The 72089-nt window shown below is 43.2% G+C and overlaps 1 protein-coding gene across 1 annotated transcript; it reads right to left on the reverse strand.

Moving 5' to 3' along the window:
* Nucleotides 1–1001: 1001 nt before the first annotated feature.
* LOC139366020 (short transient receptor potential channel 3-like) lies at nucleotides 1002–55616 on the reverse strand. Its single transcript, XM_071103099.1, has 12 exons — nucleotides 55528–55616; nucleotides 45114–45888; nucleotides 41871–42056; nucleotides 25094–25258; nucleotides 21694–21910; nucleotides 19436–19669; nucleotides 13529–13793; nucleotides 12176–12371; nucleotides 11039–11248; nucleotides 6568–6651; nucleotides 6384–6459; nucleotides 1002–6054 (listed from the first exon to the last, which is right to left on the reverse strand). Exons 1-12 carry the CDS (start codon nucleotides 55593–55595, stop codon nucleotides 5906–5908), a joined length of 2625 nt encoding a protein of 874 aa, XP_070959200.1. The 5' UTR covers nucleotides 55596–55616; the 3' UTR covers nucleotides 1002–5905.
* Nucleotides 55617–72089: the final 16473 nt, after the last annotated feature.

The following is a 72089-nucleotide window of genomic DNA, read 5'->3' on the forward strand; positions in this document are numbered from 1 at the left end:
AAAATGTACTTACTACAGTATGTGGCTGTCCTACCTAGCCATTTTAAGATTAATGCACTAACTGTAAGTCGCTCTGGATAAGAGTGTCTGCTAATGACTAAAATGTAAAAACGTAAATATACAAATATCCTGAAAATACAGCCTAAACAGTAAAAGGGAAGCATCAGTGTTGTTTGCTTTATCTGCAATTGTGACTTAATGCTGCATTCATAACCAAGTGGGAGGTAGGAATTTACCAGTTAAATCATTACTATTATGCTTTGAACTTGTTAAGAAACGCAGATTGGCTGCGTTAACTAAAACTACAGCTATCATGCTTGTAAAGAAATGATAGTGTTCAAAAACAATATTAATACATAGCTTTTTGTAAATAATGTTTTATAGTTGCATTTAACTGCTGAAAATGCTGCTCAGGACGAGGACGAGTTTCCCATTAGTAATTATCAATTGGAGGGCCGTTCAACTGTATTTTTTCCGGTCTTATGTGGTAATTTCCTACTTCTCACTTGCTGACAAATGCAGCGTAAGTGTCAAAAATCCTAATCTTCTATAGCGCACTACTGCCCTCTAGCTGAGAAAAACCAGCTGCTACTGGATCCGACTGGTTGCCAGGAACATACCGTATGTACAGTTAAGTGTCTTTACTTTTCTCCTCATGGTGATGCTCTACTACCAGGTATATACTCTATATAATGGCTTTGCTGCCTAATATCTTAGTATTACATTTACTCATGACAAAACATGATCTTAATACAACATGTATTATGTTGGATTTATATTACACAATGTTTATTTTCTCATAATAATTTGCATTATGTGCCCAAAGAGGAGGAGAGAGTATTTTCACTCCCTATGGTTGTCATTTTATATAGTGCTAATGTTCACCAGACTCTCTATAGAGTACTTGTCTGGTCCCAAATCTGGGGTTTGCTACTTAATACCTTGGTCTTACATTTACTCAAAACATGATTGTTATACAACAAAATCAATCCAACTCTGCATTTTTCCAAAGGCATTTTATATAGAAAACAGGTTAAAAATATGCATCACCGTATAGTTTCTAGATCATCTCAATGTACAATTATGTAATTATAGCCATCAAAATAAAATCATATATATGGGTATATGAAAATACATAGCTTAAATGTGAAGAATATCCTATTGTAACAAAAAAAATGATGATGTAAGCTTGTCCCCAAGAAATAGTTGGTGCATCTATCCAAAATTAGTGGAGAGGTCTCTGATAATATTACATATTGTGTTATGAGATATATTGTATGAGGTTTTCCATTGCTTATCTCAAGCCTTTTTTATTACACAGCAGCTATCGATTTTCATATGCATACAAACATTCACTTTCAACTATTTCTGTTCTACTCAAAAATAGATCATTAAAAAGAGAAAATTCCACCATGACTGAAATGTTAGTTATTGAGCTAGAATAAACTTTATTTACAGTGTCTAAGAACATCCTATGGAAAGACTTCCTATGAAATACAATATATAAATCAAATGCATGTTTCTGTTCCCTAGTATAATTACAATATAGATATCAGACGAAAGGAATGGTATATCCTGCATAGATCATTAAGGAAATCTAAAGCTGTTTGTTATACCAATAAATGCTTAAGTGTAAACCAAATCTGTTCCCGAAGAGGCAATTTTCCACTTTCTATCCACAATTTCACATCAGGGCTACACAAAGAAAATAGGTTTACCCACACAAGCACCTCTATCAATGAGTTGGCAATGTATTGGACGTAGCCTTGTATGGTGCATTTGGCATAAATGCAGTATGTGTCATTTAAAAGGAATGATGAGACCCACATAAAAGTATGTGTTATATCATAGAATATAAGAATGTGTTATATAGAATTCATCACATTTGACCTGAGAGGAATGCTTAACCAAGTCCCATCTAGGATGGAATGACAACTACTGTATATTATAACTCTTTGATAACATTACATGGCTGTTACATGATCTTTGATAATGTCAGATCGCTGTTACATGATCTTTGATCATGTTAGAATGACTTTGTTCTTAACGATCTATTACAAATGCTTACATTGAGTTCAGGTACATTGTTGTACTTTTTTGAAAGGGTATGCTCTAATTTACACACCTAAAACAGTACCTAGTAGGGATAGTACACAATGACAACACTGTGGTTGTTGCCATAAGCATTTCTGAATCTTAATGTACAGCTTATGAAAGTGTTGCAGGCTTTATGTTATGTCCAATGACTCCATCTTGGCACTCCCCCACCATTGTAACAAATATTTTGGAAGGTATAGAAATGCATTTATTAATGTCTACATTTGTTTTTGCCACGTTTATTCTTAATGCATGCTTTCAAATTATAATATGTGAGCTAAAAATAAATATACACATTTTAAAAAAGTAATTTAATTTAAAAAAAGTTTTAAACGTTACTGTCCCCACTACAACAAAAGAAGACTTAAATGCATGTAATTTTGTCCTTGAAACACTTATTTGAAATACTGTAGCATTCCATTCATTCCTCTGGAGGACTGCTTCTACTGGGGAGTACCAATATGGCTGAATGGTGGCTTCAAAGTCTCTTATCATCAGCAATCCAGAGTTTATATACTGTGTATTTGGAGACCTCTTGACTTTTTCCTCATTTTGTTACATTATAGCCTTATTCTAAGATGGATGAAAGTTTTTTCCCCTCATCAATCTACACAATAATGACAAAGCAAAAACATGTTTTTAGAAACTTTAGCAAAAAAACTGAAATATAACATTTACATAAGTATTCAGACCCTTTACTCAGTACTTAATTGAAGCACCTTTGGCAGCGATTACAGCCTCATGTCTTGTTTGATATGACACTACAAGCTTGGCACACCTATATTTGGGGAGTTTCTCCCTTTATCCTCTGGAGATCCTCTCAAGCTCTGTCAGGTTGGATGGGGAGCATCGCTGAACAGCCGTTTTCAGGTCTCTCTAGAGATGTTCGATCGGGTTCAAGTCCGGGCTCTGGCTGGAAGCCACTCCTGTATTGTTTTGGCTGTGTGCAAAGGGTCATTGTCCTGTTGGAAGGTGAACCTTCGCCCCAGTCTGAGATCCTGAGCACTCTGGAGCAGGTTTTCATCAAGGATCTCTCTGTACTTTGCTCCATCTTTCCTTCGATCCTGACTAGTCTCCCAGTCCCTGCCACTGAAAAACATCCCCACAGCATGATGTTGCCACCACCATGCTTCACCGTAGGGATGGTGCCAGGTTTCCTCCAGACGTGACACTTGGCAGTCAGGCCAAAGTGCTCAATCTTGGTTTCATCAGGCCAGAGAATCTTGTTTCTCATGGTCTGACAGTCTTTAGGTGCCTTTTGGCAAACACTAAGCAGGCTGTCATGTGCCTTTTACTGAGGAGTGGCTTTCGTCTGGCCACGTTAACTTTAAGGCCTGATTGGTGGAGTGCTGCAGAAATGGTTGTCCTTCTGGAAGGTTCTCCCATCTCCACAGAGGAACCCATCGGGTTCTTGGTCACGTCCCTCACCATGGCCCTTCTCCCCCGATTGCTCAGTTTGGCCCGGGAGCCAGCTTTAGGAAGAGCCTTAGTGGTTCCAAACTTCTTTACAGACTATTCCTTCGACCTTCAACCTTTTTGCTCTGATATGCACTGGCAACTGTGGGACCTTATATAGACAGGTGTGTGCCTTTCCAGATCATGACCAATCAATTGAATTTACCACAGGTGGACTCCAATCAAGTTGTAGAAACATACCATGAATGTTCAATGGAAACAGGATGCACCTGAGCTCAATGTCGAGTCTCATAGCAAAGGGTGTGAATACTTACAGTACCAGTCAAAAGTTTGGACACACCTACTTATTCCAGCATTTTTCTTTATTGTTACTTTTTCTACATTGCAGAATAATGGTGAAGACATCAAAACTATAAAATAACACATATGTAATCATGTAGGTACCATTTTTTTAAAAATATTTTATTCTTCAAAGTAGCCACCCTTTGCCTTGGTGACAGCTTTGCACACTCTTGGCATTCTCTCAACCAGCTTCATGATGTAGTCACCTGGAATGCATTTCAATTAACAGATGTACCCTGTAAAAAGTTAATTTGTGGAATTTTTTTCTTAATGCATTTGAGCTAATCAGTTGACAAGATAGGGCTATCTTCTGTATACCACCCCTATTTGTTAAAAGACCAAGTCCATATTATAGCAAGAACTGCTCAAATAAGCGAAGAGAAATGGCAGTCCATCATTACTTTAAGACATGAAGGTAAGTCATCGTGGAAACTTTAAAGAACTTTGAACTTTGCCAGGAAAAGAAGACCCAGAGTTACCTCTGCTGCAGAGGACAAATTAATTAGAGTTAACTGCACCTCCGATTGCAGCCCAAATAAATGCTTCACAGAGTTCAAGTAACAGACACATCTCAACAGCTGGTTTGCGCTTAGTGGGACTATAATTTGTTTTCAACACCAAACACCTCCAGGCTGTGTGAGGGCTATTTGACCAAGAAGGAGAGTGATGGAGTCTTGCATCAGATGACCTGGCCTCCACATTCACCAGACCTCAACCCATTTGAGATGGTTTGGGATGAGTTGGACTGCAGAGTGAAGGAAAAGCAGTCAACAAGTGCTCAGCATATATGGGAACTCCTTCAAGACTGTTGGAAAAGCATTCCAGGTGAAGCTGGTTGAGAGAATGCCAAGAGTGTGCAAAGCTGTCATCAAGGCAAAGGGTGGCTACTTTGAAGAATCTCAAATATAAAATATTTTTGTTACAACATGATTCAATATGTGTTATTTCATAGTTTTGATGTCTTCGCTATTATTCTACAATGTAGAACATAGTCAAAATGAAGAAAATCTCTTGAATGAGCAGGTTTGTCCATACCTTTAACTGGTACTGTATGTAAAAATATACCTGTATATGAGTTTTTTTGCAAAAAAATCCAAAAACCTGTTATTACTTTGCCATTATGTGGTATTGTTTGTAGATTGATGACGGGTTTTGTCTGAAACAATTTCAGCAATTTTAGAAGTAGGCTGTAATGTAAGAAAATGTGTAAAAAGTCAAGGGCTCTGAATACGTTCCAAATGTACTGTAGATCATTGGTTATCCCCCTGTACTGTTTACGGTATTCTGATGTACACTCTCCAGGACCACGGCTGGACACAACTTTAAAACACACAATGTAAGAACCCCAAAATAGCCATAGCACTAGAGCAACAAGAACAGTGTTTACGTAGAAAATAAAAGGTGCTTTGCAACTAGGTGGATTTCAGGAACAAACATAATAATGACATTAATCAATGACTGATTATCTTATGAGAGAATTTATGAGGAAATATTGTCAAATAATCCTACTGCTTGGTTATAAATCTATAATGAGAGAAAGAAACAGATAAAACCAGTACTAAACAACCATTTACTTAAAAGATGTTAATAAGTAATGATATATAAATATCTATAACAGTAACACCATTTTTGTCTTAATGTAAAATAGTGGCTCTGGGGTAAAGTTTCATTTGGGTACAGATCTAGGATCAGCTTCCCCTCTCGCAATCCTAATCTTAACCATTAGTGGGGAAATACTTAACTGACACAAGATCAGTCTAAGGGCAACTTCTCCGTACACCAAAATAGTGAGGCAACAATCCTTTTTGCTGTTGTCTTCACTTGTGCTGTTCTTGTCTGTTAATACTAACTTCATGCAAACCTGTTGGTTAAGGGCTTGTAAGTATGCATTTCACTGTAAGGTTGTATTTGGCGCATGTGACAAATACACTTTGATTTGATTTGCAAAGAGAAGACTTTTACAAAACAACCTAGCCAAGGGGTGCTGTGGAGTATGTGGAGAAATGCTTGGATGTTGGCTGCTTGGTTGTACTGTGGGGTGGCGGTGGGTTCACTCGTAGAAGCGTGTTGTAGGGCCTAGCTTCAGTTTCTCACTCAGTTTCTGGATAAGAAAGGACAGCTCCTCTGTAGCCCGAGACTTGTCTTCCAGGAGTTCGTACCGTAGACTGGAGATGTCCTGCTTGATTTCTTTCAGCTCACCTGCAAAGTAACATGTAGAGCAATAATGTAATTTCTGTTCAAGTGGTTTGTATTGAATAATTCAGTTTGTGTTCTCAAATGCAATATTCACTGCATGACAATGTTGAACTGATCTACTCTCCATAATCTTTTTAAGTGCACAATGCAGTTAGCGTGGTTTATTTTGCTTCAAACGCCAATGAGAACCCTGTGGAATTCGACCAGTTTGCAGACCTCTTCCTACCCTTGAAAATGGTTTATTATTGGCATTGTGTAACAACACTGCAACAGATTCTCAGAGACAATTTCAGATGAGGTACTTCAGAGTAAAAGTTAAGATGCAAGATTACCTTCATTGACCTCGTCATTTTCTTTGTCCACTTGTGCTTTCAACACGTAGCGTTTTATGAGTCTTTTCATGATTTGCTGCAACAAAGAAAGGAAAATGTCAAAAATGTAGGCCTGTATGCTATTATGTTAATGTGACATTTTGGCTAAACATGATATTTTAGACTGACGGAGAGGTCACCTTACCTGATAGCGAGTGGGTTGGTTCAGGATGCTGTTAAAACTGTGGGACTCTGCTATGCGCAGGTTGGACTGGGTGAAGAGATTGAGCTGCAAAACACAGACATGCACAAACACACACACATATTTGGATATTTTATCTGGATACTCAATCAACCATTATGAAAATAATGACCAATGATTAATGATTAACGAGTCTTTGTTTGATCAACTTTATATATAGTTTTGTCAATTTTATTTTTCAGATGGGGGGGGGTTTACAGGTACAAAAACAAAATAAATGCATATAAAGATGACCCATTCCTCACTCAAACCCCATCCACCTGTCTGCAACCTCACTAGCTTTCTAGCCAGCCACCCAGATAGCTAAGTTCGGCAGGCCAGATACCTAGGTGCAGGCAGCCAGATAGCTAGGTCCAATATATTTGTCCAGGCCTCAATTGTTCCTTGACTAGCACCATTCATTCTCGCTGTTGATAAATCTACTGTTATAACTTATAATAGTAACTGACACGATCGTTAGAATGAGTGGACCAAGATTCAGCGTGGTATGTTTCCATCCTTTTATTTAGAAGAGAAATTTAAAGCACAAAAACAATAAAGTGAATAAATGAAAAGTGCCGCTACATGCAGTGGAGAAAGCAACTACACACAAACATAGTCAAGGTCCCACAAATCACAATGGGGAAAATGGCTACCTAAAAATGATCCCCAATCAGAGATCCCCAACGATAAACAGCTGTCTCTGATTGGGAACCATACCAGGCCAACATAAATCACTAATCACCTAGATGACCCACCCTAGTCACTATCACGCCCCAACCAACATGGAGAATAAACAGCTCTCTATGGTCAGGGTGTGACAAACTGTATCCACTGATTAAATGGGAGAGAGTGAGGTGATTGCCATCTTAGATATAAAAATGTTATTGCAGCAGTACCCGCAAAACACCAGTCTCAACGTCAACAGTGAAGAGGCGACTCTGGGATGCTGGACTTCTAAGTAGATTTCCTCTGTCCAGTCAGTGTCTGTGTTCTTTTGCCCATCTTAATCGTTTTATTGGCCAGTCTGAGATTTGGCTTTTTCTTTGCAACTCTGCCTAAAAGGCCAGCATCCCGGAGTCGCTTCTTCACTGTTGACGTTGAGACTGGTGTTTTGCGGGTGCTATTGACTGAAGCTGCCAGTTGAGGACTTGTGAGGACTTTTAAAATTATAAATTTGGATTAGCTAACACAACGTGCCATTGGAACACAGAGGAGTGATGGTTGCTGATAATGGGCCTCTGTACGCCTATTTAGATATTCCATAAAAAAATCTGCCGTTTCCAGCTACAAAAGCCATTTCCAACATTAACATTGTCTACACTGTATTTTGGATCCATTGTATGTTATTTTAGTGGACAAAAAAATGCTTTTATTTTAAAAACAAGGACATTTCTAAGTGACCCCAAACCTTTGAACGGTAGTGTAAATACAGTTGAAGGTAGAAGTTTACATACACTTAGGTTGGAGTCATTAAAACTTGTTTTTCAACCACTCCACAAATGTCTTGTTAACAAACTGTAGTTTTGGCAAGTCGGTTAGGACATCTACTTTGTGCATGACACAAGTACATTTTTCTAACAACTGTTTACAGACAGATTTTTTCACTTATAATTCACTGTATCACAATACCAGTGGGTCAGAAGAGTACATACACTAAGTTGACTGTGCCTTTAATTTAAACAGCTTGGAAAAATCCAGAACATTATGTTTTGGCTTTAGAAGCTTCTGATAGGCTAATTGACATAATTTGAGTCAATTGGTGGAGTAGATGTGGATGTATTTCAAGCCCTACCTTCAATTTCAGTGCCTCTTTTATGGGAAAATCAAAATAAACCAGCCAAGACCTCAGAAAAAAATTGTAGACCTCCACAAGTCTGGTTCATTCTTGGGAGCAATTTCCAAATGCCTGAAGGTACCACGTTCATCTGTATAAACACCATGGGACCACGCCGCCGCCATACCGCTCAGGAAGGAGACAGACGCCTTCTGTCTCCTAGAGATGAAAGTACTTTGGTGCGAAAAGTGCAAATCAATCCCAGAACAACAGCAAAGGTCCTTGTGAAGATACCGGAGAAAACAGGTACAAAAGTATCCATATCCACAGTAAAACAAATCCTATATCGACATATCCTGAAATGCCGCTCAGCAAGGAAGAAGCCACTGCTCCAAAACCGCTATAAAAAGCTAGACTACGGTTTGCAACTGCATATGGGGACATAGATTGTACTTTTTGGAGAAATGTCCCAAGAAGGGCCTACAGCAGCACCTAGATCTTCTGCACAGATTCTGTCAGACCTGGGCCCTGACAGTAAATCTCAGTAAAACAAAAATAATGGTGTTCCAAAAAAGGTCCAGTTGCCAGGATCACAAATACAAATTCCATATAGACACTGTTGCTCTAGAGCACATTAAAAAAACGATACATATCTCGGCCTAAACATCAGCGCCACAGGTAACTTCAACAAAGCTGGGATCGATCTGAGATACAAGGAAAGAAGGGCCTTCTACACCATCAAAAGGAACATAAACTTTGACATACCAATTAGGATCTGGCTAAAAATACTTGAATCAGTTATAGAACCCATTGCCCTTTATGGTTGTGAGGTCTGGGGTCTGCTCACCAACCAAGAATTCACAAAAAGCGATAAACACCAAATTGAGACTCTGCATGCAGAATTCTGCCCAAAAAATAACCTTCAGAAAAGAGACGTTAAATTCTACAACCACCTAAAAGGAAGCGATTCTATAACAACCTTCCATAACAAAGCCATCACCTACAGAGAGATAAAACAGGAGAAGAGTCCCCTAGCAAGCTGCTCCTGGGGCTCTGTTCAAAAACACAAACAGAGCCCCAGGACAGCAACACAATTAGACCCAACCTAATCATGAGAAAACCAAAAGTGAATTACTTGACACATTGGAAAAACAGAGCAAACTAGAATGCGATTTGGCAGAATACCTGACCACTGTGACTGACCCAAATTGAAGGAAAGCTTTGACAATGTACAGACTCAGTGAACATAGCCTTGCTATTGAGAGAGGCCGCCATAGGCAGACCTGGCTCTCAAGAGAAGACAGGCTATGTGCACACTGCCCACAAAATGAGGTGGACACTGAGATGCACTTCCTAACCTCCTGCCAAATGTATGACCATATTAGAGACACATATTTCCCTCAGATTATAACCACAAAGAATTTGAAAACAAATCCAATTTTGATAAACCCCCATATCTATGAGTGAAATACCACAGTGCGACATCACAGCAGCAACATGTGTGACCTGTTGTCACAAGATAAGGGCAACCAGTGAAGAACATTGTAAATACAACCCATATTTATGTTTATTTATTTTCCCTTTTGTACTTTAATTATTTGCACACTCTTACAACACAGTATACAGTATAGCCATAATACAACATTTGAAATGTCTCTATTCCTTTTTTACCTTTGTGAGTGTAATGTTTACTGTTCATTTTTTATTGTTTATTTCACTTTCATTTATGATCTATTTCACTTGGTTTGGCAATGTAAATATGTTTCCAGGCGAATAGAGCCCATTGAATTGAGAGAGAGAGAGAAAGAGAGAGAGAGACAGAGACAGAGAGAGAGCTTGAGACAGAGAAAGAGAGAGACCCCAGACACATATGAATCATCTTGATACTATTATTGTGTGCCATGGGGGGCCTGCTGATTGAACAGATGATATCCTCCAAGGATTATAATAGAGACAGGCATCAAACCTGTCTTAAAGGGGATTTCAACACTCCATACATATAAATTGGATGTTATTATCTTTTAAGTAGGGCTTGAATAATATTCCATGTTCTTTTACTAGACGAGTACTCCAGACTCCAATGCATACAAGAGCCTTCTCTTTAGGTGGATAGCGTTCATATTTATTTGTAATTTAAATATGGCGAGCCACAGACATAATGCAAAAGCCATTGATCCTCTCCAGGGTCATTAAGAGGTGAGTGCAAATTATGACCACCCAAAGTCAGTACTGAGAAATCATGGAAGAATATACATTACATCATGCACAAATCATAACCCCAATAAACAGAAATCTCCGCATAAAATGTTGTCTCCAGCTAGAGCGAACTTGTGTATTTTTATAATCAAAACAATGCAGAGAGAGAGAGAGAGAGAGAGAGAGAGAGAGAGAGAGAGAGAGAGAGAGAGAGAGAGAGAGAGAGAGAGAGAGAGAGAGAGAGAGAGAGAGAGAGAGAGAGAGAGAGATGGGCAGAGAGAGAGAGAGAGAGAGGCAGAGAAAGAGAGATGGGCAGAGAGAGAGAGAGAGAGGCAGAGAAATAGAGAGAGAGAGAGAGAGAGAGAGAGAGATGAATGAATGAATGAATGGACAAATGAATCAATAGATGATTTGATGAATGAATGAATCCATCCATCCATAAATACACCTATCTATCCATACCCTGGACTTCGAACTGTCCATTCCCAGCTCTACGTCCTTCTTCAGGCTTCGTCGTCGGCAATGCAGCATGCCAACTATCCACCTGATGAGGTGGTAAAAGGACTTGGGAGTTGGAACGATGCTGAAGGGAGGAGGCAGCGTCTTGCCATTGTCAAAGTAGGACAGCCACAGTTTGGAGCGCGCAAACTTCCACTCCACGTCCGCGTCATCCTGAGAGATAAGTAGAGTTATTTCATTCTCTGAGTAAACACCCCCTGGAAGTCGAGAGATTGACTTAGTGAGACTAGCTCAGTAACTGTTACAAACACCAGTATCCAAAACCTGTTTGAACTAATGATAACCTGTTCACTTCTGTCTCGCTCATGGGATGTTAGAAATGTATTGTAATGTTTTTAAAATTGTATAACTGCCTTAATTTTGCCGGACGCCAGAAAGACTAGCTGCTGGCTGGGGATCCATAATAAATACAAATACTTCATTTGCTGTTGGCCTAATCTATGAGAGACAACACTATTAGCCTAATACTGCCATCGAAAAGTCACAAGCTGTTGTTGTCTCTGATAGGACATTACAGCAGAGGCCTCATGCCACTTCTTGTATCTTGTGTTGCGGATTATCAAAGGAAATTCCCACAATACATAACATGGATCATCTCCAAATAATTGATTAAAGCAATAATACATGAGGGGGTGTGATTCATTGTGGCTTTAGCACGGCTGTACTGCGGTCATATGAGGCAAGTAGGAAATAGCAACAAATATTCCCATAACACATAACAAGGATAATCTTGAAATGATTGATTTCAGAGCTATTCATAGCAGAGCCCCTGATGTTTCACAATTAGAGACAACAGAGCATAGTTGCTTAGGGCATACTGTGCTACATACAGCATTATATAAAAACCACAGCAACAACAAACAGATTACCCCAAAATACACTACCCCTATAATTATAACCAAATGAAATGGCGGGGTGTACAGATGCCACTGATTCATCCCCAGGGTGAAGTTTTCCCCTAGGTATAGATCTAGGATCTGCTTCCCGTCCCCCAATCCTAACCATTATTGGGGGAGATGCTAAACTGACCCAAGATCAGCGTCTAGGCTGGGGTAACTTCACCCTACACGAGTAACTCACCTCGATCTCTTGATAGGAGCTGTTGATCATGGCGATCAGCATGTTGAGCAACACCACCACCATGGTCACGTTGTAGATTCCGTAGAGCACGTAGCCAATGTTCTCAATGAACTTGTGGTTGTATTTGAGCACCACGGAGGACACCTCTGACAGCCCAAATATAGACCAGAACAGAGTCTTGAAGCTCTCCTCCACCCTGTGGTGACAAGGAAGGAAGGGGATTGTCACAGGACAGGCTGATTAGTTCTAGGGGTTTCTAGTTTGTGGCTGTGCCCTAGTGAGACCACAAACTACATTTGGCTTCGGCCCAAAGTGACAGGCAATAACAAAGTGCTACTTTAAAAAAAAGTGATGCGATTAAGATGTCACTTCCTGTGTAGCCTAACCTCTAAGGGCAGACATGTGATGTATGATGTATGGGGAATTAACCAAATATCTTAGCATGTCTTGCTTAATACTATCCTGGTATATAGTCCTCTGGTTGTCAAAGTGACTTTGAGGAAAATTAACAACAAGATTGAAGGATAGTTTCATGGGAATTGTTGCATTCAAATGATTATTTTTATTTTCAGGTGATGTCCCTGTATTTGATATTTTGTGTTATATGAATTCCACAGATGTCCTTGGTAAGGGCAGAAATGACCATTGGGACTCTTGGCAATGTTACATGAGTGTGTGTGTGTTCCATTTGTAAGTGTGTGATCCATTTATGCCATGCCAGCTTGGCTAATAAAATACAATATGGACACCGAGACAATTGAGGAAAACAATAAACCATAACAATGGACATGATTTCATTTTCTCACTTTGGAAAGAGTAACCTTGGAGGGAATCCAGTCCAGTGTGAAATGAGTTATTTTTTCTGAGCTGCCACAATTCCGGTTTGAGGCACTCTTAGAAAGGGAGACCAAGTTGGGCCATTTTCTACTTCATACTGCACTACACTGACTGAGTCGATAGACTGAATGAGCTAGCGCTTCTTGATTGGACTCAATAGAGGAAGAAAAGAGCTCTCTACATGAATGGAGAGCGCACTTGTCGATGTTTAAATGAAGGTTCATGGCAGTAGATAGGTTCTTACTTGATAAATGTGTATCAATCTTATTCTCTAGTCTATTATTTTAGGAGTGTATTCATTTCAGGGCCTTTGGGGACAAAACAATAAGGTTGAATGTATACAAAACCTCCCTACTGACTGTGTACAAAGCAGTTCCTGTCACTGACTCCAGACCTCATCAATTAATGTTCTCTTTACACAAGTTGACCGAGACTGTCCCCATAAGTGTCTCCCTATACGTCTGTTCAAGTAAGTGTCCTCATAAAGTGGTCCCAGTGTCTGCTATAATCACTCACGTGGTGAATGCCGGGTTGACCTTGGCACCCAAGTAGTAAGAATAGAGGATAAACATGCCAATCATGAATGCCAGGAAGACCATGATGAACAGGACCATGAACTTGAAGATGTCTTTGACAGTGCGGCCAAGGGAGATCTGGAGCGGTCCGAAGCTCTCGTTAGCCGGCAGGATGTAAGCGATGCGTGTGAAGCTCAGCACCACGGCGATGGCGTATAGTCCTTCTGAGATCAGCTGGGGGTCTGACGGCAGCCATTTGTCCCTCGCTATGTGGAGGAAGGGGTAACAGTCAGTTGTTTTCTTATCACTCATAGCAACATGCACAATGTATTTAATGCATGGCGCAATAGGATTGTTCTACACAATGGTTGGGTTAGACTTTGCTTTACAGACTCACTAGGTCTTTGCAGGCTTTGAAATAACACAGCAAATGGTAATTACATAAGAATTCCCCTAAAATGTGTATTTTGTTTCTTTGGGATGCATCAACACAAGCACCAATAAACCTCCTAATTTCTCAGTAAATATCAGGTCAAACTAAATGAAACAGGACTATAAATAAAGTGCTTGTCACACCCTGATCTGTTTCACCTGTCTTGTGCTTGTCTCCACCCCCACCAGGTGTCTCCCATTTTCTCTTCTGAGTATTTATACCTGCGTTTTCTGTTTGTCTGTTGCCAGTTCGTCTTGTCCCGTCAAGTTGTGCCAGTGTCTTTCTCCAGTTATGACCTGTTTTGCCTGTCCTGACCCTGAGCCTGCCTGCCGTCTACTTCTGCCAACTGCTACCAGGATTACGAACCCCTGCCTGTCCTCGACCTGCCTTTGCCTGCCCCTGAGACTTGAACCATCTGCCTTACGTATCTTAGCAAACTGTCCATGACTGACCCACCAGACTCAGACCAGCTCTGCAACACTGTTTCCTCACAAGGAGCCACCATTGGAAGACACAAGGAGTTACTACATAACCTTATGGAAGGATTCCACACCTTGGTGGAAAACCATGACCATGCCATCAGTGCATTGTTGGAACAATTCAGCGGACTATCTATTAGGCAGCAAGCCACAACGAAAACCTCCCAGACTCTAAGTAACTCCGCTTCCCGGGGTGCATCTCCCCTGCCTACCCTGGCTTCCGGAGAACCCCAATTACCTCCTTCAGAGCACTACACTGGGGATCGCGAAACCTACCGGGCGTTTCTCTCCCAGTGCTCCTTCATTTTCGAGCTGCAGTCCTCTTTGTTTCCGTCGAACTGTTCAAAGATAGCGTCTCTTATAACGCTGAGATAGCATCTGGAGGATTTCGTGGCGGAAGTAAGGAAGGTGTTGTCAGGTAGAGAGGCCGCTTGGAAGCTCCTTCAACTGTGCCAAGACTCCCGTAGTGTGGCAGACTACGCGGTAGACCTTCGCACTTTAGCCACCGAGAGTGCCTGGAACCCGGAATCCCTGTTCCTTCATGGATTATCAGTGGGAATTAAGGATGAGCTCGCAGCCCGGGAGCTGCCTTTGGACCTCGACAGTCTTATGACCATAAGGACAATACATATCCACCTGTCCAGTAAAAAGCCCAGGCTCATCAGTAGGTATGAGTACGCCGGTGGGCCATACAGGGAGTCTCCCATTACTCATACTTCTCTCCATGCTATCCTGTTGTGGGGTGACCGGTCTAAATCTCTCCAGGTGCTCGTGGACTCTGGGGCCGACGAAAGCTTTATGGACACTACCCTGGTGTCGGAGCTGGGTATCCCCACACAACTTCTCTCTGTTCCCATGGACGCCAGAGCATTGGACGGACGCTCTATTGGCAGTGTCACTCACAGTACGATTCCTATCAACCTGTGTCAGGGAATCACAGTGAGTCCATGCCGTTTCTGCTCATTGAATCTCCTCATGCACCCATGGTATTGGGATTGTCATGGCTCCAGAGGCACAACCCCCTGATCGACTGGGCTACAGGTTCAATGCTGGGTTGGATCCCATTATGCCACGCGCATTGCCTCAAGGCGATGCAGCCCACCCCTCAACGTCCTGCTGTGGGCTTGGGTAAAGCCTCGGAACTCTCCGCCATTCCCGCGGAGTATTAGTACCTTCGGGAGGTTAGCAACAAGGCCAGAGCCACATCTCTTCCTCCGCATCGACCCTATGACTGCGCCATTGACCTCCTCTCTGGCACTACATTGCCTCGGGGTGGCTTTATTCGCTGTCTGGTCCAGAGACCAAGAACATGGAAGGGTTCATTGAGGACTCTTTGGGGGCAGGGATCATTCGTCCTTCTGCCTCCCCTGCCAGTGCAGGGTTCTTCTTTTTTTGGATATGGGAAGGAGACGAATGGAAGAAAGCCTTACCACAGCTAGTGGCCACTACGAGTATCTGGTTATGCCATTCGGACTGACCAACGGTCCTGCAGTGTTCCAGGCTCTGGTCAATGATGTGTTCCATGACATTTTGAACCGGTTCGTGTTTGTCTATCTTGACGACATTCTTGTCCTTTCCCCTTCGGTTCAGGAGCATGTTCTCCATGTCTGACAAGTCCTCTAGTGCCTCCTGGAGAATCAGTTGTTTGTCAAGGCTGAGAAGTATGAATTTCATCACTCCACTATCTCCTTTCTGGGATATGTCATCACTGCCGGAAACATTCAGATGGATCCAGACAAGTCGAGAGCGGTTGTGGAGTGGCCCCAACCCACATATAGAGTTCATCTGCAACATTTCTTTGGATTTGCTCATTTCTACTGCCGCTTCATCCAGGGCTACAGCACCTTGGCTTCCCCCCTCTCTGCACTCCCCTCAACATGGGTTTCGTTCACGTGGTCCGCATTTGCTGACCGGGTGTTTTTGGATTTCAAGCATCGGTTCACTACAGTCCCCATCTTAATCTATCCAGACCCATCCCATCAGTTCGTGGTGGAGGTCGACGGCCCCACTTGGACGTTGGAGTGGGGCCGTCCTGTCCTCTTGCCCTTCGAGTGCTCCATGAGTGATCAGCCCCCGCTCTTTCCTGAGCAAGAGTAAGAGGTCAACATACCCTCGGCCCAGATGTTCTTCTGCCGCTGTCGGCTTGCCTGGGAGAGAGCCCGGTTCCCCGTACCCCGGCTACCCGCTATCGTCTTGGGCAGAGGATATTGCTGTCTAAACGGGATCTGCCCCTCCGGATTGAGTCCTGCAAACTTTCCCCCTGTTTCATCGGCCCTTTCCCAATCTCTAAAATCCTTGGCCCCTCTGTTGTTTTGTCTTCTGTTGCCCTGCACCCCCCGTATCATCCTAAGTTTCATGAGTCCAAGATAAAACCTGTGTCTCATTGTCCTTTGTCTTCTGTTTCTGTGTTTTTTCCTTGTTATGGTTTTTGTTCTTGTCTCCCCGGTTACGACCTGAGGCTGCCTGCCATCTACGTCTCCAGACTATTAACAGGATTACGAACCCCTATCTGTCCTCAACCTGCCTTTTTCCTGCTTCTGTCTATTCAATAAATCTTTCAGACTTGCCTCACGAGTCTGTATATTTTTTTTATTTCACCTTTATTTAACCAGGTAGGCTAGTTGAGAACAAGTTCTCATTTACAACTGCGACCTGGCCAAGATAAAGCATAGCAGTGTGAACAGACAACACAGAGTTACACATGGAGTAAACAATTAACAATTCAATAACACAGTAGAAGAAAAAAAAGAGAGTCTATGTACATTGTGTGCAAAAAGCATGAGGAGGTAGGCGAATAATTACAATTTTTCAGGTAGAGATACTGGTGTGCAAAAGAGCAGAAAAGTAAATAAATATAAACAGTATGGGGATGAGGTAGGTAAAATTGGGTGGGCTATTTACCGATAGACTATGTACAGCTGCAGCGATCGGTTAGCTGCTCAGATAGCAGATGTTTGAAGTTGGTGAGGGAGATAAAGGTCTCCAACTTCAGCAATTTTTGCAATTCGTTCCAGTCACAGGCAGCAGAGAACTGGAATGAAAGGCGGCCAAATGAGGTGTTGGCTTTAGGGATGATCAGTGAGATACACCTGCTGGAGCGCGTGCTACGGGTGGGTGTTGCCATCGTGACCAGAGAACTGAGATAAGGCGGAGCTTTACCTAGCATGGACTTGTAGATGACCTGGAGCCAGTGGGTCTGGCGACGAATATGTAGCGAGGGCCAGCTGACTAGAGCATACAGGTCGCAGTGGTGGGTGGTATAAGCTGCTTTAGTAACAAAACGGATGGCACTGTGATAAACTGCATCCAGTTTGCTGAGTAGAGTATTGGAAGCTATTTTGTAGATGACATCGCCAAAGTCGAGGATCGGTAGGATAGTCAGTTTTACTTGGGTAAGTTTGGCGGCGTGGGTGAAGGAGGCTTTGTTGCGGAATAGAAAGCCGACTCTAGATTTGATTTTAGATTGGAGATGTTTGATATGAGTCTGGAAGGAGAGTTTACAGTCTAGCCAAACACCTTGGTACTTATAGATGTCCACATATTCTAGGTCGGGGGGGCGGAGCTGTTGGCCGAGGTTGGAGTAGCCAGGAGGAAGGCATGGCCAGCCGTTGAGAAATGCTTGTTGAAGTTTTCGATAATCATGGATTTATCGGTGGTGACCGTGTTACCTAGCCTCAGTGCAGTGAGCAGCTGGGAGGAGGTGCTCTTGTTCTCCATGGACTTTACAGTGTCCCAGAACTTTTAGAGCTTTTAGAGTTAGAGCTACAGGATGCAAATTTATGCCTGAAGAAGCTGGCCTTTGCTTTCCTGACTGACTGCGTGTATTGGTTCCTGACTTCCCTGAACAGTTGCATATCGCGGGGACTATTCGATGCTATTGCAGTCCGCCACAGGATGTTTTTGTGCTGGTCGAGGGCAGTCAGGTCTGGAGTGAACCAAAGGCTATATCTGTTCTTAGTTCTGCATTTTTTGAACGGAGCATGCTTATCTAAAATGGTGAGGAAGTTACTTTTAAAGAATGACCAGGCATCCTCAACTGACGGGATGAGGTCAATATCCTTCCAGGATACCCGGGACAGGTCGATTAGAAAGGCCTGCTCGCAGAAGTGTTTTAGGGATCGTTTGACAATGATGAGGGGTGGTCGTTTGACTGCGGATCCGTAGCGGATACAGGCAATGAGGCAGTGATCGCTGAGATCCTGGTTGAAGACAGCAGAGGTGTATTTGGAGGGCCAGTTGGTCAGGATGACGCCTATGAGGGTGCCCTTGTTTACAGATTTAGGGTTGTACCTGGTGGGTTCCTTGATGATTTATGTGAGATTGAGGGCATCTAGCTTAGATTGTAGGACTGCCGGGGTGTTAAGCATATCCCAGTTTAGGTCACTTAACAGAACAAACTCTGAAGCTAGATGGGGGGCGATCAATTCACAAATGGTGTCCAGGGCACAGCTGGGAGCTGAGGGGGGTCGGTAGCAGGCTGCAACTGGAGAGTATGGGTCTCATCTTGAGTCATAATAATGCTACTACTATTTGCATAGGCCACTATTGCTCTAAATGTCAAATTAGAAACAGGCTTTTATGTGATTTTAAGTGCCAGCCTTTTGTTGACCTTTTGCATGTTTTAACGAAATGTTAGAGTTTGTACAGTTTACCAGGTGGATAATGTTGCACTTAAAGTAATTCTGTACTGTGTGTGTCACCATGCACCATTAGACAATTACAGCTTAGTACGAATGGTGATAGTCCTGCGTTAATTCTCAAATGATTCTTGAGATTAGTGTGCCTGCAGTGTTGCCTTAAGTATAATCATCGATAACACCTAACATTATAACATCACCGTTTACATGTCTTACAGGGCATGTGGTTAGTTATTATGAGTGTGTGGTGGTATTTGTAGATGTGTGATAGATGCCTACTTGTCTTAACTGTATCATGGGTGTATTCATTCTAAATCCTGACATGAGGAACAAAATTAATACAGAAGTTCTTCTCTCACCGTAGGTGAAGTATTTGACCTCTGGGGGTAGGGTCACTAGGGAGAGATCGGTAGCGTGGATCTTTTCGTTGACGTACTGCTGGGCTCTGGTGGCCTGGAGGAAGGCGAAGAACCGAGCAGTGAAAGCGGCGATAAAGATTGAGAGCATGCCGAAGTCCAGAACGTTCCACAGCTGCTGGCTGTACTCCCTTGGCCCCTCAGTCCACAGTTCCTTACACTCAGACCACATCATCCCTGTGGAAAGCAACAAAGATGTGGATTGTGTTCATTAGGCACCAAACAGATTAAAATGTTCTGAAACTGAGCGAAACATCCCTGCAGAGGAAACAGCAACAAGAGGACTGGGTTCTGTTTGTTAGTTACGAAACTAAAGGTAAAGAGGGACTTGTCCAATAGGGACTTGTCCAATAAGAAACACACATTTTTGTTTTCTGTTGCAAAACATTTTGCTATGTCATGCCCTAATGAACATGACCATAGTGTCATTGAATCGGCTGGCAATAGTGAAACTGAAGTGTGTTGATTCAGTAACCATCTAATGTCTACCTAATGAAACCACCTCCAGGGCCCGAAAATTGGTTAGTTTGTTTATTAAATTAACTGTCTGAATCTAGCTGTACCTTTGAAGCCATTTATTGAATCACTACAGATTAAAACCTCTAACATAGCTTTTAAAAATTAATTCAGAAGATGGAACATGGTTCTAGTCTCTACATCGATTCGTTAACTCAATCTGTCAAAGAGGGAGAGAAAAAGGATGAAATGTTCCCTCCTGAGAGACCATTGATCCTGCATTTAGATGATTGGTGAATGAAGGACAGAGGACCTCTTGGGTCATGTCAAAAGGCCGGTAGTGACTCATTATAATCGCTTCCTGGTTTCTGCCATATCCGACCAAATGGGATGCATCTGCAATGCCGTCAAACTTGACCAGGCTCGATATGACGGTCGTGTTCATTAGGGCACGCAACGGAAACCAATTTAAAAAAAATTTGTAGCAGAAAATGTTCCTCTCAGTTTCAGTTTATTTTGTTCCATTTGATTCCAGGGTTGGGTTCATTTGATGCCAAATGAACTCAACCCTGGAAACCTCCCCATCCTGAGAACAGAATGGAGACTGTTGTGTAGAGGAGGGGAAAGAGAGGGTCCATTTGCAGATGTGTCACCGTAATTGGTATTTCAATCTTGCGGGAGACGCAGCGGGACTGAAGACTGCTCCTCACTAAAATCTCATCTGATTTCCCCCTCTCCAGAGAGTTACCCTATTCTCTCTCTCGCAAGTACGCACTGTCAACTGCTCGTTCAAGTTTAGGTCAGTATGGCTGCTAAACATTAAGTAAAACTGACCAGGGAAGCTATGGAAATTGAACTTAAACCTTTCACTTTTCATTTAAAAAACAAATTACTGTCTGTAACTCTACAATATACTGTACATCAGTGTTCAAAATGTGAAAAGCACAAAATAGTCTCCTGACTATTGTGCCATACAGCTGCTGTGTTTTAAATGCTAGGTTCTTCAGAGCACATTGAAAAGAGATTACTGTTCTAAATAGAGCACAATACAAAAAACAATATATGTTTAATTTCATGTGAATCTAACCAGGATAGTCCACTCAGTGACACTTGAATCTAACCAGGACAGTCCACTCAGTGACACTTGAATCTAACCAGGACAGTCCACTCAGTGATACTTGAATCTAACCTGGATAGTCCACTCAGTGACACTTGAATCTAACCAGGATGGTCCACTCAGTGACACTTGAATCTAACCAGGATAGTCCACTCAGTGACACTTGAATCTAACCAGGACAGTCCACTCAGTGACACTTGAATCTAACCAGGACAGTCCACTCAGTGATACTTGAATCTAACCTGGATAGTCCACTCAGTGACACTTGAATCTAACCAGGATGGTCCACTCAGTGACACTTGAATCTAACCAGGATAGTCCACTCAGTGACACTTGAATCTAACCAGGATGGTCCACTCAGTGACACTTGAATCTAACCAGGATAGTCCACTCAGTGACACTTGAATCTAACCAGGATAGTCCACTCAGTGACACTTGAATCTAACCAGGATAGTCCACTCAGTGACACTTGAATCTAACCAGGATAGTCCACTCAGTGACACTTGAATCTAAGCAGGACATGAAACATGCCTCTGACGCATGTCCACACCTTTCCAAGCCCTTCTAGTGCTGTCAATCCTCCACAGTACCAATACCATGTTAATTAAACAAATACATCCTCTCTCACCTGTGACCCAGACCATGATGAGGATCTCAGTCCAGCTGAATTCAGTGGTCTTGACCCGGTAGATCTGCATGGGGTGGTCAGTGACGGTCACGTTTGGCATGGTGCGGATGCCCTCGAAGCGGTCCGATGCGTTGAACAACAGCAGGCACAGGAAGATGATGAAGGAGGCGGCATGGGCCACAAACTTCATAAAGGGGCTGCGCAAAGCATTGCCCAGCTGCAGAAAATAAGAAGGATCACATTTGCACCTCAGTCATTTAGCAGATGCTCTCATCCATAGTGACTTACAATCAGTGCATTCAACTTAGGTAGGTTAAATAACCACATCATAGCAAGTAAAACCTTCAGGTGAGATCGGTGGGATGCACAGGGAGAGTTCAGTCAATAAGAAGTCTCTGGAGTAACTATGCTGCAACCACCTCAACCTATACTACAAATCAGGATAGTTAGCCAGCTAATTTGCCTACATATCCTAAAATAATGTATCTTTTTTTTTTGAAAGATAAGTTTGAAATGGGCTCAGTCTAATTTTCTCAACAACAAAAAACACATATATGTACGTTTAGCTTTCTTAATGAACCAGACAATCAACAGTTATTTCTGTTTGTTTATTAAAGCTATCTGGCTAACTCCATGAACCTGCATAGTAATATACCTGTCAGATGAAATTAGTTGGTTGTGAAGTATGGAGAAAACTATGCTACAGCCACCTCAACCTGCTTGAAATTAGTTTGTTATGAAGTCTGGAGTAACTTCACAACAAACACAAATCAATTCAGTTTAGGTGGTCGAATCAATTGACTTAGACTTTCTTTGGTTTCGTTCATGATCTATACAACTGAAAAGCTACTACTAGTCCTAATCCTATCCTATGCCAAAGAATTCCTGAAAAACAAATCGAAGTGTTCTCAAGGTGCCACCTCTAAATAAACATAGCAATAGTAATGATGCCAACAACCCAAATTGGCATTGTGCCATTAACATGCCCAGCTGTTGCTCTGCTTTTCTCCATTCCTCTTATAGCCCTCAATGATTAAAACACACATTGTTAGGCTTGGCTTTATGAGAGGGTAAACAACGTCCCTAAAGATAGAAAATGTAACACTTACATTTAATTGGAGTGTTGTGAGAGACTCTCGTTATACTACTGAAACTTAAGACCTATCCATAAACCACCTGGGTAGGGCAAGGTAAGTGAATATAAACAAACAAGCACACTACACCCTATTTATTTACCCTCACACCCCTAGACAATTTATTTACCCTCACACTCCTAGACAATTTATTTACCTTCACACTCCTAGACTATTTATTTACCCTCACATTCCTAAACTATTCATTTACCCTCACTCCTAGACTATTTATTTACCCTCACTCTCCTAAACTATTTATTTACCCCCACACCCCTAGACTATTTATTTACCCTCACACTCCTCAACTATTTATCTACCCTCACTCCTAGACTATTTATTTACCCTCACTCCTAGACTATTTATTTACCCTCACACCCAGACTATTTATTTACCCTCACACTCCTAGACTATTTATTTACCCTCACACCCCGAGACTATTTATTTACCCTCACACCCCGAGACCATTTATTTACCCTCACACCCGAGACAATTTATTTACCCTCACACCCAAGACAATTTATTTACCCTCACACCCGAGACAATTTATTTACCCTCACACTCCTAGACTATTTATTTACCCTCACACTCCTAGACTATTTATTTACCCTCACACCCCGAGACTATTTATTTACCCTCACACCCCGAGACTATTTATTTACCCTCACACCCTGAGACTATTTATTTACCCTCACACCCCGAGACTATTTATTTACCCTCACACCCCGAGACTATTTATTTACCCTCACACCACTAGACTATTTATTTACCCTCACACCCCGAGACTATTTATTTACCCTCACACCCCGAGACTATTTATTTACCCTCACACCCTGAGACTATTTATTTACCCTCACACCCTGAGACTATTTATTTACCCTCACACCCCAAGACTATTTATTTACCTTCACACTCCTAGACTATTTATTTACCTTCACACCCTGAGACTATTTATTTACCCTCACACCCCAAGACTATTTATTTACCTTCACACTCCTAGACTATTTATTTACCTTCACACTCCTAGACTATTTATTTACATTCACACTCCTAGAATATTTATTTACCTTCACACTCCTAGACTATTTATTTACCTTCACACTCCTAGAATATTTATTTACCTTCACACTCCTAGACTATTTATTTACCTTCACACTCCTAGAATATTTATTTACCTTCACACTCCTAGACTATTTATTTACCTTCACACTCCTAGACTATTTATTTACCTTCACACTCCTAGACTATTTATTTACCCTCACACTCCTATACTTATTTACTTTAATCACCGGTGGCTGTAAATGTCTGTTTTACTTTTCAATGGGAAGTTTGGGTAATGGAACCATATATATGTAATTCTATGGGCTAGAAACAATACTCTTCATATACTCTGGTTTGAGTTGAGGTAAATGAAGGGAACACAATTGGTGAATTTTGTCCCAACACTGCCTCCGTATTTCACTTTGAACTCTACAGCCTGGTTATGCTCCAGTTGATCTACCTGAGAGGTTCTGAGTGGCAGGAATGATGGTGGTGGGTGGCCTTGCATGCCAGATTTTTATCTATACTCTCTTGGCAGACATTACATGTCACATTGCAAAACAATCATCAATCAATCAAATTAAAGCGATCACATTTATTTTCTAAAGCTTTTTTATATCAGCAGTTGTCACAAAGTGCAATACAGATTCCCAGCCTAAAACCCCAAAGAGCACTGTGCAGAGGCACAGTGGCAGTGAAATACTCCCTAGAAAGGAACGAACCTAGGAAGAAACCTAGAGTGGAACCAGGCTCCGAGGGGTGGCCAGTCCTCCTCTGGCTGTGTTCTGTGGAGATTATAGCGGGGAAACTGCCAGGTCCGTTTGCGATATTACAACAAAGACGTTACGTCAAACAACGAACACCTCTGACATCATTGTACATAATTTCACGCAAGATAGAACAGCAGAGTATGTACTGTGAGTTTTTTCTCCACGATGTTGGAGGCGCATTTTCTCAAAATAAAAACAATAACAAATCTGCCAATTTTGGATTCCAACTACAAGGCCAGATCGTTCTTCAAGACGTCCAAACGTTCATAGATGACCAGCAGGGTCAAGTAATAACCAGAGTGGTTAAAGAGGGTACAACAGTTCAACATCTCAGCGTGCATGGGCATACGAGCGTTTCTGCAGTTTTGTAAACAAACATACTCCATCAACATTTCTCTGACTACAACAACAAATGGTAAGCGAGAGTCAGCGGTATGTCAGTGGACGTGGTACTCTTACCCGACTGCAAGGGGCGAACCAGTAACCCACAGCCAGCAGGGGCAGACCCAGGGCCACAGCCACCACCACCAGGCACTTTACAGCGATAGTCTGCTCCCTCAGGCCCGACAGGTTCTCATACCAGATCGTCAGCAGCTGCTGCTGGCAGTTGGGGTGTGCCACGAACTGTGGGGGAGGAGAGAGAAAACTTAAATATTACATCTCATTTCCTGTTAATGCAATCGGGAAGCAGCCTGGGGAAGCAGGGATGAGCTATATACTGTCTTTATAATAGAGCTAATAAAATGGAAAAGCAGTCTAGGGAAACAAAGAGGCTGAGTGGCAGACCTGGTTCATCCTCTACACTGCCACTCCGTTTAGTCTGGACAATGAGGATGAAAACCCAGTTCTGAATCTATTCTGTAGGCACCAGGTGGACACCAGTCATTGGTTGGTCATTTGCATTTTAAGTGGGCCTATAGTGTGTGTCTATGTGTGTGTGTGTGTGTGGGGGGGTCTCATTTAATCACATTAACAGTCTTGATCAAATCTGGGGAAATACATTACGCTCTCGTCAGCGGTGGCTGCTCTGGGAAGATTTGGGTAGGTGGTGTTCCCTGTCTGAGTAATGGAAGTTTTCAATCAAAAGCTACTGAGCCATTAATGAACTGAACAGTTCTCTTTGTGGGTTTTCTTGGCACCGTCTGCCAGCCCAGTCAATCCATAACCATTTTATAATAGCAAACGTTTGGTTATTTGCTTTGTAAAGACCTAAGACCTAACCTAGACCTACAAGATAAGAACATTAACCAGTATCAAGGGGATGTAAAAAGTTTGAGTTCCCATGTTCATTCTAATATGGGTACAAACAGACATGCAATTCCAATGTAAGAAAGAAATCATGGACAGGAGTGGTGGCCATTTCCTGGGATTTAAATGGGATTGACCCTCAAACTGTTGCTCCCAGGTACTCCAAGAAAAACTTTGAGATACAGACAAAATTAATTCTGGGTCAGAGAGAGGTGCATTGCCACCTGTAGCAAGAAACAAGCTCTATCCTCAAGTGTGCAATGTGTTCTGAATGGAACCCACTAGGTTAATGAATAACAAACATCTGTGCCTTTGGGTTTTTAATGTCATGGTTGTGCTACATCGGCTCCCCCTTTTTGCTGCAAGGCTAGCAATGACTGAATTGGAAAATATGGCCAATTAATTATGCTGTTGAATGAGGAATCGAGGCAAAGCCAGAATGGCTATGAATAAGGAGCAGTGAGTCTATTATTATCGATTCTTTGGAGAGGGAGAGCCGTGTGGCATTGGGATTTGTCAGTGTACAAAAATCATGGGACAAGAACGAGATGCAGAAGAGTTGAGGTGAACATTAACCTGCCAGTAACAGGATAAGGACATTTTAAAACACTTCATGTGAGAAAACCTGGGCAAAAATCAATAGGTAGAAACTCAATGTCTGTCAGGGGTAGCAAGCTACAATAGGTGTTCAAAAGCTCTAATGGTGGTTTGAGTCATCCTGAAAGATGTCACTTTGCCTAACAGTTTTTCAAAAGCTTTTTAAAGCTATTTATCATGATGGAATGGTATTTTATAAAATTTTATACGGTGCCAACTAATGATTCAACTTGCTATGCAACGTCCTTATGATTTAATTAATTTTATGCATTGTCTAACCTTTCGAATCCCATTTTACAAGCTAACTGTAATGGCATGTTTTTTGTTTCAGTTGTCTGAAGTACCAACTAAAGATTCAACTTGCTGTACAACTCCGTTTTCAGTTAATCCTTTTATTTTTTTATGATTCATTTAACCTTGTGAGTCACACTGACATGCAAATCTGTTTTTCAAGGGCGCCCTGGGCAACAGGCAGCAACATAAACACACGTACAAATAAACTATAATGACAATATAACAGGGTTGGGGAGTAACGGATTACATGTAATCAGTTACATGTAAGGGATTTTTTAAAAAACAGTTAATGTAATCCGTTACGTTACCAGCAAAAATATTGTAATCAGATTACAGATACTTTTGAAGAACTAGATGATTACTTAGAGGATTACTTTTAAATACAGAAAGGATGTTTAACACGTCTCTGTTTTCTCAATGACATTCAAATCGCGTTGAAAAACGGCACAAGTTTAAGGTGGTTCCACTTGAGCGAGTCTGAACACAAGTCAGGGACCAGTATGATGACACACCAAATGTGTTTGATGGATCGTGTGAAAAGAGCAGGAATAGGCTTTTGTAGGCTACAGTCCAACCTATGTCTTCCAATGTTGCAACTGCTGTCAGCATTCAAAGATGATCCAATTTGAATAAACGCTAAGGTTTAGGATGACAGCAGTGTCTACGGCGATATGGATACCACTTATTATTGATATCTACCAGAGCGCATTGATGTGAATCACACTGCTGCTCTCTCCCTTGGCTATTTGCGCCTTACGGATTGTGGTTGTTGAGGATGGCTGTTCACAAATCTTAATGTGTATTTGAACACAATAATGGTTGAATTCAAGAAGTTTAAGCTGCCTATCAAACATTGTTTCTGAAACCAGTGGACAGCTAGTGAAAAATGCCCTCCTGCAACATCTAACTGACACATGCTCAAACTTGCACACTTCTGATAGACTTAAAGGGGCTATCTGTAGTTGCTACATCCATTTTTGGACATCATTTAACCGTATTATTATATGTAGTAGAAAGCGATGGGTTAGAAGAACCCTACATAACCAACCCATAAAGTAAAATTTAACATCCATATATATGGCCAGCTATGTAAACTTTAACATTGATTTAACCTGCAATAGATGTCGTTCAATTGGTAACATACAATTTTGTCTTCTTCTAATGCCTCTTAAGGTGAAAGTAATCTAAAAGTAACTGCATTTAATCAGATTACATTACCGAGTTTGGGTAATCCAAAAGTTATGTTATGGATTACAATTTTGGACAGGTAACTAGTAACTGTAATGGATTACATTTAGAAAGTAACCTACCCAAGCCTGACAACAAAAATCATAAAGTCACAGTGATGACACCAAACACTCAGCATCATTAACATAGCAAGTGCACACAGAGCCGGATGATATATTGACTGGAAAAGTTGGAAAAGTTGCAATTAACAAAAATTGCTTTCACCAATTATATGCATTAACCCTAGATATCTATTTGTTTGAAGCCACCGCGCAGCCATCTTGGTACTCCTACTCCAGTGTAAAAAATAATATTTTGGACGATATAGAAATTCATTTCTTAATGTCTACATTTGTTTTCCTTATATTCCTTAAAATCTATATTTTTAGAGAGTAATAATGTTATTGTAATACATACCATTTTGTCCTTGAAAGATTATATTGAAAGATTGTAGAATTCCTCCTTCTGAGGAGTACCAATATGGCTGACCGGTGGCTTCAAAGCCTTTCACTGGCCAATACATAGCATAAGCAATCCAGGGTTTATACACATCGTTTGATTTTAAATGCGCCCACCAGAGGGCAATGCCGCCCCTATTTCGATATAATTTTTGTTTAGGTTCCACCTCCGAAGAATGATGCAGGCAACACATACATATTCACGAATTGGGGGAGGGAAATAATGTTGTAATGACTTCCACCTCGAGTGATCGAGAAACATCAACAAATAGGAAATTGACCTAACCTTAGCTAGCCATCTTATTAACCTTATCTAACTAGCTGTTGTTGCGGTCTTTTTTCAAACTACTCTGTATTCAAAGGATTAGCCAGCTGACTAAACTAGTTCTACTTGAGTTTTCATTAGCATAATAGGGAAAACTTCACCACAGATGGAAACCAGTATCTTTGACTTCATCATCTATTGTTATCTCCAAAGTTTTGGCATCTTCCATAAGAGACTGTTTTTCTACATTATAATGGACATGGTGAAACTGGCAGGCTTCAGCTGCGGTACAGCAAAGCCAAGTCAGCCGTGCTCATGGTTCTCACAGGGGAAGTGAAATGATAGGCTACAATTACTTTGCTCATGATGCATTTCGCAAATGACATGTAGCAACACCCTGAGTGCCTCAGACACAAAACACCAATACAAATGTTACAACAGAACAGCAAAAATAGATAAACAAGTTCCTTGAATGTTATTTTGCAGGTGGCTGTTCATTTAAGCAATAAGGCACGAGGGGGGGGGGGGGGGGGGGGGGGGGTATATGGCCAATATACCACAGCTAAGAGGTGTTTTTACGCACAATGCAACACGGAGTGCCTGGACACAGCCCTTAGCCTTGGTATATTGGTTGTATATTGGCCATATACCACAAACCCTGAGGTGCCTTATTGATATTTTATAAACAGGTTATCAACGTAATTAGAGCAGTAAAAATAAATGTTTTTTCAAACCCGTGGTACATGGTCGGATATACCACGGCTGTCAGCCAATCAGCATTCAGGGCTCAAACCAAAAAGTTTATAATATAGGATAGACGCTGGCTGCACCAATCAAAGCAATGAAGCAAGTAGTGAAGCATTCATGTTGGGGCGATGGGGGAGCATGGATGCGAAGTGCAATCATACCATTTATGAAATGTATATATTTATATTATTTATTGATTTTAATACAGACTAGCTAAACAAAAAGTAGGTTGAAATGTATAAATGATCCATGTTAAATTTCTGTAAAAAAAAGTAGAGGTGAAAAAAAAACATACGTCCCTGCACCCCCTATTTTAATTTGCTCCACGGCTCAGGCGGCCAAGTGTTGGCTACGGCGAAAAGCTGTTTGGTTCAGTTGAGACTTGCAAAGAGGAAGAACTTTGCAGGTGTTTCTGATTCATAAACAGTGCCATGCTGGTGGGTGGTAACATTCAAATAAAACCCAGCCCTGGAAAGAAACGTAGACTGAAAAGTATTAGCCGTCATATCATATGGGAAACATACGGCATTGCCACAGAAAAAAGTCCCCACTTCAAGCCCAAATATATCACACTCAGTGGTGGAAAAAGTACCCAATTGTCAAACTTCAGTCAAAGTAAAGATAACTTAATTGAAAATGACTGAAGTAAAAGTGAAAGTCACCAGTAAAATTCTACTTGAGTAAATGTAAACAAAAATATTAGGTTTTAAATGTACTTAAATATCAAAAGTAAATGTAATTGCTAAAATATACTTAAGTATCAAAAGTAAAAGTATAAATCATTTCACATTCCTGTCACGCCTACTCCCACTCCCACTCCCTCTCTCCGGCGCTCGACATCGCCGGTCTACTGCACCCTATTCAGTAGATGACTGCGCGAGGTCTAAATGCAATCGACGTGCCAACAACCTTTCCTTAGACATGCTCATCGCAATGGCCATCCATCTGGACAACCTTCTTCGGGAGCGCCGGCACCTCACTCTCCTCGCCCTCCTCCTTTGTTCGTTCTGAGGCAGATCCTGAACCCATGGAGGTAGGGGCCACACACCTCTCTGTGGCAGAGCAGCGTCACCGGAGACAGCTGGGGCTGTGTCCAGATGGCGGCCAGAAGGGGCACCAGCTTCAGCCGTGTCTGGTGCCTTCCAACACAGGGTCCACTGGGGCGGAGAGGCGGCCCCGTGATCACCCATCTCCCAAGGTAGACATGAGTATTCCATCATCATAGTTCTGCCAAACCCTTCCTAGGTTCCATGTCAGTTGAGAGTCTTGTAAGTGCCCTCCAACCTATCATTCCGTCCCCCTGTATCATTGGCTCCGTGTTTTGGGACGTATATGTGGACATCCGCCAGGCTCTGGAGAGGGAACCCTTGCCTGCTACCTGCCCTCTTGAGCACATCTACGTCCCCACAGGGGTAAGAGACTGACTGTTGACCTGGGCGCACACATCCCTCACCGCTGGACACCCAGGTAAAACCTGCACCGTTAAATCCATCTCTGCAAAGTACTGATGGTCCACCTTTGCGCAGGACGTCGCCCGCTTTGTCAACTCCTGCTTCGTATGTGCCCAAACCAAATATCCCCGGGACACGCTACAGCAGGGAAACTCCTTCCCATGCCTCAGAGGCTTTGGTCCCACCTGTCCATAGATTTTTTGACTGATCTCCCTCCGTCTGATGGTTTCACCACTATTATGGTTGCTGTGGACAGATTCTCTAAATCCTACCATTTTATCCCTCTCTCTGGTCTCCCTACCCACCTTCCAGGTTGCTGAGGCACACTTCCAGCAGGTCTTCAGGCACTATGGCCTTCTAGAGGACATCGTCTCCGACCGTGGCCCACAATTCACGTCGCGGTTATGAAGAGCTTTCTTGGAGAAGATGGGGGCCGTGGCCAGCCTCACATCCGGGTACCGGCTTCAGTCCAGCGGGCAAGTGGAGAGGACCAACAAGAGGAAGAGGAGGTTCCTTAGGAGTCACTGCCAGGACCGGCAGGGGGAGTGGGCCTGGTTCCTTCCCTGGGCTGGGTACACCCAGAACTCACTTTGTCACTCCTCCACTTGGCAGACTCCCTTCTAGTGCGTCCTGGGATATCAGCCGGCCCTGGCTGGACCCTGAGCCAGACCGAAGCCCCTGTGGTGGATGAGTGGTTCCGTCGCACAGAGGAAGTTTGGAACACTGCCCACGTGAGGCTAAAGCATGCCGTCCACCGCCAGAAGGAGCAGGCGGACCACCACCGAAGTGAGGCTCCAGTGTTCCATCATCGTGATCGTGTCTGGCTCTCCACCAGGAACCCCCCCGTTCTGCCTGCTTGCCAGAAGCTGTAGGTCCAAAGGGCGCTGTTGTGTCCTGGACCCCAACATCCTGGACCCCAACATCGTCCGGGATTTTCCATCTCCGCCATCCGGACCGGCCCTCTACTCGCCCTCGGGGCTGTACTCCTGGCCAGCATCGTCCTGCGGCTGGAGCTGCACGTTGATGGGGGGGACTGTCCCGCCTACTCCCACTCCCGCTCTCCGGCGCTCGGTGTTGGGGGTCTACTAACTACCGGTCCAGGCACCATCATTACACACACCTGCTCCACATCATTACGCACACCTGGACTTTCTTATCACCTTGATTACGCTCCCTTTATTTAGCACACAGTAGCCACAGTTATCAGGCAGCATTGGTTTTGTTCAAGTTCAGTACATTTCTCTTGTTTTGTTTATCTGCCTTGTTCATGTTTATTAAACTCACCTTCTGCACCTGCTTCCTGACTTGAAGTGCATACGTTATAATTCATTATATTACGCTAACGAGATGGCAAGATTTTCTTGTTATTTAAATTTACGGATAGCCAGGGCACACTGCAACACTCTGACACAATTTACAAACAAAGCATTTGTGTTTAGTGAGTCCGCCAGATCAGAGTTAGTAGAGATGACCAGGGATGTTCTCTTGACAAGTGTGTGAATTGGACCAAAAATGTTCTTTTGGGTGTCAGGGAAAATGAATGGTGTAAAAATAACATTATTTTCTATAGGAATGTAGTGGAGTAAAAGTAAGAGTTGTCAAAAATATAAATAGTAAAGTATAGTACAGATACCCCCACCTCCCTGGCCAAGACCCTTCTCCCCCGATTGTCCGGGCGGCCAGTTCTAGGAAGAGTCTTGGTGTTTCCAAACTTCTTCCATTTAAGAATGATGGAGGCCACTGTGTTCTTGGGGACCTTCAATGCTGCAGAAATGTTTTGGTACCCTTCCCAAGATCTGTGCCTCGACACAATCCTGTCTCAGAGCTCTATGGACAATTCCTTCAACATCATGGCTTGGTTTTTGCTCTGACATGCACTGTCAATTGTGGGACCTTATATAGACAGGTTTGTGCTTTTCCAAATCTTGTCCAATCAATTGAATTTACCACAGGTGGACTCCAATTAAGTTGTAGAAACATCAAGTATGATCAATGGAAACAGGATGCACCTGAGCTCAATTTCGAGTCTCATAGCAATATTGTTTGAATACTTATGTCAATTTCTGTTTTAATTTTCAATAAATCTGCAAAGATCTCTAAAAACATGTTTTGCTTTGTCATTATGGGGTATTGTGTGTAGACTGCTCATGATTTTTAAAAATGTAATCCATTTTAGAATAAGGCTGTAACAAAATGTGGAAAAAGTTAACGTTCTTAATACTTCCCGAAGGCACTGTAAATACTATACACCACTGATCATACTTTGACTAAAACAATGACTTATTGACTTCAATTGTTGTGCACCCTCATGGGTAAGCTCTGTTTATCGTCTTTAAGTTGCAAAACAGTGAATTTCCACTTATGGGCTTTTAACATATGGAGCAAATGGTCTTTTGGCAAATAAATAGAGTGACTTGTCAAAAAACAGCTTCACCTTAACATCAGTAAGGAGGTGATTGTGGACTATAGGAGAAAGAGAGGAGAGCAAGCCCCCATCCACATCGACAGGGTTGTTGTGGAGCGGGTCGAGAGCTTCAAGTTCATTTGCGTCTACATCTCTAAGGACTACATCTCTGGTCCACACACACCCGCACAGTCGTGAAGAAAGCAGCGTCCCTTCCCTCTCAAGAGGCTGAAAAATTTGTCATGGCCCCTCAGACCCTCAAAATGTTCTACAGCAACACATTCGAGAGCACCTTGACTGGCTGCATCACTGCTTGCTATGGCAATTGCACTGCCCTCAACCGCAAAGCACTACAGAGGGTGGTCCGGACGGCCCAGAACATCACTAGGGCCGAGCTCCCTGCCATCCAGGACCTCTATATAAGGCATCAGAGGAAGGCCCAAAAAATTGCCAAAGTCTTCAACCACCCAAGCAATAGACTGTTCACTTTGCTACTGTCCAGCAAACGGTATGGCATCGGCTCTCGGACCAACAGGCTCAGAGATAGCTTCTACCTCCAAGCCATAAGACAGATAAATAGTTAAATGAATGGTTACCCGGACTATCTGCATTGACACTATGTTACACTGACTATGCACACTCACAAGACTGTATATACACTCACTCACACACACTACACTGACTCAAAAGATTGTTGTAGAACTGTTGTATTCGGTGTGACAAATATGTGACAAATACAAATACAATTTCATTTGATTAAGCCCAAAATCACAGTGGCTGTGCCAAGGCATCTGCCACAGAGATTTGTATTACATCATCTGTAGTCTGCAACAACATTTTGCTGGATAAAATAGATCTTTATGTGTTCAGTCAATCAGGGCATTCTATCTGTGTTCATGGCACAGCTAGGTCACATCTTGGCGATGTCAATCATGGCATTCTATCTGTGATCCTGGCACAGCTAGGTCACATCCTGGGAGGTCAATCATGGCATTCTATCTGTGGTCATGGCACAGCTAGGTCACATCCTGGGAGGTCAATCGTGGCATTCTATCTGTGGTCATGGCACAGCTAAGTCACATTCTGGTGAGCTGGATCCAGATGACTCAATGTTCCTGAGGGGAAACGTGGCACACACAATCAGGATTCCCCTCCATGTGTCCATGTGTTAGAGTGTGAAGAGCGCCAGCTCCAGTTTGCATCTCTGCTGCAGATTAGGAAAATGTAATTTAGGGGCTTGCGAAATAGCAAAGCGCTCCCTCAGGCTGGATCCATTGACAATAGGGAGAGAGGATGTTGCTTGCAAATGTATTTCTCAAGTGGGAGCCTGAGGCTGAGAAACACTGTAAACGCACTACACTGCTTATGGGATTTGGCACTACCTCAAATGCCTCCTTATCATTCTGATGTGGTGTTAAGAATTCCACCTGGTTGCTTAAAGAGATTCTCTGGTACTTCTGCATGCTTTTTAGCCAGTAGTTCTTAAAGTAGCATACTATGTCACATACACTATATACACAAAAGTATGTAGACACCCCTTCAAATTAGTGGATTTGGCTATTTCAGCCACACCCGTTGCTGTCATGTGTATAAAATCAAGCACACAGCCATGCAATCTCCACAGACAAACATTGGCAGTAGAATGGCTTTACTGAAGAGCTCAATAACTTTCAATGTGGCACCGTCATAGGTTGCCACCATTCCAACAAGTCAGTTCATCAAATTTATGCACTGCTAGAGCTGCCCCGGTCAACTGTAAGTGCTGTTATTGTGAAGTGGAAACGTCTAGGAGCAACAACGGCTCAGTCGTGAAGTTGTAGGCCACACAAACTAACAGAATGGGACCCGTCGAGTGCTGATGTGTTTGCCCCGTAAAAATCCTTTGTCCTCAGTTGAAACACTCACTACCAAGTTCCAAACTGCCTCTGGAAGCAACGTCAACACAGAAAGTGTGCGTCGGGAGCTTCATGACATGGGTTTCCATTGCCGAGCAGCTGCACACAAGTCTAGGACCAACATGTGCAATGCCAAGGATCGGCTGGAGTGGTGTAAAGCTCACCACCATTGGATTCTAGAGCACTGGACACGCATTCTCTAGAGTGATGAATCATGCTTCACCAACTAGCAGTCCAATGGACGAATCTGGGTTTGGCGGATCCCGGGAGAACCCTACCTGCCCCAATGTATAGTGCCTATAAAGTTAATGTAAAAGTTAATTTAACCCGTAAAGTTAATGGTCTGGGGCTGTTATTCATGGTTCGGGATAGGCCCCTCAGTTCCAGCAAAGAGAAATATTAAACGCTCCAGCATAGAATTACATTTTAGACGATTCTGTGCTTCCAACTTTGTGGCAACAGTTGGGAAAGGCCCTTTCCTGTTTCAGCATGACAATGACCCTTGCACAAAGCGAGGTCCATACAGAAATGGTTTGTTGAGATCGGTGTGGAGGAACTTGATTGGCTTGCAGAGAGCCCTGACCTCGACCCCATCAAACACCTTTGGGATGAATTGGGATGAATTGGAACGCCGACTGCGAGCCAGGCCTAATCACCCAACATCAGTGCTCGACCTCGCTAATTCTGGTGGCTGAATAGATGCAAGTCCCCACAGCAATGTTCCAACATCTAGTGGAAAGCCTTCCCAGAAGAGTGGAGGCTGTTCTAGCAGCAAAGGGGGGACCACCTCCATAGTAATGCCCATGATTTTGGAATGAGATGTTCGACGAGCAGGTGTCTACATACTTTTGGTCATGTAGAGTATGTGCAGATATGTGCACCACGTGATTGCGCTCACTCGCTCGGCTGTGTGTGTATCTTGCTAGCTGTCACTCAAATGGCAAGGGGCTGAAGCTCATTGGCTAGAACTCAAATTGCTACGGGGTTGGCCCACGTGGGAGAAAATGGCTTAGCACAGCTTCCAGAAAAAGACTCACTTTTAAACTAGGGATTTTGTGGCTATTTTAGTGAAGACATTATTTCTGCTCATATATTATGCATGTATGAACTACACATTGACACATCCAGCTCAAAGTGTGAGGTTTAAAAATACTTAGTAGTTGCCAAAGTTCTGGAGCAAGTCTTTAATAAATGGTGCTTTCTTGGCCAGGGCCCTTATGTAGCAAGCCTTTCAGAATAGGAGTGCTGATTCACGGTCAGTTTTGAATAAGATTACATGGTGTAACGATGACGCTGTGAGTCAAGAAGCAGGTGCAACGTTTAATAAATCAACAAACATGAAACGAGACAGCGTAACAGTGGCGATATAGCATGAACACAGGACTGATACCGACTGAGGAATGAACGTAAGGGAGGGACAGATAAAGGGGAGGTAATGATGAAGGTAATGGAATCCAGGTGTGAATCATAATGATCTGCAGGTGCGCGTAGTGATGGATGCCAGGTGTGCGTACTGATGAATCCCAGGACCGGTGGTTAGTACTGTGGCAACGTCAATGCCGGAGGGGAGGAGCAGGAGTAGACGTGACACATGGACAGGGGGGCCTGATCCTAGATCAGCACTCTTACTCTGAGACACTTAAACCATATGGCCCTAGGCTTACTTGAAAAGGAAAAGTCAATCTCAATGGGACATCCCTGGTTCAATAAAGGATACAAAACAATAATATAAAAAATCCCTCAATCATATTAATATGTTATTATCCATTTCTTCTTCATAAAACAGTACAGTGCCAAATCAGATTGAGGCATCCTCTAAGTTTCATAACATGACATCTGAACCATCACCTGGTGGCAAGGAGACAACATCCTTTACCATGGTGGATGAGGAGACAACGTCCTTTACCATGGTGGAGGAGGAGACAACGTCCTTTACCATGGTGGAGGAGGAGACCATCCTTTACCATAGTGGAGGAGGAGACAATGTCCATTACCATGGTGGAGGAGTAGACAATGTCCATTACCATGGTGGAGGAGTAGACAATGCCCTTTACCATGGTGGAGGAGACGACAACGTCCTTTACCAAGGTGGAGGAGACAACATCCTTTACCATGGTGGAGGAGGAGACAACATCCTTTACCATGGTGGAGGAGGAGACAACATCCTTTACCATGGTGGAGGAGGAGACAACATCCTTTACCATGGTGGAGGAGGAGACAACATCCTTTACCATGGTGGAGGAGGAGACAACATCCTTTACCATGGTGGAAGAGGAGACAACATCCTTTACCATGGTGGAGGAGGAGACCATCCTTTACCATAGTGGAGGAGGAGACAATGTCCATTACCATGGTGGAGGAGTAGACAATGTCCATTACCATGGTGGAGGAGTAGACAATGCCCTTTACCATGGTGGAGGAGGAGACAACGTCCTTTACCATGGTGGAGGAGGAGACAACGTCCTTTACCATGGTGGAGGAGGAGACAACGTCATTTACCATGGTGGAGGAGGAGACAACGTCCTTTACCATGGTGGAGGAGGAGACAACGTCCTTTACCATGGTGGAGGAGACGACAACGTCCTTTACCAAGGTGGAGGAGACAACATCCTTTACCATGGTGGAAGAGGAGACAACATCCTTTACCATGGTGGAGGAGGAGACAACATCCTTTACCATGGTGGAGGAGGAGACAACATCCTTTACCATGGTGGAGGAGGAGACAACATCCTTTACCATGGTGGAGGAGGAGACAACATCCTTTACCATGGTGGAAGAGGAGACAACATCCTTTACCATGGTGGAGGAGGAGACAACATCCTTTACCATGGTGGAGGAGGAGACAACATCCTTTACCATGGAAGAGGAGACAACACCCTTTACCATTGTGGCCACGGCTGCTAATTAATCTATCACGTTAATGTCGGTTTCAATTCCATCATGCATTTATACCTCAATGAACCTCACACATTATGGCAAGAATAAGGCCTTAGTGCGGTATTAGTTATTGTCTAAATCTAATCTTTTAAAATTGCAGTGTATGATGGCCCCTTAATGCAGGGAGTGCAGCACTTTTATCCATGCCATTTAACTGTTAGCTTGATTAACATCACATCACCGGGCGACCTTGAGCGCAGGAAATCCCACAGAGTAGGCAAAGCTCACCCAGTCCTATGATTAATAATACTGTACTAAGAAGTTTGCTGGCTGGCTGGCAGCATACATGTGCCTGGCTGCCTCCAATTCAGGGTAATTTTGCTGCACTAAAAATCTGACTGACTGACTGGCTGGCTGGCACATAACATACATGTGACTGGCTCAGCTGGCTGGCACATAACCTACACGTGATTGGCTGGCTGGCTGACTGGCACGTAACATACATATGACTGGCTTGGCTGGTTGGCTGGTTGGCACATAATAAACATGTGATTGGCTGGGTGGCTGGCTGGCTGGCATATAACATACATGTGACTGGCTGGCTTGTTGACTGGCATATAACATACATGTGACTGGCTGGCTGGCTAACTGGCACATACCATACATGTGACTGGCTGACTGGCATATACCATACATGTGACTGGCTGGTTGGCTAACTGGCACATACCATACATGTGACTGGCTGACTGGCATATACCATACATGTGACTGGCTGGTTGGCTAACTGGCACATACCATACATGTGACTGTCTGACTGGCATATACCATACATGTGACTGGCTTGCTGGCATATAACATACATGTTACTGGCTGGCTGACTGACTGGCACATAGCACACATGTGATTGGCTGGCTGGCTGGCTGACTGGCACATAACACACATGTGATTGACTGGCTGGCTGTCTGACTGGCACATAACACACATGTGATTGGCTGGCTGGCTGACTGGCACATAACACACATGTGATTGGCTGGCTGGCTGTCTGACTGGGACATAACACACATGTGATTGGCTGGCTGTCTGTCTGAGTTGTACATAACACACATGTTATTGGCTGGCTGACTAGCACATAACATACAAGTGACTGGCTTGCTGGTTGGCTAACTGGCACATAACATACATGTGACGGGCTAGCTGGTTGGCTAACTGGCACATAACATACATGTGACTGGCTGGATGGCTGACTGGTTCATACATGTGACTGGCTGGGTCGTTGACTGGCACATAACATACATGTGACTGGCTGGCTGGCTGACTGGCACATAACATACATGTGACTGGCTGGCTGGCACATAACATACATGTGACTGGCTGACTGGCACATAACATACATGTGGCTGGCTGGCTGGCTGACTGGCACATAACACACATGTGACTGGCTGGCTGGCTGACTGGCACATAACATACATGTGATTGGCTGGCTGGCTGGCTGGCACATAACATACATGTGACTGGCTGGCTGGCTGACTGGCACATAACATACATGTGACTGGCTGACTGGCACATAACATACATGTGACTGGCTGGCTGGCTGACTGGCACATAACATACATGTGACTGGCTGGCTCGTTGACTGGCACATAACATACATGTGACTGGCTGGCTCGTTGACTGGCACATAACTTACATGTGACTGGCTGACTGGCACATAACATACATGTGACTGGCTGGCTGGCTGACTGGCACATAACATATATGTGACTGGCTGGCTCGTTGACTGGCACATAACATACATGTGACTGGCTGGCTCGTTGTCTGGCACATAACATACATGTGACTGGCTGGCTCGTTGTCTGGCACAAAACATACATGTGACTGGCTGGCTGGCTGACTGGCACATAACATACATGTGACTGGCTGGCTGGCTGACTGGCACATAACATACATGTGATTGGCTGGCTGGCTGACTGGCACATAACATACATGTGACTGGCTGGCTGGCTGACTGGCACATAACATACATGTGACTGGCTGGCTGGCTGACTGGCACATAACATACACGTGACTGGCTGGCTGGCTGACTGGCACATAACATACATGTGACTGGCTGGCTGGCTGAGTGGCACATAACATACATGTGACTGGCTGGCTGGCTGGCTGAGTGGCACATAACATACATGTGACTGGCTGGCTGGCTGACTGGCACATAACATACATGTGACTGGCTGGCTGGCTGAGTGGCACATAACATACATGTGACTGGCTGGCTGGCTGAGTGGCACATAACATACATGTGACTGGCTGGCTGGCTGACTGGCACATAACATACATGTGACTGGCTGGCTGGCTGACTGGCACATAACATACATGTGCCTGGCTGGCTGGCTGACTGGCACATAACATACATGTGACTGGCTGGCTGGCTGACTGGCACATAACATACATGTGACTGGCTGGCTGGCTGAGTGGCACATAACATACATGTGACTGGCTGGCTGGCTGACTGGCACATAATATACATGTGACTGGCTGGTTGGCTGACTGGCACATAACATACATGTGACTGGCTGGCTGGCTGACTGGCACATAACATACATGTGACTGGCTGGCTGGCTGACTGGCACATAACATAAATGTAACTGGCTGGCTGGCTGACTGGCACATAACATACATGTGACTGGCTGGCTGGCTGAGTGGCACATAACATACATGTAACTGGCTGGCTGGCTGACTGGCACATAACATACATGTGACTGGCTGGCTGGCTGACTGGCACATAACATACATGTGACTGGCTGGCTGGCTGAGTGGCACATAACATACATGTGACTGGCTGGCTGGCTGACTGGCACATAACATACATGTGACTGGCTGGCTGGCTGACTGGCACATAACATACATGTGACTGGCTGGCTGGCTGAGTGGCACATAACATACATGTGACTGGCTGGCTGGCTGGTGCTTTACTTGTATTTTTTTGTTGGTTCTTTATTACTTCATTTTTATTTTACATTTTGGATAAGTGGTGCTGTCATACACTGGATTTACTTGTAACTATAATCATATACATTCAATACGTTGATTTTGACTTGATTGACATATTGCTGTGTTACTTCTAGACACTCTGAACAGGAAGGTTATGTTTAGTCATTAGTTGAACTTTGAGATACAGCACAGTGTTTTCCACTACAACATAAAGTCGTTCTGGCAAAAAAAACTAAAGCAAGCAGCATTGAATCAATGAAAACGTCTGACTGTTGCAAAAAGTGTAGTACCAAAATGTTGATGCTAAATGGATGGATACTGTAGATAGTGTCACAAAAGAAGCCCTGTTGAGTTGAAAGGGGTGATCGCAAGTGAATATTGTAGGCAGGGCCAGTGAAGAGTGGTAGAAGAGGTATGGATGCAGGTCTCTTACACAGGCAAGTAGCAATGGAGGCACTTTGATGTAAAGTGGTGTGTCCTGTGAATCATTTTGAATGAACTCCAGTATATTCTAACTTCTAGAAATAACTTACAAGATCGAGAGATAAGAGAGCATTGCAGTGCTGTTTTGCAGCTAGAAAATAAGGTGTGATGTGAGTCCAACCAAATGGATAGTTTTTGTTTGCTTCACTTCTACAGGACACACTGGATATGTTCAGCATTCAACCAATAAGAGATCACCGGTCAGAGAGAGTTTACATGGGAAGAGTTAATGCCTTTTGAAGTATTGAGAAGTCAACTACAGGTCTAGGCCTGAGGATAGATAAAGGAAACTGTTAGCTACTTACCTTTTTCACCTCGTACTTGATGGCCAGTTTGACCCTGCTCAGGAGAGAGCGAAGGCCCTGCCCCGACTCCTTCTCAGCAGTAACATCTCCATTCAAAATGGCTTCCACTTCCTCTGTGTCCCGACAGAGGTCCAGCACTCCCACTACAAAGTCCTTACACTGCATAGACAGCTTGCGATAGTCATTCTGGACAGAGAGAAAAACAGGTTAGAGTCAAGTCAGCTACTGGAGACAGGGAAAGGCAAACTCAATTACAAAGGTAACGTGACGCGAACAGAATATCAACTTAGTGATATTTTTCCAGCAAACATTATATTATAGAAGATATACAGTAATAGTGAGAGAAAAAATACTTATGCTTCTCTGAAAACACTTTTAGCATTTCTGAATAAGTAATGGGTCCAATAGTGGTGACCCAATGGGGTTATCTGTGTATCTGTGTCGACATTAGCTGAACTCAAGAAAGGGTTGTATATCCACATGACATACAATTGTATTATTAAGTAGGAAAATCTGAAATACATTTACATCTTAATACTGTGCAGGATTATACAATTAATAGTAAGGATTACAATAGCTCGGAAATGAATCTCCAAGAAATAAAACGTTCATAGAAATGTGGTGTTAATGCTACAATGTGAAATGTATTTTAACCTCTATTTTCACAGGATTACTGTCACTATAGGAGGAGGTAAGGTAATGGAATTGTTATCGGAATGCATCCGCAATTTTATTCTCGTGGAAGCAGTTAAATTGGTAATTTCAGCATTCCTTAAATAGGCCTACATAATACTAGTCTAGTCCTTTGCGAAAAGACATCTCAGTGTTTTGATAAAATGAACGTGCTTGCCAGGTGACAAGATTGACTGTACTCAGCACAGTATTATAAAAGTATTTAATATAATTTCTCCCTATTTATAGAAAGTATACAGTCGATATTGATGATACTGGCCTCAGTATTACTTAGTATCATATTTAAGCTGTTAATTGAACTTCTGGTCAACCATCCCTAGCTTAGATCACTCTACTTGTTGGAAACCAATCCAATATTAATGTAATAAATACTTTGTCTACAAGGGAGGAAGAGGCCATGCATGTTTCATTGGTATAATTAAAATATCAAGAAGCAGTTTTGCAAATTAGGGGACACAAATGATATGTTTACACAAATGATATGTTTACACAAATGATATGTTTACACAGATGATATGTTTACACAGATGATATGTTTACACAGATGATATGTTTACACAAATGATACATAAACAGTTATACATATTGACAATGCATTTGAAATGCATGCAGTCTCATGATGAAACAGTAGTCTGAAATTCTCTTGGTACAGCTGACTTTGTCCTTATAGCACACTGCCAAGCTGTAGCCTGTCCCTTTTACCTATGGCCATACTTCCATAGTGAATAATTCCAGAGTCACCACTTTTATTCACATTGTTGTTTAAACCTTGCTCTAAGGACACAATTAAAGGCGCATTAAGCTAAAGGCTTATCTTCTGCTTTTAAATGTGTTGTTTGTCCTTTATACTGAGAATATTTAGTCTGGATTTCATTTCCAAGGAACAACTAGACTTTGCTCAGCATGCGTCTGTCACTTTGTTCATGTCTAGTGCTTTATTCTTTCTAATTGTGATGGATTGTCATAAACCACCTGTTCAAAGATACTGTCAAATGCTGTGTTTGACAAGCCCAAACCCTACATTTTCAGTCACTCATAACTGAACATTGTGATCCAACTCTCAAGTGAAGTATTGCACCGTGTGAGCAATTTACTGCCTTTCATTCACTAGAACATGTTCCGATATACTTCTATCATCTCACTGCATCTCTCAGAGGGAGGCAAAAGGACAACAGAGAACAGATGGAAGAAAACAGGTATAAGGTCAAAACATAATAATTGAGAGCTATGTGATGTGTTCTCTACGGAAATAGCTTTTCAGTTTCTTCTGTGTTAAGTGTTGTATCAGACAAACCTGAAAATCCCAACAGGAGAAAGTTTTGATTTATGAGACAGGGTCAAACAAGCGTCCTCTTCTAAAATGTTCATTTAGAAACACATTCAGTGTAGCTTGTTGCATCATACCAAGCTTGAAATGGTTGTTAATGTGTCATATGTTTAACAGCATGAAGCACTCTAGTAAATGTGGGTAACTTAATAACAAGCTTTTGTGGCAATATAGTTCAGTGAACTCATTTTTACAATCAATTCAAATGAGACAAATAATTCAAAAATGTATTCTTAAAGGAGAGGGCAGGTTTGTTTTTTGAAACACCACTGGTTTCTCTCTTTCCCATTAACAGCTCTGGAATTCACATCTGTCACAATGTTTATCTGCAGGCTGTGGCTAAAATGCAACTGTAGTCCCAAGTGACGCAGCGGTCTAAGGCACTGCATCTCAGTGCAAGAGCTGTCACTACAGTCCCTGGTTTGAATCCAGGCTGTATCACAGCCAGCTGTGATTGGGAGTCCCATAGGGCGGTGCACAATTGGCCCAGCGTCGTCCAGGTTTGACTGGGGTAGGTCACCTATGTAAATTAGAATTTGTTCTTAACTGACTTGCCTGGTTAAATAAAAAATAAAAATAATGCACAATCTGACAGGCAGCCAGATATGCTAAAAGACAGATTACCCTTGAAGTAACAGCAAGTAATTAGCCAGTGTGCAGCTAGGCACTTTTTTAATCAATCTCAATGAATTTATGTAGTTAAACATATTTACCAGGGAGAAGCAATTGTGCTGCGTGGTCTCTTTTTTATGGCTCTTTTTATCCTGGTGGCGACATCAGCATAACACACATTCAGGTTGAATATTCATTACATTACACAACATCGGTTTTAAATAAAAACATGAGGCTGAAATTAATGGAGTTGTTAATTAAGCAGAATCAACACATCGCTATTGTACATGACTTTACCTGATTACAATCCTCAATTTAGTTAGTACTATTCCATGTCAGAATTCCAAAGCATTCAAAATGATCAAACATTACACCTTCAAGCTAAATAAAGGAAAACAAACATGGTTACGCCTTGAAACTAAATGCAGAAAAAACAACAGTCAGCAAGCAGTTAGCTTCTGAGTAGGAGAAGGTCAGCAAAATTCTGTGAAATTTCCCCAAATTCCTAGGATATCTGTAAAACCTAAGAATTCAGAAATAGATTTCTGAAAAACCTACGCATTTTGGAAAGTTTCAGAAAGTTTGCAACCCTGAGTGCAGTAGTGTCCTACCTTGAACTCCTTCTCGATGTTGGCCAACTTGGTCAGTTCGTTGCTGAGCTCCAACGCGGTGAGCACTGGGTCCTCGCTAGACAGTGACAGGTAAGCCGGGCTTGCCAGGCCCCGGTAGGCATTGATGCGTGAGCGTGAGTGGCTGAAAGCGTCTTTGCCCTGTTTCTCGGCACATTCTACACACTTGCAGAAGTAGTCGTGCGGCCGCTCGATGCGCGCGCCCTTCAGCAGCAGCATGTGCACCACCTCGTACTTCTGGCAGTGCGCAGACAGAATGATGGGGGTGATGTCGGGCGAGAAGCGCGTGCCATCCTCATCGTATGAGTAGAAGTCGTCGTCCTGCAGCTCGCACGGACTCCGTGTCAGTCGCTCGCTAGCCTGGAAGGATGGATGGGCCAAGATGGTTTCCACTATCCTGACGTAGCCTTTCGAGATAGCCAAGAGCAGGGCGTCACCGATGCGTGCCAGGTTATCCCTCCGCAGGAGCAGTTCCGTCACCTCCAGGTGCTCGTTGCCCACCGCCAGCTGCAATGCGTTCTGGCCCATGTAGTCCACGCAGTTGACATTGAGCGTGGTAGAGTCCTCCAGCATCTTGCGGACCACAGGGATGTTGCCGTACTCTGCCGAGTCCAGAAAGCGCTCTTCCTCGGCGGTCATGCTTGTGGTGCGGTCGTTGAACATGAAGGCCGGCCCGCGCATCTGTGGTCGACGACCCTTCTCCCTCGCCGCTATCATCCGCCGATGGGCGGGGAGCTCAATTTCCGCTGCCGCTTTCCTTGCAGAGATGAAGAAAACGACATTATGGTTACTTCCTCTGTGAAGAGCGCTGACTTTTGCAAACATACTTACCACCAAGTTGTATTAACTACCAGCTATAAAGAACATTACCCATCCAGGATAATAAAGATGACCTACTCTACCAGTCAAAACCAGTCAACTTTAAATGGACTCAACTTCAGTTGTAGACCTGTTTTACAAAGTCTACAAAACCACCCTTCACCATTCAAAGAGACCAGTGCTATAAGAGCAGAGATTGCAAGGCATGCTTGCATTTTGAATTATGTTTTGGCATAAGGGCGTATCTAGAGCATCATGTTTGGTGTCTGCACAGTTTGTTGTTCCTTGATCCATAGCTATGTCATCCCACCACCCCATGCCATCCCTACGTCCACAACAGAGTGGAGAGTGGCAGCAGTGTATTCATTAGAGCCCAGCACCAAGCCACCCCAGCAGTCTCAGTGAAAAGTGCAGTGACAGAGTTCCCCACAGACTGTGGAAGAAATCCTTCTGGCGTTAATAGCATTTTAATGAAACACAACAGATGCCTGGGTGATACAACTACAGGTTGCACTAACATATCAGGGGTTTCTGTGCCAGGTTTCAAACCAAGCAAGTGCTCCTGCCAGAGATGAGAGCCATAGTCATAAAGCACATGTTGGAATACTTGTTTCTGATAGTGGATTAATAATACCCAGGGTGTTTGGGAAGTATTTGACAACAATTGGTAATTGAGTAATAGTAGTTGGTCCATAAAATTGGAATGAACTTGACATTTATTATTTAACATTTATCAAATTAAATTAGTAGACAATTAATAGACAATTCCACTAATTCAATTCGGTTCCATTCCCTCTCCCTTTATATCCGACCAATTCAATTCAACTCAAGTCCAGTTTTGATTTAAAACATCAAACCCAATTTCAAGTCAATTACAGCTGCTATTACTACTTCTCTATAGATAAGAGCACTGTCATTCCACTGTCCTTGGTTGACAGATGAGTAGTGCTAGTCAGTTTGGCACACAAGGTAGGCTCCCTATCTCCCCCTCTCCATACCTCTTCTGAAGGAAGAGTACTGAAACTCTTTTCCACCATTTCCCCTTTAAACACAGAAAGGAAATGTCATACATTGTATAAACGATTTCATCTTCATCAGAATCCTCCTCAAGCAGGGCATTTTATATGAGTGTGGTCTCCACGAGACCTGTTACACTTTTATTTTATTTTCCTTGAAGAAGTGTGTCACCCGAAGGTAAAGTATGTCACCTTAAAGTTAGTATGTCACCTTAATTAAGGTAAAGTATGTCACCTTATGTCACGCCCTGACCATTGAGAGCCCTTGTTTCTCTATGGTGTAGTAGGTCAGGGTGTGACTAGGGGGTATTCTAGTTTATAATTTCTATGTTGTGTTCTAGTTTATATTTTCAATGTTGGTGTTGTGTATGATTCCCAATTAGAGGCAGCTGGTAATCATTGTCTCTAATTGGGGATCATATTTAAGTAGCTATTTTTCCCACCTGTGTTTGTGGGATATTGTTTTGTGTTTGTGCATGTGCACCACGTAGTCATGTTTAGTTTTTCGTTAATTGGTATATTTTTGTTTTGCTGAAGTTCCTCTTGGAAATAAATATGTGGAACTCAACATCCGCTGCGCCTTGGTCCCGTTCTTACGACAACCGTGACAGAATATCCCTCCAAACAAGGACCATGCAGCATGCAACGATGGGAAAAATAAGTTGGACCTGGAAAGAAATCATGGAAGGACAGTAGACCCTTCCTTGTCAGGAGTTGCAGAGGACGCAAGAAGGACGGCGATGACGCCGGGGACCGCGGCCACAGAAAGGCACATGGAGATGGCGGCTGAGCAGAGGGAAGAGCCAGAGACCATCTGGGAGGTGATAGAGAGGTGGTCGGTTGACCCAAAGAGAGTACCATAGCCCGCCTGGGAGTCGATGGAACAGTGTGAGGAGGGATACCGGAGAATGGAGTTGGCTAGGAATATGCGTCAACGCAGGCGTTTGGAGGAGCGTGTCATCCGTCCGGTGGAACCTGGGCCGGCTCCACGCATCTGGCATCCAGTGCGCCTCCCCAGTCCGGTATGTCCTGTGTCTCCTCCTCGCACTCTCCCTGAAGTGCGTGTCCACATATTTATTTTCAAGAGAAACTTCAGCAAAACAAAATTATACCAATAAACGAACAACTAAACGTGACTACGTGGTGCACATGTGGACTGTTGACCGTTGCAGGAGGTTCCGGACTGTGGACCATTGCAGGAGGTTCCGGACTGTGGCCCACCGCAGGAGGCTCTGGACTGTGAACCGTCGCCGGAGGCTCTGGACTGTGAACCGTTGCCGGAGGCTCTGGACTGTGAACCGTTGCCGGAGGCTCTGGACTGTGAACCGTCGCCGGAAGCTCTGGAATTGGGACCGTCGCCGGAAGTTTCCCGTGTATCAAGTATGGTCGACCACCCAAAGGATATTCAGCCAAATTGATACAACTGTGGGAAGCATTGGAGTCAACATGGGCCAGCATCTCTGTGGAACGCTTTCGACACCTAGTAGAGTCCATGCCCCGATGAATTGAGGCTTTTCTGAGGGTAAAGGGGGGGGGGGGGGGGCATGCTACTTTGCAGTATGCTACGTTTAGTCCCTTAACACCCATTGTTTTGCTGTGGGTAAGTAAATACGGTCAAACTGTGGGTTTGCTGACACGCAGGATCTATATCTTGTCCGGCTTGATAATTATCCATGAAAGGAAGTTCATTTGTAATTTGGGTGACTATCCGTTATAATCAAACCGGCATCAAATTAAGTTAGACAAAAAACAAATGAAGTGCCAGCATCCTGTACAATACATGGGCAAACAAAGTGTAAACAAGTGATGGGAATTCAGTTAACCTTGCATTGGTGACCTTTGTCAATAGCCTGAAAAAGCAATCAATGTAATGCCTCGCTTCCCATATCAAACCGCACACTCATTTGTTCATATTTGTTTGATGAGTAATGCCAGGCAAGGAAAAGTCATCAAAGGAGAAACATTTTTAGTTGAGTAAATTAAAGAGAAAAATGGACTCAGCTTATGAAATAGGCTACCAATGAGAATGTACTGTGAACAAAAATGTATTCCTTGGTTAACTATTCTATTTCAAAAATAAAATAAAAAGGGTTAATTAAATAACATCACATAGGGACGTCACTCGGAGCAACATTTCTCCTCCCATAATGGTCCTTGAGATTTGCCCTTCAGCAGGAAATTCATTTTACAGGCATGAACAGCTGAAGACCCTTAGGACTTGCTACCCCAATGACTTGCTGGCAGGCTTGAGGGGACACTGCATCCTCCATATATAGCCAAGTGCTTCAGACATCCAAGGGATAACCTAGAATTAACATGACTATTTCCCCTTTGCCTCGATAGAACAATGGCTGCCAGAAATTGATTGGGTTAATAGGCTAACTTATCATCCTAATTAGAGTAAGAATAGGGTTAGATTTCCACTCTGACATTAGATTTCTTCCACATTGGAGAATATTGGAGGATCATGCATTCAAATAATGCCCTGCGATAGACAAGCAGGGTATCCAGGGGTTGTACTTGGGCGACAGGTAGCCTAGCGGTTAGAGTGTTGGGTCAGTAACCAGAAGGTTGCTAGTTTGAATCCCAGAAGAATCTGTCACTTCTGCCCTTGAGCAAGGCACTTAACTCTAATTGCTCCGTGTCACCGTCAATAATATCTGATCACCTGGCTGTGACCACACTCTCCACGGGTGTCTCCTGGGATGTGGGATATGCAAAAAACACATTTCCAATTCACACCTCACACTTGTACAGATTACCCACATGTACATGCAGTGAAACAGGACAAATATAGGCACCCTTATTTGTCTTGTACATCAAGCTGCCTCACGCTACAGAAAAGGGAGATAGCCAGAATGGCCCACGGGGCAGAAGCCTAGGACAAGGCTGACTTACGCATTCAAATAGTATAATAAAGTTATTTACTCCAAAAGGGACATCTCTTAAATTTGAATACATTTCCAGAAAATACAACATTAAGGAGAATTGTGTTACCCGTATTACCCTTATGGCTAACTCTTATAAGCATTACCCTTATGGCTAATGCTTATAGACATTATCCTTATGGCTAATTCTTATAAACATTCCACGTATGGCTAACCCTTATAGACATTACCCTTATGGCTAATTCTTATAGACATTATCCTTATGGCTAATTCTTATAAACATTACCCTTATGGCTAATTCTTATAAACATTCCCCTTATGGCTAACTCTTATAGATATTACCCTTATGGCTAACTCTTATAGATATTCCCCTGATGGCTCATTCTTATAGACATTACCAAATCAATGTACTGTATTCATGTAGCACACCAGACTTTTGGTTAACAAAATAGAGGAGACTAATCTAGTAATAGACAGGACATAATAGTGTGGAATGCATTCCCAGTGCATCCATTTGAGGCAAAGGCTAAGTGGCTGCAAAAATTTACTTGAGGGTGTAAGTCCAAAAGTCCTATGCGAATAGGGTCCATATTGGGTCCTAATGGTGGTTATTGGTCGATTAGCAATAATGAAGGTGCAATAGTAGACATATGTTCACAACCCTTGACCCGAAATTTGGCAGGCATGCAAGGGGTAAGGCAGACAGTAGCTCAACCAAGAGGTATATGCCAGTTTGGTCTGATGGTAGTGCTATAATGCAAGCAAACGCATTCTCTTTTATCCTACTCCAAGCTGTAGTGTGGGTTTGGGGAAGTACTGACCAGCTCTATTCATCACAAGGTAGCGAGAAGCCAGTCAGATGCTATCTAAATGAAATCCATTTTCTCAACACAAAGGCTCCTGGCCTGCCTGGTTAGCTGCACAACATATAGTTTCCAAAATGAATTTCAAGCCCAAACTGGAAAAAATCATGCTTAAACAGCCCAATTCAGCCATTTTTTTCAATATCAAATCCTTTCTGGGTAATAATTAAGTACCTTACTGTAATAGTTCCATTAAAACTGAATCTGGACTGCAATGGGCCTTAAATAAAATGTCTAATTATCAATAGCCCCTGAGCACCAGTCAATACTGTTCACTCCTCATTTAGCTAGTTACTGAGAACTGCTCAATGTTTAATGTCCTCAGAAAGGAAAGAAGCTAGACACCGAACCTCTTATCCGATTCACTACTTCAAAACATGCCACCGTCTCCATAGAAAGTATCGATTGGACAACGTTACAATCAAATGTGCTGGAACCCACGCACCGTATCTTCTCAGATACGCATGCTAGATTAGAGAGGCCACACAAAACAACCATGAACTGACAGGTCCCCTTTTATCCTGGTTGAATCAATAGACTATCCCAATGTGGAATTGGAACCTCGATCTAATGATGGATGATACTTCTAAACTCTGTCCAACCAAAGCCTCTTCCTCCCAAACTCTCCGCCCACTCATCCCAGGGCAACACTTTCCCATTCAGCAGGTTAATAACAGGCTATATAAAACAACCACATCTGTGGGCTGTGACTGTGAGTAACCTAAGCTGTTAGAAACAGCGCTGTGGGGATAATATAAATACTTCTTCTCCTTCTGATAACCATTCTATACTATAGATGGGCCTGTACACACAAAGAGTCCCATAGTAGGTGTGCTGATCTACTGTAGGATCAGTGTTGCCATTTAGATCTTAATGAATAAGATGATATGGATGGACAGGGAGGACTTCATCCCAGATACAACACTGATACTCTGAGATGCGTTGTGAATACAGGCCTTGATCTTTATAAGCCATGCATAGTCCTCCTCAGCAATATTTATCCTTCTTGCCCTTCCCCGAGCTGACAAGGTAAAAATCTGTCGTTCTGCCCCTGAGCAAGGCAGTTAACCCACTGTTCCCCGGGCGCCGAAGATGTGGATGTCGATTAAGGGAGCCCCCCGCACCTCTCTGATTCAGAGGGGCTGGGTTAAATGCGGAAGACACATTTCAATTGAAGGCATTCTCCCCCTTTCCCTTTCTAACTCGCACTATGTCTCCTTTTCCCCCTTCACTGTCCTATCTGATTAATAAAACCACAAAAAATACAAAATTCCCACTTATATTAATAGAAACACCATTATGTACCATAGCTGAGCTTCACAAGCTACTCATCCACCACCATACATCATCCTTGTCACACCCTGACCATAGTTTGCTTTGTATGTTTCTATGTTTTGGTTGGTCAGGGTGTGAGCTGGGTGGGCATTCTATGTTACATGTCTAGTTTGTCTAGTTCTATGTTTGGCCTGATATGGTTCTCAATCAGAGGCAGGTGTTCGTCATTGTCTCTGATTGGGAACCATATTTAGGTAGCCTGTTTGGTGTTGGGTTTTGTGGGTGATTGTCCTTAGTGTCCTTATGTCCTTTTTCTGTCGTGTGTATGTGCACCAGTATTAGGCTGTTTTGGTTTTCGTTACGTTTATTGTTTTGTCGTTTTTGTATTGGATTTGTGTTGTTTCATTAAACATGGATCGCAATAGCCACGCCACATTTTGGTCTGACCCTCCTTCACACCTAGAATACCATGACAATCCTTTTCATCCACCACCACACATCATCCTCCTCTTCCACCACCATGCATCCTCCTCCTCATCCACCACCATACATCATCCTCATCCACCACCATACATCATCCTCATCCACCATCATACATCATCCTCCTCCTCCACCTTAACCCTAACTGTGGTTGCAGACATTTTTCATGACTTTCCCCCACACTCGGTTACAGGCTGCACTCCAGGTGAACAGTTGTTTACCATCAAATCAGAAGCAAACTGCCAGAGCGGTCAGTCACACAGTCAAAAGGTAAAAGTCAGGATTCTACCCATTCCGCTACTGATACTGCCAAGACAACAGGATGGCAGGCCATTTCAACTGATCAAGGACTGCAAGAGAAAGCAACATCCAACAACATGAAAATGTCATGGCTCCTGCTGGTACAGCAGCCCAAACAGAACAAGTGATCTAGTACATTTGAACCCGAGCCGTACACTGACAGGAAAGAGAAAGAGCATCATACACCATGTTACTTTTGTCAAGTTAGGGATTTGGCCACAGCCGGTGAAGACACTGACTGGGCAGAGCCGGACACACTGCCTTAGAAAGTGCATGGACACGAAAAAAGCAATTGAGTCACAGCTTCAGCCCCTGCTAATTATACAATACAAAAGCTTCAATTACTATGAAGTACTGTTGTCCAAGCCAGAATGGTCCATAGAGCAGGAGCCTGTCTCCTGATTCTGTAGCGTGAGGCAGCTTAATGTACAAGACATGTACACCCCCTGGACAGGACACAAGTCTACTGCAGGGCTTTATTATTGTACTGATTACTATTGTATGCCTGCCATACACTATTTCCATGCCACTCCAGAGGATGTTGGTACAGGTAAAACAGGTACAAGTGTCATAATAACAATTAACAGTGCAGAGGATATTGTGGTAATCTGCAATTGGACTTCGAGTGACATTCGGTCACATGATCAGGACTCAAGGAACTCATTTCGCTCACGTCTGTTAATTACATTCATTAGCAAATCACTGATGCTGTAGCTTGTCTGACATGCCTTCAAAAGAAAGAGTATGACAGGTCAGAATTTGGACAATTTTGAAAGGAAAGGGCAATGGAACAAACTACCAAAACAATTTGGTTTGACAATACAGTTGCTTTGCACCATAATTAGAACCCCAATCCAATGTGTAAAAACATTTGCAGTAGGACATGGTCTTCAGGTCTTGTTTTTGTCTTTCTTAAAGAACATACGATAAAGGTAGCTCTTGGAAGGGAAATAGGACGAATCAGAGGACGAATTTCACTGCCTGGAGGAATTCATGACCTTTACTTCCTGGGTGGTCGAGGTGGAACAATACTTTCTTATGCTCTGTCAGTGGGAATCTTTTGCTGAAAATACAGTGCCTCTCCAACTATTCTACACATGCAAGGCACTACTGAGTTGCCATAATGGGTGGACCACTAAAACGATCCCATGGACTGAAGAAATATAGATCTATTCTACTCATTCGAATTCTATGGAGTCTCCATAGCCTGAGTGCCAGTCTGTTTGTGCTATCATTCACATTCATTATCATACAAACATGTTTGCTTTGACAATGAGCAAGGGAGTTGGAAAGAGCACAAACAGATCTGGGACCAGTCTAGGGTCTCTACACCTAGGGAGAAAATTACATGTTGGCAAGGCATAAAATGGAATTGGTATTTTAAATGCAAGATATCCACTTTTCTCATATTCACAAACTCATCATACACCTAAGGAATATCTAAGTAAATATTAAAATGGCATCACACAAGACCTGAGCTATTACTTTACCCAACACAGCAGGGAAGTGGGACTGCCTACTGTTTGAAGGGTTCATTTATAAGTATTTCGACTGACTTTTCAAATGTTAAATATACATCTCAGCTTCGTCTGACAATGTTGTTCCATAGTTAGGATGATGTTAAACACTGCACCACTTACCATAAGCCCTGTGCTACATTTGATGTATTAGCCCAAAGCAAGTATCACCAGGATAAGATAGTATAAAGCAGAGCAATCACCCATATCAGCCCACTTTACGTCACCACGTGTGACACATGATAACGTGTTAATTAATGGGTACGATATGGAGAACCTCTGAAGACTCGAGTGGATTTATACACACAGCAGTGTGTATTAGATTGACATACTCCTGTCTAGATGATCATCTCTGATATATGGCCATAACAAAATAGAGTTGAGAGCTAGTGCCTGCAAATGAGAGATGCCTGCAAATGAGCGAAACATTGATATCAGCAATGTTGACAATAGATAGATGAGGCCTAAGAAATCATGCTGTCTCAGAGTCGTTGTACTTTCTCAAATGTGATCTGTGTGTGGGAATGGATTAAGTAAATGGATTTTCTTAAGTAAATGAGATTTGAAAACAGGAAAGGCACATAATACAACCTGAATCATGCGAGTTATGTAGTAGCCTGCATATGAACATGAGATTAATTAGAACATCTGCTGTTTCAGCATTTTTACATGCTGAGTGAGTCTCAACATGATACAAAAAGTAGGAGACATGTAGGCTACCTGTAGGTTTATGCATTATCCAACCAAAAAGAGTGAACAGTAGCATCATGGTCTCTTGTCTGCACTCTCTCTCTATGACCACGGACTGAATTATCCACAAGGTGGCGCAAGTATTGTCACAAACACTGCCAATGTCCAAAGATGCAGCTACATTTTATATGAATAAAATTCCAATTTTGGTATGGCCCAAAACAACATCATTGCACTAGGCTTCCAGTTGAAGGCTTCGTATTGGATGACTTTATATGACATATCAGTGCAACAGATATGAATAAACGTGATTTTCAAAAAATACATGAGAAAATAAGATTTTTATTCGGACCAAAGGCAGAAAGAAAACAGTCCCTTTAAGTGGCAGGTGTCTTAAAATAATGATTCATTCAATATCAACAGTTTTAAGGAAAGTTTTTAACCCACACAAATATTCAGTAGCATATCTAAATTCACCTGCCCACTTTATTTTGCCTCCAATGAGTTCTACAGCTTAAGTGGCGCCGATAATAGGTTTGTCTACTCACATATTATAAGCATAATATCCAGACGAATCCCGGATTGTTTGGACGGATTTTAGGTAATGTACATCCATACAGCCGTTTTCCTCTTTCCAACACTGTTCATCCTCCTCTTCGGAGAACGATACACTCTCGTGATACTTTCTGCCCTTCGTTGACATATGGCCAGTAGTCACTCTTTCTGCACACTCTTTCTGCTGTCTCCTTTTTTTGCGGCAAAGCTTCGAAGTCAGCACGTCCGTTTGGGTTTAGGAATGGAGCCGGACGCACGCTTGCGTTCTCCGCAGGTAGCCTGCCGTTGGCTATTTCCCCGGGCCGGTGTACAACAGTGGGCTAGTTTGCATAAGTGAATTGAAAGGGATGTTGTAGTGGCCCGCCCATTCCCGTCAAAATGAAAGCTCATCAAGAACTGTCTTCATAATTACCACTGCCACCACCACCACTAGACTACATAAGAGAGGAAGTGCTTGCCGTGAGGAAATCACCCAAACCTTGGAACTGAAAGATGTTTGCTTGCTTTCCATTATTGCTTTATTTGGATTATAAATCACAGAGACAGCTGAATGAATACTAGTGCAGCACTCTTACAGCAATCTTATCTGCTTGAATAACATCTAGAGTGGTTTGAATTGCTTATGAAAGTATGAATGCATTTACACCTACTATGCTATTGCTAGCTACATACTGTATAATGGCCAATATGTGCTACAACACATCAAAATGTCCATGCAGTTGTGAATACAGAATTCCCAAAAATGAGATGACACCATATATCCCCCAAGGTACCTTTACACGAATTAACCATTTGGCATACTGTACATGAAATAAGCACAAAGTAAACACTAGATGTAAGACCCAATTACTGGCCACTTTTGTATCTCTCTCTCTCAACCAGCCCCAACCCGTACTCACATTGATCTCAAGTGTGTGTGTACGTGTGTGTCTATGTGTGCTTGTGCGTATATAGGAGAGGTTTTTATGTGAATATCAGACCATACCTTTACACCAAGGGTATACATTGACTGTACAAAACATTAGAAACACACAGAAACTGTTGAGCGTGAAAAACCCAGCAGCGTTGCAGTTCCTGACTCAAACCGGTGTGCCTGGCACCTACTACCATACCCTGTTCAAAGGCACTTAACACTTTTGTCTTGCCCATTCACCCTCTGAACGATACACATCCACAATCCATGTTTCAAGGCCTAAAAATCCTTCTTTAACTAGTCTCCTCCCTTTCATCTACACCGATTGAAGTGGATTTAACAAGTGACATCAATACGGGATCATAGCTTTCACCTGGATTCACCTGGTCAGTCTATGTCATGGAAAGAGCAGGTGATTCTAATGTTATGTACACCCAGTGTATATTAAACAATTAAGGGTGAAAGAAAAGTTTTTATATGGCACTGTAAAACTGAACATGACAGGGATGTGTGAAATTATTGAGTTAAATGACAGTGCCAGTCTGGTCAGATCTGGGGACAGCCCTAATAAATGTCAGATTGGCAATTTCAGCACCATGGACAGAGAATGCCACATTGGACCATTTAAGAACCCTGGACAGCTCCGCTCACCACATCGGTCAATTCAGAACCCTGGACAGCTTTGTTCACCACATTTTGTCATTTCAGAACATTCTGCCCACCACAGCAGCATGCTCACCAAGGACAGCACTGCAGCATTGCTCACTCAGCACACCTGTACACCTGAGCAGAATTTTCTGCCCATTCAGACCATATGGTATAAATCGACCATAGCTATTTATTTTACTCCAATTGTACCCCAAGGGGCAACAAGTGTCTGTCTTGGGAAACATCAACTTTTCCAGTTTTGCAGCATAGTGCAGATGGTAACCACTGCTAAAAGATGTCGGGGATTCAAATCAATGTACTGGGTTTGAATTAATATGCAACCGCATGCCCCATTGATATACCAATGCCAGGTAATCAGTTGGAGAGCTCCAACTCCCAGATCAACCTCTATGTTGTGTCTTCTGATGAGGACAAAGAACTCAACGGGGCACCGGAGGAATCCAGGGAGTTGCATGGCAGGAATAGGAAGATTGACATCCTGTCCTCCATAGCAGAGAGGATTTTTAAATGTTGTATTTATTTATATCACCTTTATTTAACTAGGTAGGCCAGTTGAGAACAAGTTCTCATTTACAACTGTGACCTGGCCAAGATAAAGCAAAGCAGTGCAACAAAAACAACAACACAGAGTTACACAATGATTTAGGGTATTCCTGGCATCTCGTACATCAGCACAAGCAGAGGACTCACTATGGCCACACATTTGGCACAATGCCAAGTTGGCATTCTCATTCAAATCTTTCAACCCATGCTGCCAACTGGATTGAAGTTTGTGGACAATATGAATGGATGTACAGTATCAGATGGTGCTTTGGTACCGGAAGACTGGAGACTAGCTATAGGTTCAGACAGATGATGATGATGTTGTACGGCATCACTTAGCTCACTGCAGTTTGTGGAAAGCATTTTCTGTCTACCCTCAGCTTTCATTTCCTGTGGGGCGGCTGGTAAAAATGCACCAGCAATAATTATCTATCAATCATATGAGCTATAGTAGCCTAAATCAAAATATCACTTCTCACATGTACATGTATGCTCCTCAGGTCCCCAGTGTGTGTGATAACTCAAGGTTTGTCCAGACCATGTGAACACTAGAAAACTGATGTTGCCATCCATCCAATTACCAGGCTGTCCTTTGGGTTTTAGTTACCATTAACATGATTAGCACACATCCCTCTGTGCTCACTCTAGCAGTAGGGGCTGTTAGCCAATAAACAGAGAGACCGCCTGCAGCATAACCAGACCTCTATTGAGTGATGACCCGAGGCAATTGAATGGTACAGCTACTCTATCAATACCCATCGCTGTATGTGGCCCACATGGCACAAGAAGCTCTGTGCATCTGTGCTTGAAGTGCGGAAGATGTCTCGGTCAGAAAGAACAATCTGTATTTGGGGCTCCACAACGTGGTGGGAGTGCTTGGTCTTCAACCATTGAAGACTCGTGCTCGATATGACAGAGTTGGTGGAGTTTTGATGGCCTCAAAAGAAGTTCTCATGGAGAACAGGTGAACTGTAGAGAGGGGTGCAAAGCAGGAGCCAAATTTGTAGCAGAAAGTTCAAAGCTGGTGAGTGATAACAAAATGAGCTTGAATGAGACTGACAAATCCTAAATCAACTGCCAACTCCCTCCGTTCAGATGAGTCAACGCAGTGCCTATTTCACCATTGGCTGGAATTGCTTGATGAGATTTTATACTACCAGTGTGACGCACCGGGTTTCTAACCCTGGTCTCCTTTATACCACAAGGCTATGTTAGCCTGCTGAGCTAAAGCCTAAACATTAGTTTGGTTAGCTAATGCAAGTCTTCAGGTCTCAAGCAAGGTCAATCATCAAACAAGCCTGGTTCACTAAAGAAGAAGAAAAACAAGAGGAATACTGTCCATTATCTTGCAGAGAAGGCTCATTTGTATTTTTGCTCACAACCACCTCTGTTACACAGACAGGCGATGCGATTGGTCGATACAACTTGATAATTTCCAAGTCATTATTCACTCTATGGCATGGCCCAGGCAGATTCACGAAAGCCATCTGCTTGCACCTGGCAGCTTCAAACAGGTTAGGACAGCTCTTAATAAGGTCTTCCTAATGGTTTATTGAAAGGACTAAAGGTCTTAAGAAGTTTTAGGCATAACTTTTATTCTTACCCATAAAAGTAGGAATACATTTTCTCAGCGCTCAGCACTTTCCTACTCTGAGAGGTGTTACACATATGGGACTGGAGAGAGTGAGGCGTGACCTGACTCTGTAGCTCGAATTAGATTTCTCCAGTTGTCTTGTAGCTAGCTGAGTTTAAAAAAATTGCCCATTGGTGAAAACCTATTGGCTGCATGTGGTGTTGACCTACAGATAACTTCTGAAAAGCTGTTATGATATACACTACCGTTCAAAAGATTGGGGTCACTTAGAAATGTACTTGTTTTTGAAAGAAAAGCATTTTTTTGTCCATTACAATAATATCAAATTGATCAGAAATACAGTGTAGACATTGTTAATGTTGTATGTAAATGACTATTGTAGCTGGAAACGGCAGATTTTTAATGGAATATCTACATGGGCGAACAGAGGCCCATTATCAGCAACCATCACTCCTGTGTTCCAATGGCACGTTGTGTTAGCTAATCCAAGTTTGTCATTTTAAAAGGCTACTTGATCATTAGAAAACCCTTTTGCAATGTTGTTAGCACAGCAGAAAATTGTTGTTCTGATTAAAGAAGCAATAAAACGGTCCTTCTTTAGACTAGTTGAGAATCTGTGAGGCGTCTTGCTCAGTTGTGCACTGGGGCCTCCCACTCCCCTTTCTATTCTGGTTAGAGCCAGTTTGCACTGTTCTGTGAAGGGAGTAGTACACAGCGTTGTACGAGATCTTCAGTCTCTTGGCAATTTCTCTCATGGAATAGCCTTCATTTCTCAGAACAAGAATAGACTGATGAGTTTCAGAAGAAAAGTACTTTGTTTCTGGCCATTTTGAGCCTGTAATCGAACCCACAAATGCTGATGCTCCAGATACTCAACTAGTCTAAAGAGGGACAGTTGTATAGCTTCTTTAATCAGAACAGTTTTCTGCTGTGCTAACATAATTGCTGTGCTAACATAATTTTGTGGTCGGAGTCCCCCAAAGGTGCGGACTCCGACCGCAAAACCTGAAACAAAAAGGGAGGGTTAGGGGGGTGTCTAGTGTCGGTGGCGGCTCTGGTGCGGGACGAAGTACTCACTCATCCTGCGGATCCAGCCATGGACACAGGCTGAACTCTGTGCCTGGACTGGACCTAGGCGCAGGGGAAATCTCCCGCCATGGAGCGGGACTGGACGCTATGCCTGGACTTGGCACCAACGCCGAAGAAGACTCTGGCCTTGGAGCTGGACTGGATGACGTGCTTAGACTGGGCATCGGCGCAGGGGAAGGCTCTGGCCATGGAGCTGGAGGTTCCGGACCGTTGACCATCGCAGGAGGTTCCGGACCGTGGACCGTCGCAGGAGGTTCCGGACTGGGGATTGTCGCAGGAAGCCTGGTGCGTGGGGCCGGCACTGGTGGTACCGGGCTGGTGACACACACCTCTGGGCGAGCGCGAGGAGCAGGCACAGAATGTACTGGACTGGGGAGGCACACTGGAGGCCTAGTGCGTGGAGCCGGGACAGGTGGCGCCAGACTGGTGACACGCACTTCAGGGCGAGTGCTGGGAGCAGACATAGGACATACCTGACTGGGGACACGCACTTGAGGGAGAGTAGAGTGAGCAGGCACAGGACGTACTGGGCTGTTAAGGTGCCCTGGAGACCTGGTGTGTATAGCCGGTATCAATTATTCCGGAATGTTAACACACTTCTCAGGACGGGGAGCTGACTGTGGCACCAAACTGACAACACATTCCTTAGGGCAAATACCGTGCATCCTCCACCAACTCAACAACTCTCCCATTTCTCTCTCCTCCAAATTATCCCTCTTCTCCCAGACTGGCTCTGGTTCACTCCTCGGGCCCGCCGACAGCTGTATGTGCCCCCCAAAAATGTTTTTATTGGGGTTTCTGTGACCTTCCTCCACGGCTTTGTCGCTGTCCCTCCTTCGCTGATTCCGCCTGCTTCCATGGCAGGCTCTTGTCTCCTGCCATTATTTCCTCCCAAGTCCAGAATATTCTCTCCCTGATCTCCTCCAAAGACCAGGATGCCATCTCCTCCCGAGCACGCTGCTTGGTCCCGTTGTGAGGGCAGTATATCCCCTCACAACGGGACCAAGCAGCGTGCTCGGGAGGAGATGGCATCCTGGTCTTTGGAGGAGATCAGGGAGAGAATATTCTGTTGCCACAGCAGCATTTATTCTTAACTGACTTGCCTAGTGAAATAAAAATTAAAAAAATTGTTATCACATGTTGATGAAAAAGGCAATCAATTGACCTTGTTCAGGGCTGTCTAAATATCTGACATGATCATTAAGGAAGCAATAGACACAGAAATGCATGGAAATCATATTTTAGCAATATAAGCGTTTAGCATTATAGCATTACATTTATATCAATACATTTAATAGCATTTCTTTGTATCCTTATGATCGAGACAGGCTTTGACAGTGTTAGAAGAAGACAGCCTCTCTATGGCCTAGCAGCTGTGAGCTCAAGAGATAAATATAGTTAATGCTGACAGTATTGTACACTTGGGTGTCTGAGTGTCTATACCGTTTTATTAACCAGATCTGTCACTCTTCAAGTGGCCGGTCATTCTCCCTTGGGAAAATAGGTCTTCTGACCTTGGTGGGACTACCTACTGTAGTTAAAGGGGCAGTTGCTACATCCATTTTTTTGACTTACAAATGAATTATATGGACCTATTGTTTCCCAAAGAATGCACTTAGTTCAACTGTCATAAACCATCATAAACCAAAACATAAGCTTGTTTAAGTCAAATGTTTGTAAGTTTAAACAAGCACTATGGCCTCAAAACATGGTTAAACCAAATGTTGATATCATGGATGGTCAGTCTTTGCATCCATATCTCTCTTTCTATTAATTTGAAAGTGGTTACATTTCTCCAGCCCCATCCCTCAGCTTTTTATCGAAACTGGGGTGGGATTGTCTTTGATATTGTTTCAACGGCTGATTGCAGCTTTAAGTAAAAATGACTCTTCCAAGGAAAAAAGAGAATTAGACATTAGAAAGACAAAGATTTTAACACCCTAGAGTAGATTGACAGACAGAGATATTTTTGTTGTTGTTACATGGGCTGCGTCTCATTCCACTGCATCCGCTTATGTCGGCCTTCCGCATCTGAGGTGGAAAGAGGCAGAGCTACAGGGCTGTTTGTCAGACCAGGAGAAATCCCTAAAATCGGTCTTCTCATGAAAACGTCTGTAGCATCCGAATGGTTTAGCCTACAACCCCATGAGCCCCACGGGACTTGTCTGAAGTCGGTACCGTTGATGTGCCAACTTCTGTCTGTAGCATCCGAACCGTTTGGGCTACAAACTAATATGACCCCACTGTGGAAAGGGGAGACTCTCATGAAGCCTAGTCAAAGTGTTGAGTGTGGTATAACGGCTGAATAGGTTGTGAGAAATGGGTGGTATTATAAACTGGTAAAATCTTACAGCATTGACTTTCACCTAAGGTCTAAGCCCCCCCCCCCCCCCCCCCCCCCCCCCCCCCCCCCCCCCACCCCACCCCGCCCGTCCTTTGAAATTGAAAACCTGTCGCTGTACAGTGAGTTATGACAACCATTTTTGTTTTCTGTGAACGGAGGGAGTGAAAAATGGGTGTAGCTATTAACTGGTACATGTTTATGGTATTGACTTTTCAAGGTCTCCCCCCCCCCATATGGCCTAATCTCTAGGTCCAATAACTATGCCCATGGCATTTGTTACTGTCAGAAAGTGTCAGTGTAACTGCTTGTGGGCATTTTACATTGTCCACACTCACACTACTTCCCCATAGAGGTCTGGTCAAAAGTAGTGCACTATAAAGGGGAAAGGGGTGACATTTGGTACGCAGGCAGAGCCTCAGACCGCAGCTGTAGATTATACCACGTGGGCTGTGTTATTCATGTAAATAGGTTTATTAATGGCTTGGCCTCTGTCTGTTGCAGTCCTGTCTTCTAAGGCTCTGGGAGCAATGCTCTATGCTTAGTGCTTATATTATACTATGATAGCAAGGTGGTCAGCGAAGCAACACATTGGCTCTGACGTGACTAAGCTTTACACCATGGTCAATTCCTTTTTTGAATTTGGAGGGGGATCAACTAACGAAACGCTATACAAATAGTGCAGACAGGCAACTAAACATAGACAAGATCCCACAACTGACAATGGGGAAATGGCTACCTAAGTATGATCCCCAATCAGAGACAATGATAAACAGCTGTCTCTGATTGGGAACCATATCAGGCCAACATAGACATACAAAAACCCTAGATGACAAAAACTCTAGACATACAACAACTAGAGTACCCACCCTCGTCACACCCTGACCTAACCAAAATACACTGCTCAAAAAAATAAAGGGAACACTTAAACAACACAATGTAACTCCAAGTCAATCACACTTCTGTGAAATCAAACTTAGGAAGCAACACTGATTGACAATACATTTCACATGCTGTTGTGCAAATGGAATAGACAACAGGTGGAAATTATAGGCAATTAGCAAGACACCCCCAATAAAGGAGTGGTTCTGCAGGTGGGGACCACAGACCACTTCTCAGTTCCTATGCTTCCTGGCTGATGTTTTGGTCACTTTTGAATGCTGGCGGTGCTTTCACTCTAGTGGTAGCATGAGACGGAGTCTACAACCCATACAAGTGGCTCAGGTAGTGCAGCTCATCCAGGATGTAACATCAATGCGAGCTGTGGCAAGAAGGTTTGCTGTGTCTGTCAGCGTAGTGTCCAGAGCATGGAGGCGCTACCAGGAGACAGGCCAGTACATCAGGAGATGTGGAGGAGGCCGTAGGAGGGCAACAACCTAGCAGCAGGACCGCTACCTCCGCCTTTGTGCAAGGAGGAGCAGGAGGAGCACTGCCAGAGCCCTGCAAAATGACCTCCAGCAGGCCACAAATTTGCATGTGTCTGCTCAAACGGTCAGAAACAGACTCCATGAGGGTGGTATGAGGGCCCGACGTCCACAGGTGGGGGTTGTGCTTACAGCCCAACACCGTGCAGGACATTTTTCATTTGCCAGAGAACACCGAGATTGCCAGAGATTACCAAGATTCGCCACTGGCGCCCTGTGCTCTTCACAGATGAAAGCAGGTTCACACTGAGCACATGTGACAGAGTCTGGAGACGCCGTGGAGAACGTTCTGCTGCCTGCAACATCCTCCAGCATGACCGGTTTGGCGGTGGGTCAGTCATGGTGTGGGGTGGCATTTCTTTGGGGGGCCGCAGAGGTAGCCTGACTGCCATTAGGTACCGTGATGAGATCCTCAGACACCTTGTGAGACCATATGCTGGTGCCCTGGGTTCCTCCTAATGCAAGACAATGCTAGACCTCATGTGGCTGGAGTGTGTCAGCAGTTCCTGCAAGAGGAAGGCATTGATGCTATGGACTGGCCTGCCCATTCCCCAGACCTGAATCCAATTGAGCACATCTGAGACATCATGTCTCGCTCCATCCACCAACGCCACGTTGCACCACAGACTGTCCAGGAGTTGGCGGATGCTTTAGTCCAGGTCTGGGAGGAGATCCCTCAGGAGACCATTCGCCACCTCATCAGGAGCATGCCCAGGCGTTGTAGGGAGGTCATACAGGCACGTGGAGGCCACACACACTACTGAGCTTAATTTTGACTTGTTTTAAGGACATTACATCAAAGTTGGATCAGCCTGTAGTGTGGTTTTCGACTTTAATTTTGAGTGTGACTCCAAATCCAGACCTCCATGAGTTGATCAATTTGATTTCCATTGATAATTTTTGTGCGATTTTGTTGTCAGCACATTCAACTATGTAAAGAAAAAACTATTTAATAAGAATATTTCATTCATTCAGATCTAGGATGTGTTATTTTAGTGTTCCCTTTATTTTTTTGAGCAGTGTAATATAGAAAAACAGAGAATCTAAGGTCAGGTCGTGACAGTTGGTTAACCTCCGATATAACTAGCATTTAGCCTAGTCAATTTTAAAGTATTTGTGTTACTGAGCTACACTCTATGGTTACTATAGATAGTTTGTGGTGAGTTTCGAAATAAAGTTCTGTTATAAAGTTTTTTCACAGGACTTCCGTGAAAGCTTATTCCAAATTAAACCAACACCCTCCAATTTAATCATTCTCCTATTTGTAATGCAATTTTGTCCTGCTACAGTGGTACATAGGAAAATAAAAGCTTATTCCAAATTAAACCAACACCCCCAATTCTCTGTCATGGTTCAAACCAGTGACAGTTGGTTCAGGTTGTTTCAACCACATTCATCTCTATACTACGCCTGTGGGTCCAGCCAGCCTCACAGTTTCCCACGCCGCTGAGCTTGGGACAGATGCAGCTTTAGGCTATTTCCATCAAGTATTTCAGCCCCCTTTCAGGTTTCCTGACTTTTCAATTTACAAAAATGGCCAATTTGTCAGCAAGACACATCAATTAATTCAGGCGACAAGAGTGTAAACCTAATGACAATCGCCAAATGTTTTGTAACAGATGTCTCTTTTCCTTCATCAAATGTCAGGTGCACAGTGCACTGTTTGGATGCTGGAATTATTGGGGTGGACGAAAGTGTGCAGGTAGACTACTTTTGACTGGTTGTGTTCATGCCACATTTAAAGGTAATACATGTTTACCATTAAAATACATGACTTTACTATTAGGCCCAATAAAACAAAGTAGGCCCATAAAAAATAGGACGTCCCGTGAAAAAAATAGAGATCCCCTGAATGTCATGGTAAAATTCACGCACTGGGGGTAGTGGTGAGAGCACAGGGCTGGGATAGTTAATCATCATGCATAGTCCATGCACAGAACAGAACAGAGATATCCAGCTAACCAGTTCTGGAGACACACACACAAGACCTCATACACACACACACACAGCTCCAGCGAACTCTTTCTGGACACGCAAATAGGTTCTCCAGACTTCCATTTGCCAGGGTAATGGTAATATTACTTTCAGATAATGATATCCCTGGGTCTAGTTCCATACTATATGTTCTCTGATTGGTTAGAGTGTGTGTTGTCAAGTTTGATAAGTCGGATCCCTCTATCTGGCGGAATCAGAGCTGATAGTTAGGGAGGGAGATGGGCAGTCTCAGATGTTTGAAGCCCTGTATATTTGAATGTGCGTCTGTGTGTGTGCGGCTACCTCATTACAGATGCAAAGACACCCAGTCACATATTTCATAAGCCTGAAAGCTAAGGGGTGGTTCTCAATTCAATTATGCAAATTGTCCAACGCAAGACTTTTGATATCATAACGTAGTAATACCATTAACATGTTAAGTTCTTGAGAGGGAATTCTACCACTGCATGCAGGTAACTGCCAAAATAAAGGAAACACCAACATAAATTGTCTTAATAGGGCGTTGGGCCACCACAAGCCAGAACAGCTTTAATGCACTGTGGCATAGATTCTACAAGTGTCTGGAACTCTATTGGAGGGATGTGACATCATTCTTCCATGAGAAATTCCATCATTTGGTGTTTTGTTGATGGTGGTGGCAAACAGCGTATCAGGTGCCGCTCCAGAATATCCCATTAGTGTTCAAATGGGTTGAAATCTGGTGGCAGACAGCCATGGCATTTGGTTTACATATTTTTCATGCTCATCAAACCATTAAATGACCACTGTGGATGGGGGTTTAGTCATCCTATGAGGGAAAAGCCATGATAGCTCAAATAATGGCCTGCCCAGCATTTTTATGCATGATCCTAAGCATGATGGGATGTTTATTGCTTAATTAACTCAGGAACCACACTTGAGTGCATGCATCTGCTTTCAATATACTTAATATCCCTCATTTACTCAAGTGTTTCCTTTATTTGGGCAGTTACCTGTACATGCACTTATCTAGTCCATCATGTATGATGCATGTACTGACAAAATGTTGCTTATGCTGCCTAAAGGCTAGTTAAAAGGATTGCAAACTCCATGATTGGTTTATATGAAGAAATCTAAATCTGACAGAATAACCCTCATTCTGCCACTGTATATCAGACATTGACCCTTGAAGGTACAATCTGTGTCACGCCCTGACCTTAGATATCCTTTTTATGTCTCTATTTGGTTTGGTTAGGGTGTGATTTGGGGTGGGTATTCTATGTTTGGCCGGGTAGGGTTCTCAATCAGGGACAGCTGTCTATCGTTGTCTCTGAGAACCATACTTAGGTAGCCCTTTTCCCTACCTGTCTTTGTGGGAAGTTGTCTTTGTTTGTTGGCACTATAGCCTTTAGCTTCACGGTTGTTTTGGATTGCTTTTGTCGGTGTCATATGAAATAAAGGAATATGTACGCTCACCACGCTGCACCTTGGTCCAGTTCTTTCAACGGCCGTGACAATCTGATATTAACAGCTATTTTTTTGTCATTTAAAAATAATGTATTGATTCTTGAGGAAAATCACTTCTTCAATGCTTCATTAGCTTAAAGCTACTGTCTTATCTACAGTACATAACCCAAGCTATAGAATAAGGATGTTTCACACCAGTATTAGTAAACAACGTCTTTGTAATCAAACTATGTATCGATAGCTTCAACATACAGGTACAAAACATGAAGAACACCTCCCTAATATTGAGTTTAACCCCCCCATTTTGCCCTCAGAACAGCCTCAATTCTTTAGGGCATGGACTCTACAAGGTGTCGAAAGCTTTCCACAGGGATGCTTGCCCATGTTGAATCCAATGTTTCCCACAGTTTTCAAGTTGGCTGGATGTCTTGACACACACTGGATACACAAACTGAGTGTGAAAACTCTGTATTGTTGCAGTTCTTGAGACAAACCGGTGCACCTACTACCATATCCTGTTCAAAAGCACTTAAATATTTATGTCTTGCCCATTCACCCTCCGTGGCACACACACACAATCCATGTCTCAATTGTCTCAAGGCTTAAAAATTCTTCTTTAGCCTCTCTCCTACTCTTCATCTACACTGATTGAAGTGGATTTAACATCAATAAGGGATAATAGCTTTCACCTGGTCAGTATGTCATGGAAAGAGCAGGTGTTCCTAATATTTTGTACACTCAGTGTATAATCAAACCATGTGTTACTTTACTATAAAGTTTCTCCATCTATGATTGAAGAGTGGTAACAATTCTCCTGCACCATCCTTTAGCTTTATAGCAAACCGTGTAATGGGGCTGCCATTTAGCTGAAAAACATATTAAGGATTGTGGCATTAAAGGTCCCCGGTCTGAAATGAACCAATCAAGCTGCAAGGTTAAATTATCTGGCCCCCTCTAGTGGGCTCATTCAGTAATGGTGGAATCTTAAACCCAGTAGTGTGTACAGTTAAATTACAAGAAAAACTAAGTGCATGCTCTTCAACCGATCGCTGCCTGCACCTGCCCGCCCGTCCAACGGTTCTGTCACGACTTCCACCGAAGTTGGCTCCCCTGGGTCGTCGTCCCCGGCCTACTAGCCACTGATACCTTTTTCGTTTGTCTGTTTGTTTTGTCTTAGTATTTTCACCTGTGTCCTGTTGTATGTGCTTAATGAGCTTCCTTATTTAAAGTATGTGTACACGCCCTTGTTTTGTGCGGGATTGTCTTTGTGTTACGTGTGTGCGTTTAGGTAGAGGTGTATCATTTTCTGGACTTGGTACCCTGTGTTTTGGGTAGTCACATTTACGGTCCGTGCCCTGTGTTGTTGGGCTTGTCTATTAAAGAGCACTTTTTCCCAGTGGAACTCTCTGCGCCTGATTCCTTCCTCACCCACCTAGTCCCGCGTGACAGGTTCTGACTTGTGAATAGAATATGTGCACAACTACAAATACCTAGGTGTCTGGTTAGACTGTAAACTCTCCTTCCAGACTCACATCAAACATTTCCAATCCAAAGTTAAATCTAGAATTTGCTTCCTATTTCGCAACAAAGCATCCTTCACTCATGCTGCCAAACATACCCTCGTAAAACTGACCATCCTACCGATCCTCGACTTCGGCGATGTCATTTACAAAATAGCCTCCAATACCCTACTCAATAAATTGTATGCGGTCTATCACAGTGCCATCCGTTTTGTCACCAAAGCCCCATATACTACACACCACTGCGACCTGTATGCTCTTGTTGGCTGGCCCTCGCTTCATACTCGTCACCAAACCCACTGGCTCCAGGTCATCTACAAGACCCTGCTAGGTAAAGTCCCCCCTTATCTCAGCTCGCTGGTCACCATAGCAGCACCCACCTATAGCACACGCTCCAGCAGGTATATCTCTCTGGTCACCCCCAAAACCAATTCTTCCTTTGGCCGTCTCTCCTTCCAATTCTCTGCTGCCAATCACTGGAACGAACTACAACATTCTCTGAAACTGGAAACACCTATCTCCCTCACTAGCTTTAAGCACCAGCTGTCAGAGCAGCTCACAGATTACTGCACCTGTACATAGCCCATCTATAATTTAGCCCAAACAACTACCTCTCCCCCTACTGTATTTATTTATTTTTCTCCTTTGCACCCCATTATTTATATTTCTACATTGCACATTCTTCCACTGCAAATCTACCATTCCAGTGTTTTACTTGCTATATTGTATTTACTTCGCCACCATGGCCTTTTTTTGTTGCCTTTACCTCCCTTATCTCACCTCATTTGCTCAGATCGTATATAGACTTATTTTTCTACTGTATTATTGACTGTATGTTTGTTTTACTCCATGTGTAACTCTGTGTTGTTGTATGTGTCGATCTGCTTTGCTTTATCTTGGCCAGGTCGCAATTGTAAATGAGAACTTGTTCTCCACTTGCCTACCTGGTTAAATAAAGGTGAAATAAAACATTTATAGTAGTGTACAGTGTTTGACAGTGTGTGTCTGTCAGTGAGGAGCGAGTGAAAGTTCTGGTTCTCCTTTGATGGCCGTATGTTTGACAGAGTACCCCCCCAAGTAGCCTTGGTAGAAACAAGGAGCCCACACATACATATCCTTGGTAGAAACAAGAGGTTTAGAGGTGCCATTCATGACAACAACGCAAAATAGCTTTGTCAAAGAGTCAAAGCTACCATGACTAGTGCACCTCTCTTATGAGGTATCATATAGTTTTCCTGTCAACAGGGAGGTCTCACCAAAGCCCTTTGTTGGTAGACAACACCACCACGATAATGATACATGAATTCAAGTACAGGGAGAGTTAGTAGAAACTGCCAAGGATGTAGTGGGGCTTTAACAAACAAACTTTTTTCAGTATTCCCACCCCAGTGAGTATAAGGCTTATTAGGGGTTACTGTACACAGTTATGTAAGAACAGTTTGGAAATCACTGCTAGGCCCCTATAGCTGAGTCAAAAGTGCTGAATTGTGATTGTCGACATGTGGAGAGCTTATGTGCCTGACTGGCTGCCTCGTGCCTTGATGGTCTTATCGCACATCAGCCCTGGCAGCCCCGGCTGGTTGGGTGTACAATCAGTCTTGGCTCTTTGTCAGCCTTGACAGACGCTACTCTGATGCAGATAGATGCAGGAGAGGAGAGGAAAGCAGCAGAGCACCACTTACTACAGAGCAAGGTGGAGGAGACAGACATCTTTCTCAAGGACTGGGGTGGAAGATAAGGCTGATTACTATTATATTGCTTTGTCTATATGAGGTGTTCTGCCAATTACAATTTAGGATTGTATTTAATGATCTATACAACCTGCATTTCTCTACACTTCCAGAGTAAAATAGAAAATATAAATATTCACAAAATGAATACAAACAAAAATATCTTTATTGCTTAAAGATGGAATCTGCATTCGGGGGAAACGGCACCACTGGCCACGTCACCATCGTTGTTATAGTTTTTGCTGAAGAGCAAATATACATTTGGGTGTATACATTTATACAAATATACATTTGGGTGTATACATTTATACAAATATACATTTGCTAAATTAGTACAAGTCAATTAGTAAGTCACTCAATAACCTGAATGGACACCAAGTACAATAATAATGGTTGACAAGATTTCTAAATAAATACTTCTGTCGCTGTGTGGCCCTTCAGTAAACATTCCTATTCTGAGTCTGAGCCTGCCAGGCTAGAACCAGCACTGTAAGTGGGTTTATGTTTCAAGGCTGTCAAACTGACCTTTAAATCAACATTGTGCTGTGTTCTTTAAGGATAGCAACAGCAGAGCACTGAATCACCTGCCCCTAGAAACAAGTCTGTTGTGCTGTGCTAATAAGAACATGTGAAGCTAGAGGTTCCTTCTTTGTGGCTTTAACATAAATGCTGCGAGGACATACACTATTAATGGTCTTACACTAATAATTCAATATTTCATGATATTTCAGGCAGCGCTAGTATTGTCCCACATGAAACAGAACTTTGTCCGAACCATAACTGGAAAATCAAAAGCCATCTAGCTAGCTAAAATCTAATTGGTTGAAGAATCGTTCTGACTTCAAAAGCATTTGAACACAGGGTGTCGTGAAAAGACATTTTGAGGGGCATGTGCTCACACTGAAAAAGGATATTTCAGGCAGCGCTAGTATTGTCCCACATGAAACATTTGTCTGGACCATAATGGGAAATTCCTCCTAGAATTATATAAACCAAACAAAGAAACAAAAGGAGAACAGCTAGTTAATCTACATCTGCCCCACATCTCCAACGGTTTGTTCCTCACTGTCTATGACTCATGCATTTTCAAATCTGGAACAGCATCCCAAATTGTACCCTATTCCCTATATAGTGTATTACTTTTGACCAGAGCCCTATGGGACCCTTTTTGAGGGGTAGGTGCTCAAACTGAAAAAGGGACAGCCCCCCACCCCCCAACTCTCAAAAGAAAAGGCCACTTTAGAAACTGGAAGGGCAAAGGGGCATGTGTTCTGCACAGGTAGAGCCTTATCTGTGCACGTGCCTGCTTGAA

The sequence above is a fragment of the Oncorhynchus clarkii genome, chromosome 14 (assembly GCF_045791955.1).
Source record: "Oncorhynchus clarkii lewisi isolate Uvic-CL-2024 chromosome 14, UVic_Ocla_1.0, whole genome shotgun sequence".
NCBI lineage: Eukaryota > Metazoa > Chordata > Actinopteri > Salmoniformes > Salmonidae > Oncorhynchus > Oncorhynchus clarkii.

Excerpts from the sequence above, each read along its gene's own strand:
- LOC139366020 (XM_071103099.1), bottom strand. The coding sequence starts at position 55,595 with ATGGATGTACATTACCTAAAATCCGTCCAAACAATCCGGGATTCGTCT. Across the intron at positions 21,911-25,093 it reads GGTTCGCCCCTTGCAGTCGG|CTGGGCAATGCTTTGCGCAG; the intron begins GTAAGAGTACCA and ends TATTTTCTGCAG. Across the intron at positions 6,055-6,383 it reads AAATGACGAGGTCAATGAAG|GTGAGCTGAAAGAAATCAAG; the intron begins GTAATCTTGCAT and ends GTTACTTTGCAG.